This window comes from Cannabis sativa, unplaced genomic scaffold (genome assembly GCF_029168945.1).
Source record: "Cannabis sativa cultivar Pink pepper isolate KNU-18-1 unplaced genomic scaffold, ASM2916894v1 Contig1, whole genome shotgun sequence".
NCBI lineage: Eukaryota > Viridiplantae > Streptophyta > Magnoliopsida > Rosales > Cannabaceae > Cannabis > Cannabis sativa.
The window spans coordinates 1,864,388-1,936,476 of record NW_026870037.1 but is presented as its reverse complement, the minus strand read 5'-3'; the positions used below and the strand labels follow the sequence as shown (position 1 = coordinate 1,936,476).

General features: G+C 35.0%; 3 protein-coding genes across 3 annotated transcripts; 2 read left to right on the top strand and 1 right to left on the bottom strand.

Moving 5' to 3' along the window:
* Positions 1-28,174: 28,174 nt before the first annotated feature.
* On the top strand, positions 28,175-35,511 carry LOC133032896 (stomatal closure-related actin-binding protein 1-like). Its single transcript, XM_061107356.1, has 13 exons — positions 28,175-28,417; positions 28,707-29,034; positions 29,601-29,729; positions 30,362-30,454; positions 31,053-31,193; positions 31,523-31,591; positions 32,169-32,252; positions 32,963-33,143; positions 33,806-33,922; positions 34,064-34,122; positions 34,541-34,675; positions 34,916-35,065; positions 35,171-35,511. The coding sequence occupies exons 2-13, from the start codon at positions 28,753-28,755 to the stop codon at positions 35,216-35,218; spliced, it is 1,488 nt and encodes a 495-aa protein (XP_060963339.1). The 5' UTR covers positions 28,175-28,417; positions 28,707-28,752; the 3' UTR covers positions 35,219-35,511.
* A 6,305-nt stretch (positions 35,512-41,816) lies between these two features.
* Positions 41,817-43,382, top strand: LOC115718745 (molybdopterin synthase catalytic subunit). The gene is made up of 2 exons (XM_030647569.2): positions 41,817-42,170; positions 42,559-43,382. The coding sequence occupies exon 2, from the start codon at positions 42,561-42,563 to the stop codon at positions 43,179-43,181; it is 621 nt and encodes a 206-aa protein (XP_030503429.2). The 5' UTR covers positions 41,817-42,170; positions 42,559-42,560; the 3' UTR covers positions 43,182-43,382.
* A 55-nt stretch (positions 43,383-43,437) lies between these two features.
* On the bottom strand, positions 43,438-46,032 carry LOC133033000 (G2/mitotic-specific cyclin S13-7-like). Its single transcript, XM_061107495.1, has 8 exons — positions 45,486-46,032; positions 45,243-45,364; positions 44,998-45,141; positions 44,791-44,916; positions 44,454-44,702; positions 44,191-44,355; positions 43,926-44,107; positions 43,438-43,831 (listed from the first exon to the last, which is right to left on the bottom strand). The coding sequence occupies exons 1-8, from the start codon at positions 45,532-45,534 to the stop codon at positions 43,678-43,680; spliced, it is 1,191 nt and encodes a 396-aa protein (XP_060963478.1). The 5' UTR covers positions 45,535-46,032; the 3' UTR covers positions 43,438-43,677.
* Positions 46,033-72,089: the final 26,057 nt, after the last annotated feature.

Below are 72,089 nucleotides of genomic sequence, written 5' to 3'. Positions count from 1 at the left end.
ACGCTGCTCATGCCGAGCTGAAGAAGGCACACGAGACCAGCCATGCAGAGCTGAAGGGTGGTCAGATCGTAATTATGGAGCAGCTCAGAAACATATTGGCCATGTTGAATCGTCCGCCAATGATAGCTTCAGCACCGGAGGCCCCAGCAGATCCATCTACCCCACTACCAGCTGCATCACCCCCACTAGAAGAGGAGGAGGTCTTCCCTGACGGGTACGATCCTTATGAGGGAGCTCCAGCGACTCCCATCGATATAGGTGTTATCCATGTACATGACAGCTAGTCCCAGGGTGACATTCTGTCGATAGAGGCACAACCTGCAGTGGTTAAGAGTCAGAAGAGGAAGAGAAATCCTCCTGTATGGTTCCGAGACTACACGGAGACGAAGAAGAGACAGAGGCCATCTTCGACGTTTGATCCCCTGGCGCCACCAGATCAGCAATTGTTAGATACTTTCTGAAAGTGGTGTGTTGGACTCATTCCGAACCACCGACTTCGGGATTTGAGAAGTGGTGATTACGGTCCATCATTCTTTTGGAAGCTGCTGACACCACAGGAATGGCTTATTGATGACGTAAGTAAAGTATTTTATAATATTACTTCACTTTACAACTTTATGTGCAATTAATATATTTTGTTGTCTAACTGACATTTCCCTTTATATGCAGCATATAGATGCAACAATGCATATGCTGAGGAGGCGACGCGCCGACTATCCACTGACATTTCCTCAGAAGGGTATCATTCTCTCCACATTCGTGACCACCATGATCAGCAGTGCATGGACGAACCACAGGGGTGCGAGGAGAAACTTTGTGTGGGAGGATTATATCCTGGAGTACTGCAGAGGGGCTCATAAGGTATTGTTTTAGTAAGATTTTAAATGTTGAACTATGATTATAACTTCGATTGTTAATTGTTTGGGAGGATTACTATGGTTTGTTAATTGTTTCGTTGTTCTCCGTAATTACAGAACCAGTTCTTTCCGAGATGGATGGGTAACGACTATATTTACTTCATTCTACATCTTCCCGATCCCGACCAAAGGCACTGGGTCACAGTTGAAGTTGACATAGAGCTGTGGAAAATTAATGTCTATGACTGTGATTCCAGCGTCTTTCATTGGACCGCCATGGCACCCGTCTTGAAGACTTGGGAAGAACTGATGCCCTCGCTAATCCTTGCAACCAGGGATTTTCCACGTAACAACCAGATCACGGCGTTAACTAACAAGGACATCACGGTGCTTCCAAAAATGCATTTGAGTCGAGCCACTCACGACTTAGTTCCGAAGGCAACAACCAGGTACATAGCGATAAAAAAGTACTATAGTATTAAAATATGTTTTACGTTAGACTAACTTTATATTTTATTTTGCATTTAGTGGTGATTGTGGCGTCTATTGCATTGAGTATGTGGAGCATCTCATGATGCAACGTGGATTGACCGATGTCACGCAAGGCCGGATCAAGTTGTTTCGTGAACCGTGGTGTATTGATTTATTTTACCAAAATGTCGGCTGATTATATATGTAATTATGGGGACATTGTATATTTTTTGTAATTAACATTACAGTTACGTATATATAGACTTTCTCTTCGTTTAAATTTTGATAATTATTCGTGGTTTCAAATATAAAATATCGATATTATTCAACAAAAATAACTATTAAACCTAAAAATAATTAAAAAAATTCAAAAAATATTCAACCTCGACATTATTTTAAAGCAGTTTCAAACCTGAAATAGAAAACATGTTATTACAGCGAATAAGTACACTACGCCTCAAATGCGGGCTTTGCATGTTGCTCTGTTGTGGCCTGAACTGCCACAGCGGCTGCGATTTCGAGGTACATAACCTTTTTTATCACCAGACGGGAAACGGTTCTCCCGTCTTCTTCCAGCGTTGCTTTTTCTTGGACAACCTACAGGCTTCTTTTCCATAGGTACCCCAACTTTCATATTCTTGATGTGTTCTGGGAGAACCCAATCATCCTCGTCACCAGCAAGATTGATGGTATCATCGTAAATCTTCTTCCACGTTTCTTTTGAATAATAAGGTGAGCAAAGCGTGTACACACTTGTGTTCGTTTTTAATGTCGCGGCACATGCATGAAGGCAAGGGAGTTTCAATAACGTGAACACGCCGCAGGTGCATGTTCTTTCAACTAGATTCACATCACCACCTCTTTCACCGTTAGGTCCCCTACCAACGTTATACAAATTGGCTCCATTTCGTTGGATGCGCATGTACCTTGCATTTTCATGAATTTTTGCCAAGTTTTTTTCAAAGAGCGTCGCCAAAGGGGTGATACATTTGTCAGCATTTTCGAGGCGATCAACGAACCACGATTGCACTGTGAACCTGATAAATTCAACCAAAGTAGTTATTGGATATTTCCTGAACTCTTCTGTAACACTATTGAAGCTTTCAGCAATGTTGCTCGTCATGATGTTGTATCTATCGCCCAAACAATAAGGGTGAGCCCACTTCTCAAACCCTATACTCTCCACATATGCAGCAATGGCCGGATTCATCGTTCTAAGCTTCTCGAACTCTCTATCACATTCAGTCTTCGACCATGCGTAAGCAACATTATATATTTGGTTGTGAAAAGCATCAGTCTTGAACTTGGCGTTCACGTTCATAACAATGTGGTGATAGCATGCACAGTGGACTGCTTCGGGAAAAACGAGTTCAACAGCATGATCAATGCTTTGATGCCTATCTGACACAAACACTAAGTTCTCAACCACGCCAATTGCTACCCTCAACTTCTGTAAGAAATACGTCCAGGAGTCGTTATTCTCACTGTCAACAATACCATAAGCAACCGACAACAATTGGTTGTTCGCATCGTATGCCACAGCAACTAACATTATACCGCCGTACTTCGTCTTCAAGAAGGTGCCATCGATACTCAAAATAGGACGACAAAAAGAAAAGCCCCTTCTACATGCACCGAGTGATATAAACAAGACTTCGAACCGCTCATCCTCTAAATACAAGTCGCAATGGTACCCGGATTCTTCGTTCCAAAGATGTACAAGTACCCAGGAAGCTTCATGTATGAAAACTCAGGCGTACCCCTAGCATACGTAAGTCCCATCTCCCTGCACCTCCACGCCTTCACATAACTCATCTGGATACCATAGTTGTCAAACATGTCCCTCTGTATGTCTTTAGCCTTGTACTTAGTTCCATCTTGGGTGTACTTCCCCTTAATAAGGTGGCCAACTACCCATGGTGCTGCTTGACGGTGATCTGAACATCTCGCATTCAAGTTACATGTGTGTTCATTGTGAAATACAGTGACCTCGAAGTTGTAAGAATGCATCTTCTTCCTCCCCCTCAATCTCCATTTACAATCTGGAGCCTTGCATGTAACGTACAACACATCAGGGGATGACTTCTTCACCATCCACTCAAAATTGTTATTAAGTGCAAACCTACCCACTACTTGTCTCAGTTCTTCCTTGTTTTCATAAAAATTACCAAGCTCTATCACCCCTGCTTCCTTACTTTGTAAACAAGTAGTTAGCTCATGATTTTCCATTATATCTTCCTTTGTCCACATGGGAGCTTTGAACTTGGTACAAACTTCAAAAGAGGAGAACGTTGAGAAGGTTTCATGACGAGAATGAGCATGTTCTTCAGTTCTGCCTTGTCGACTACTGCTAGTTCCAGGTGTAGTGCGATTTTCATTACGAGGTTGTCGTTCTCACTGTGTACCTTGGTTACTTGGTACACACTCTAACCTCAACGAAGGTCCCGCTACGGCTTCATCGACTGCCAAATCATGTTCATCGTCCATATTCAAATCTACAATAGGATCGTTATTGTAGAAGGTTGTATCGAACTCTTCAAACTGATGACATCCTGTCGCTTCTTGTTCTTGCTCTACATGGGTCGGAACCTCTACATTGGTCGAAACCTCCTCATTCACACCAATCCCAACATCTGTTTCGAGAACGCAAGACCCTACCACACTCCGAGGGAGAGGATTAGTAGGCGGCGTAGGCTCCGAATTCCCAACTTTTCTCACCTTGGTCACGAATAATGGCATAAACTCTGTATTTGACATTGTTGCCCTCATCTTTAAGAACGTTCTCAGTTGGCGTTCTCTCTTAATAACCTCTGGCACAACCATTTGTCCCTTCATGTACAAGGAACAAATTGTTGGAAATTATTTTACCAGGATCTATTTACTATCATGTATGTTGGATTAACAACCTAATATGAATTCTAAAACAATGAAAATAAACACATATAAAGTTAGAAAACCTTACAAAGGTGCAATGAATAATATGACTCCTTCCGTTCAGATCTCTAGCCCTTGATTCCTTTCTGTAGCAGAGCATCACCAAGATTTGAACCTGGATCTTCTTTTCTCCTTCTTTGATGCAGAATTTCCATAGTCTTACATACTATGATTGAGATACCACTTGATGTGTGTAGGCACTACTCATCTCACAAGGATTTCGAAATTTCTCTCTATTTTTCTCTCTTAATTTCGTAGCTTTTAGCTTACAAGAGAAGAGAACAAAGGTTGCTTTATATAGGGAAAAGGGAGAGCACAACTTTCCAAATAAACAGTTTCCTCTTTTATTGTGTAATTGATTAACTGCCTTATTTAGTGTGATCCACCACTTTCCTATTATTGCTAGGCTTTGATTAGCAATTACATGGCAATTAAAAAATGAAAATAATAATTGGGAAAATCACAAAGAGGTGGCCGGCCATAGGGTTTAATGGGCCTCACTTGGATTTTGCAGTTTCCTCAATTTTATTTCTATTTCTCCAAAAATGCCATTTTTCCAATTCTAATCATTTAAATGCCAAAACTAATTATTTAATAACTAAAATAGATTATTAAATAATATTGTCATTTAAAATAATTATTAATTAGACATACAAAGTCTCTTAATTAATAATTAAACCTAGAAACCCTTTTCTTTACGATTTCATCCTTAAACTGTGAGAATTCATAAAGTAGACATAGTCTAACTTTTAGAATTATAATTGATTAATTAAAATCAATTAACTGAGTCTTACAAGCAGTATGGTCTCAACTAGTATGGGGACCATGGGTCTATATGACCGAGCTTCCAATAAGTTGAACCGAATTTACCAAGTAAACTCCCTAACTTATTAATTCCTCATTGAATCCACACTTAGAACTTGGAATTGCACTCTCAGTCATATAGAACGCTCTATATGTTCCACGATATAGACACGTCATTAGTTATCCATTGTTATAACCCTAATGTGATCAATGATCCTCTATATAGATGATCTACATTGAAAAGGCACTACTGTTACCGCTACACCTTCAATGTATTTTATCCTTAAAACACTTAACCCTGTATAAATGATATTTCACCTAAGTGAAATGAGATCTCCACCATTTATCTTCGTTTGGTTAAGCTCGAAGGAAATCATCCTTTACTTCTATTTGCCAGATAGAAGCTATAGATTCCATATTTATGTTAGCGCTCCCACTCAATTGCACTACCGTGTTCCCAAAATGTAAGTATCACCCTGATCCAAAAGTAGGCTTAACTAACAAATCAAAGAACACGAGTAACACTCTTGAGATTGAACCTAACCATATCAGGATTGAGATCATTTGATCTAGAATCAACAGGTGATATTGAATTGAATAGATATTACGGTAAATTTTAATATATCTAATCAAAGTTCAATATCGGTCCCTTCCGATGTATACTCCATACATCCGATACTGGTAAACTTTGCCAATGTCCTGGAAAGGACATAACACTTTTCCAAGGTGTAAGAATACCTATCGCTGATTATACCATGTCAGTCTAAATCCAAAGGTTCCTCGACAAATCAGGGAATAAACTTTTGAACATATGATTAAGATTATATTCCACTGTGCTGACAACACTATAATCTTTAACCAACTCATATGTTCTGGACTTAAAAAGAATTCATACATTATATACCTATAATCATGAAATAAATCATGTGAACCATGCAACATAAAATGTTATTTCTGATCTTTATTAATAAGTAAATCTGATTATATGAAATGAGTTTTATTTAGGGCATAAAACCCAACACAAATCTCCAACTTTAAATCATATACAGGATCAACTTCCAACTCTTCATATAAAATTTGGCGTAGTTCTTGTAGGGTTGTCTCAGTTGTAACTGTCAACGTCAAGTTGCTCTCTACTTTGTAAATCCAATTATAATTCTCACATAACCAAACATCATCGTACGATACAACAAGGAACACTTTGTCTCCTGCAATTTCAAACCAAACAAACAAGGTGAGAAAAAACACCAAAAAATAACAAATATCGACATCCAATCGATATCAATCGACATAATGTTGATAACAACAACAGCAGAAAATATGACACTAATTATCGACATTTTGTCGACATAATATCGACATAATGTCGACAACTATACCAAGCATGGTCCTCATCGATATATCATCGACACACCATCGACATCGTATCGACATATTCTCCCAAAGGAACTTGCATGTCAGACGCGTGTACAATGGTAATAAATCCATTCCTATGTCGACAAACAATCGACATAGTATCGACATTCAATCGACAAACACACAGTGCATGCGTTTCATATTTTACGGTTACACATTTAATGTTAATAAATTTTACCTACATTCCCAACAACCCTTCCTAACTGCCACGTTGCATGTCAGACACATGTGCTATCGACATGACGTCGACATTGTATCGACAAATAAGTTAGCCGTGCCACTAAATTGGCATGTTGTCGACATCATATCGACATAGTATCGATATTCAGTCGACAAATACACCATTTCATGCGTTTCACCTGTACAGTTACACATTTAATGGCCATTAAATTTTCCTACATTCCCAACATGTATACTGCTCTATAAAAGCAAATCCCTTTCTTATTCATAAGTGCTCTTGTCTTCTACTTCTCTCTTACTCTTAAAAATTTCTCTTATTCTTAAGTTCTAAATATGGCGCCAAGAAAGAACAAGGGCAAATTCCCCATCTTAACTCCTGAAGAGCTGAAGCAGGAGGATGATGGCATAATTACTCCTGAAATGCAGAAAGTTTTTGACGCCGATAGAGCTTTCGAAAGAGAACGAAATCGTAACGAGTTCAGGTTCATGCAACTTGAAAGAGAATTTTGCAAAACTGGTGTATGGCCGGCTCCACCACCAGGGTTCCCCGAAGGATGCCGTCGTTGCAAACTAGGCATCTTTAACGGTAAACCGGTGAAGCCTGGAACATTATGCAAGTATTGCAAGGCTCACCCACAAGCCAAAGAATTTAAAAAATAATTTGTTATGTTATGGCTTGTGGTGAGTTTTATTTAATGTTTGTTTATTTTTATGAACTTTATTTTCTGTTTTTTTTAATGTTATTTTATGTTATGTTTAATGTTATTTTATGTTATGTTATTTTAATGTTATTTTATGTTTTATTTATGGCTTTTTTAATTTGCATCGATATAATGTCGACATAGTGTCGACAAGTTCTAAACAAAAGATTGATTGCTTTTTGTCGACATGCTATCGATAAACTGTCGACAACTTGTAAGTAATATGTTGATTGCTTAATGTCGACATGCTATCGACAAACAGTCGACAAAATATCGACAACTTATAAATAATATACTGATGGCTTTTCGTCGACATGCTATCGACATACTGTCGACAACACGTCGATAATGGTCATCACTGACCTTTCCTTGTAAAATTATCGACAAACCATCGATAAGTTATTGATATATCATCGATAACAACTGGTAAACCTAGATTTCGACTGAAAACCAGATCTGCCAGATCTCAACCATTTCAAACCAAAAAACAGCAGTTCCAACAAATACGACACATATAACAATTTTAAAATACATAAAGTCTAACAAAATGCTTAAAATACAACTTACCCATTGTAATGGTGTAAGATTCTTGAGTGATATTGGGGTGTGCTTCGGTTTTCCACCAACACCCACCGAGAAACAAGCATTCAAGAGGGAAGAGAGAGAAGGACGAGAGAGTGGGACGAGAAAGAGGGAAATTTTTTAGAAGTTTTTTCTAGAGAGAGAGAGTGGTGCACGAGAACGAGAGAGAGTGAAGAGAGAGAGAAAGATCCAATTTCAGTTTTTACCAATTTTATTTTATTTTTTTTTAAAAAAAAAGGGTAAAATGGGAAGTTCATGTAATCAATGGACTAAATTTGTACAAATTAAGGGAGGGTATAAATTTTGATATGGGTTGTATTATTAAGGCCAAAAAATGAAATTTCCCTATTATAATTATATTGAACAAAAATTAAACAAGAATTCATCACCATTGACCAAGTAAAGCAAATGCAGTATATATAATAATACAAATAAATATATGTATATAATATATATATGCAACACTAATTTCATTGAACAAAAGTTCAGAAAAAAAAATCACACGTAAAATTAATATATATGTATATATATATATACTAGCAAAAACTACGTGCAAGCCACATATACTAAATTTTATGCCAGTTTTTTTTTAGGGTTGAGATGCAAAATGACCCTAAATTTGGTAACTAAGTTAGTAAATGTCCACTTTTTAAAAAAATTAAGAAAATGGCCAAATCTAATAAATTAGCTAATAAAAATTATAATTATCACATACTTTTTTTAAAAAAATATATATAATAACAAAATTAAGTTACATAATTTTTTTTGGTATTGCATATAATTATATTGTAACAAAAATAAATAAATATATTAGATCATTTAAATATATACAGTAGTATTAGATATATCGTAGTACAAAAAATTAATATACCGTAGTAATAAAATTATATACCACAAAGAAATTATAACAATACTAAAGTAATACTAAAAAAATATATATATCATGCTAACAAAATCATATATACCACCATTAAAATATGAATACATACCAAAAAATTTATATATAATAAAATAGAAATTAAATATCATATTAAATAAATAATATATTATAGACAACAAAAATCATATACCATACAATAAAACGTATATACCTACAATAAAAAATAAAACAAAATAATATAATATTATTAAAAAAATTATATCGTATTAACAAAATTATATATCACTTTTATGTATACTAAAATAAAAACTAAACATGCATTATCTAAAATAAAATGATATACTGTACAATAAAACTTATATACCATATAACATAAAATATATACCTTACAATAAAAATATATAATAACAACAAATAAAAATAAAAATATATAAGATGCTAATAAAATTATATATCATGTCAACAAAAGTACAATAGAAAATAAAACTTAAATATTATTATAAAAAATTATATACCGTATAACAAAAAATACAAATACCATACACCAAAACATATATACAAAAAATAATAATAAAAAAAATATAGATTACTAATACATATATATGTATATATACTATACTAACCAAATTATATACCACTATTATACATATCATAATAAAAAATAAATATCATCTAAGAATAATAATATAGCATACAACAAAATAGAAATATACCGTAAAACAAAATATATATACCAACAACCCAAAACAACTCATAAAAAATTAAAAAATTGACATAACTTTAAAATAAATTTTTTTTTTAACAAAATTAATATAGATATACCATAATGTTTAAATAATTTGCTTCTAATTCTAAAAAAAAAAAAATTAAAAAGAGGACATTTACTAACATAGTCTTATGATTTAGGGCCATTTACTATATTTTTTTGAAATGAGGACATAAACTAACATACTCCTATGATTTGGGGCCATTTACTATAATTTCTTTTTTTTTATGTTAGTTGAAAGTGATGCAATTAAAAATTAAAGAAAAAAATATTATTAATTATTAGGTGAGATTATTATTATGTGTATCTAAATATTATAGTTTATAATGTTGTCAAAAAGTGAATACCGAATGTAATATATTAATGTTTAAGAAAGCTTGATGATTTAAATATGTTCTTAAGTTAATTCAAAAATAAATTAAAAATTGATGTTCCAATACTTAAAGAAACATTACTTAAATGGGTGTAAGATAAAAAAAAAATTAAAAATCAATCTCTAAATTATTGATAATTGAAGATAGCATTTGTCCAAAAATTGTAGATAAGAAAACTAATGATAGTCATTGGTGGATTTCAATCTTCATTTGCTTCGATAGAGACAATAGTGTAATTTTTGTATTTTACACTTTTTATTCTAGCCGGGTCCGCATATATCTGGATTCTCCATTTTTTCGTTGATAAATTGAATATGGTAGTGTCGACAAAGCGGCGGTGTTCCTGCAAACCGTGATATATTTTCATTTAAAATGCTTAGACATGGTGTGCATAGCTTATTTAATTAAAAAAATCAACTTATGAAAGACATGTAAAACTATTTTATTTTTTAAAAATTACACCTCTGCAGTATATTTCATTAGTTGGGCAGCAGTACACGAAAATATTTTTTCCACAATATCTGCGAACATGACAGCAAATAGGCTCTTTGCATTGTCATCAAGTTCAACATATGCTATAGCACTGTAAAATGCATAATAAGATTGTTAGTATATTTTTTTTTTATTTTAACTTAATTTCAATAACATCATATGTTTTTTGTAATATACTGTGGTGTAGAAAATTCTTCTTGGCTGCATGTTGGCTTGTCACATATAATTTTTTCATTGCGATTGTATAAATCTATTTTTTTATGACATGTGTCACATGACATGTAATAAAAACTCTGGACAATATCAGTTATTTTTATTGCCACCTCAATCCAAAAATATTTTTTCTACATCCAAATCAAATGGTGTTAATAATAGTAAGATATTGAAACAAAAGTTTTATAAAGTAAATATTGTAGTAGTCTTTACCCCATTAAGTTGCAGATTTTTCGTCAATTCTGAAATTTGGATGTTAGTCACTATTTCCCTAATATATTTAATATTGTGCTTCTTATTTATGAGCACGTGATCAAAAATGGTGATGTAATGTACTCTCTGATTTGTTTTTTTTTTTTTTTTTTTGCATCTAATGCCTCGGGTTTAATTATGATAAGTTTTGGTGGGTTTTCGTAAATATTTTTCTTTTTCTGGTTTGCATTAATAGCTATAACATGGAGAAATTAATAAGATTGGCATTCCTTTTTGTCGCAGCATGTGCAAAGCAGCATAATTATAATAATGTTTTAAGTTGCTTTTATTTTTATTTAACAGAATCCGAAATTATAAATTTTATGGCTTCTTAATTATACTGTATGTGCTAAAATATAACTTTTTCTTTTAATGAGTGTTTTTATAGCAAAAATCCAATCGTATTTTTTTTTTTTTAGATTTAATGAGATTTATTTTATTATATATAAATAAAAAGTGACTCATAAATTTCTCATAAACTATTTAATTTTTAATAATAAATTATTTTATTTTTAATATAAATAATAAGTCACCCATGAATTTCTCACAAACCAAGAATTCGGTTATATAGGCACATTTTATATAGAATAGATATGTGCATCGATCAATGCATGCATGATAACTATTAATTAAAAAGAAGAACTGACCATTAGGGGTGAGCAAAAAATCCAAGAAACCGACCAAACCGAGTAAACCGACCGTCCGAACACCGAAAAAACCGACACCGAAAAAACCGAAAAACCCATAAAACTGCCTTCGGTTAAAACCGCCTTAACATGGTCAGTTTTAGTGTCAATAGAAAATTGACCGATTAAACCGAGAACCGACCGAACATATATATTATATATAATATATATTATTTTTCTACATATTTAATATACAATTTTATTAAACTAATTTTACTTATATTTTTTTTATTTAAAGTCTCAATTATTCATTATTTTATTTTATTATAATTTGATGCATTTACGTATTATATACACACATTCATAAAATAATACTAGTTTTTTAATATAACTCATTATCATATTAGTAGTACAAATAATTTGAACAAATTTAAAAAAGTTTATTTTACATTATTTATTTAACTAAGAAAGTTTTATTTTTAAATTATATGATATTTGATACAATACTTTATTATTTTAGTTTTCAAATATTTATAAAATATTTAAAAATTTATTTTTCTTTTAAAAAAAAATAAAGTTCGGTTTGGTCGGTTTAAACCGACCAAACCGTGGATTAAAACGGTCGGTTTTTTTATATTTTATAATGGTCGGTCGGTTTTCGGATTAGAACCATAAAAACCGAAAACCGAATTTTGGATTTTTTTTTGTGTAAAAAATCGACCAAACCGATTGTTGCTCACCCCTACTGACCATTAATCCAATATTTTTGAGGCTGAAAATAGTAAGCAGTTTTAAAAGTTGGATCCACATGTTTGATGTCGAGTGACTGATATATATTCTGACAAAATCTTATGTGAAGCATGGAGACCACCAATAATTATGACCAATACATAAATAAAAATAGATAAAAGCTTGAAGGAAGCCATCACAATAAATTAAACTAAAGATTATCGCTGCAACTTAAAATGAACAGAGTTTATTTATTTATATATAAGAATAAAATTTAAAAATCATCATCATAAGTGAAGGTTGAGATATTCTTGCTTTCAGTTACAGTATTAAATATCTCATTCAATTTAAGTAGTTATTAGAATATTGTTTTTTTTTTCTAATTTTTATTGGAAAATAAATGTAAAAAAACTATTCAAAACTGTTTAGAAAAATAAGATTTAGTTCAACCGGCTAGTATTTTTATTTATTTATTATTTTAGAGAAAAAGTAAAATTTGTTAAACCAATAAATATGGTTATATAGACACTTTTAATATATAAACATATAAACAAAAGAAATCAGAATAGATGTTGGGGTGGCACTATATATTCATTCCATCACATTTTTTTTATGAAAATTTTGATATTTTTATTATTTTATATTGATATTCATAAAAAAGTATAATTAATAATAATAATAATGATTAATAATTCAATGTTATAATTTTTTTACTTCTTCATAACATCTTTCATTATTGCATATTTATTATTATATATAAATAAATAAATATAAAAAATTAAGTTACAATATTTTTACTTACCTATAACCCCTTTAAATATTATTATATGTTCATCACTATATATACACATATAGATTTGAAGAAATGATAATCACAACAAGTTAAGAATGGGATACAAAATACAATAGCTTCATTGAAAATTTTTATTACGGTACAAGTTAAGAGTGGGATTCACCACTCAAGTGCATCTTCATGGAATTGGAAGGTGGCACAAGTCACTCTGTCATTTCCGACGACACCCATGAAATTTAGAATTCTCTCAATTAATGTGAGTCACTGCTCGACTTTCATGACATCTGGACCTCCTAAAAAAACTGGAGGCGCCTGCTTGCAAAATCTTTCATACAAAGGCTCCATACGATTGCAAATAACAAGTTGTTCTATTGGTACTGCTAGAACCAAAGCAGCAAGCACTTGCAGTGGAGGCACTGCAGGAGGCCCCTGCTGTCTTATCCTTTGTATTTACTTATCTTGCTGGTTAATTTGGGCTTGCATTTCTGCAAACTTTTGCTCCCAATCCCAAGGAGCTGGTGGTGGATTTTCATGTCCACATCCTTAACACCTTCCACGACCTCTATTGTAATGCCCTAATGAATAGGCATGCTATGATGATCTTTTGATTATTGTGCACTCTTTTGCTAATCAAAGGGTTTTCTCAAAAATTATAATAAATTAAAAGTTTTAACTAACATTAAACTTTAATAACTACAATTACGTAATTATACAAAAAGGTCGGGATCCCACTTTTAAACTTGTTTACATGTTCAAAATAAATATTATAACTCTGTCGCACAACGACTACAAAATTAGCCCAAGTCGTCCCAAGACCGAACTCTCCAGGTCATACCATCTTGACATGTAAAATCATCCTTGAGCTCAAGACTCATTGCTGCTTAGCCTTAGTCTTTTCTCTACCTACACATGCAAGCAATAACCGTTATAGTCGACAAACTCAATAAGAAAAGTATATAACATACGATATAATACCGACTTGTATTTAGACGCACACACACTTATCCACAAGGCTTAACAGATGATTAAGAACGTTCTTAACAAAGGTACAATCTCTGTACCACATGCACTATGTACCGCTACTGTACTAGTATTGGTAAAGTTTGAACCGTACCCCTGAGTAGTTTTCTTTGAAGTTTCACCTACCTTTTCTTTTCACTTGTCCTTATGAGGATCATAGGTTCTAGGATTTTTAGGATCAACCTTCTCGGTAATATTACCTTTTGGAATCGTTTGATTGGTTCTGCTTGTAGCGGTTAATGCTTTGATTCTCGCAATTTCTTGTGCATCAACAAATAAAATTGCTCTTGTAATGATAATTTTTCTTTAGCTATTTTTAGCTTCCTGGCCATGGTGATTACATGATCTGATTGGCTAGATTGTCCTCCTTTTCGGCATCATTATCAACGTGCATCTCTTGGCAATCATCTTCAAGCATATCTTGGTGATCATCTTCATGTGTGTCTTGGTGACCATCTCCAATATCATCATAATCATTCTCTCTTAAATTATCGTTTTCAGCCATAGGATCTTCAGGAATAGGTTTCTTGCTAGTATGATCCTTCATGTGGCGACTGGTCGCCTAAGTCAGATTTACATCTCCTGTTTTAGCACTGGGATCAATATTACTCTTTTTAGGATCAGTATAGTGAAGAATAAATTGGGTTCAGGTGAGTACCATAACTACTGAATGTAATCTGGGATGGTATCATTGTTTTGTTTAGCTCTCAATGAAAGTGCCAAAATATTTACCAAGATTTTTTTTTTAAAAAAAAATATTTAATATAAGAGCTAAAGAAAATACGATTAAAAGAATAAAAATAAAGAGAACACTCGAAGTTTTTACGTGGTTGGGGCATTAATGAGCCTTAGTCCACGAGTTTATATTATTATGAGATAAGCTGGAAAAGCCTATAGGAATATAATGAATATGAACACTCTATTCTCTTCTCAAGCTTGTGAGTTAAGAAATTCTAACCCTTTGCATGAAGGATTCAATGTGTATTTATAGAGTAATATTGGTCATACTTAGTTACCATTTCCATCTAATGGAGTGTTTATAGATAATACATTACTTTGGACTTATCAAATAAAGCTCAGCCCATGAGGCAGTGACTGTATGCTGACTTAGCATGTTGATCATGGTCACAACTGTAATTACTGTGTCCTATTATTATGGGTAATTAATTATATATTGATTACTTTATCTTCAGTTATGTTGTTTCTTATTTTAGCTTGATATTATTTCTGACCGAGATTTGAGGAGAGTGATTTCCTTATTCTGCACGAAACAGTAAATAGGAAACTTCAACTGGCTTCCAGGTATATGCTGAAGGGTTCTTCCGAATACACAGAGCAAGGATCCTTCTGGATACAGACTAGCCTTGGCGGAGACTCATTTGAGCGAGAAGTGTAATTGCTTTCTCGGAAGGCCAGGTTGACATTGAGTTTAGTCTAGTTCACGTCGTTTAGGCCATTAATGGGCTTTAGATAGTTCTCTGGAGTCCATGCGTCCCTTTCTAGAAACACAGATAACATTTGTTATCACCAATATTAAACAATTCCATAATCACCAGGTTTGAATTCCTTGAACCAAGAATTGTTTGGTGTCATATGAAATGAACACCTTAAATCCAAGATCCATTATGAATCTGAATTCTCAGAGCTAACCAGAAGTGCACTAGCTGACTCATAACCATCACTCATCACAGTTGCATCTCCCTCTGATCTTTCATCACCATACTTCTGTTTTTTGGACAAATTCTTCTGATATGTCCTTCTTTCTTATAGTGGTAACATCTCAGATTCTTCCTGTCTTTTGACTGTGACTCAGATTGAGATTTTGATCTTGGTCTCCCTTTTACACCTTTGTTGTTCTCTCTCTTTTCACTTATTCCTTTGGTAAACAAACCTTTTCCATTCCCATTGTTCCTTAATTCACTTCTCCGATTCAATTCATTTGAACTCAGAGATAATTGCACATTTTCAAGTGAAATGGATTCTCTTTCATACACCATTGTAATTTGTATCCTTGCAATGCCCAAAAGGCTTTGGCAAAAAACTCAACAATAACAAGGCCCAATCTTCATCGCAATGGTGATACCAATGTTCTCAAGATCAAGAATCGGTTTGTTTAATTTATCCATGTGTTCATCAACAGATTTGTCCTCCATCATCTTAGATGAATAAATAGCCTACTTCAAGTACAACATGTTCACCAACAATTTTGTCATGTACAATTCTTCCAATTTCATCCAAATCCCAACAAAGGGGTTTTTTGAAATTTTTCTCAAAACCTTATCACCAAGATTCAAGACTATAACATTATGAGCCTTTGCTAGCATCTCCCACTTTTCCTTTTTAGGCATATTCTCAGGCAAGCATTTTTTTTCCCAAGTAGAGCCTCGTACAACCCCTAATAAACCAGCATGACCTTCATCTCATCCTCAATAACCTAAAGTCATTCAAACCATTAAATTTCTCAACATCATACTTAGCAGCTACCATGATTCTAAGAACCAAGCTCTAATACCAGTTTGTTGTGAATTAATCAACATAGCAGCTCTAAAAATCTACTCACACACACACATACACACACACTCTCTCTCTCTCTCTCTCTCTCTCTCTCTCTCTCTCTCTCTCTCTCTCTCTCTCTCTCTCTCTCTCTCTCTCTCTCTCTCTCCCACACACACACACACACACACACACAAACACTTTCAAGAACCTACAACAAAACAATAAAACCAAAAATGAGAAGGAAGAGCAATGCAAAAAACTAAGAAAACAACATTAAGGATTTACGACGCCATGTGTAATGCTCTACATCTCAGTTGAACAACAACCATAATCATCTTCATTATCAAATTAAATTACAGAGGTTACAAGGAATTCAACTCAAGAACACAAGTGAGTTACAAGGATGACTTATCTCACTTGTGTAGAACTCTCTTTCCACTTCCCCTCTCTTTCTCTTAATCTCTTTCTGAATATACAAGTATGGACTAATGATTAGGGATACAGGTAAAGGGAAGTGTTATTTATAGTCTTGCAAATGTCTCAAGACTCTAAAGGCTCGTTTGGTACGACGTATTGTATTGTGTTGGATCGTGTTTTATTGTATTGTATTGTGTTGTATTAGTATTATCTAATATAATACTATGTTTGATATTGACTTGTATTATAAATTGTGTAAAAGTCATAATATATTTTCAATACACTCGACCCCAACACCAACTACGGGTTCAGGTCCGGGTTTGGGTCCTAGGTCTGGGTCCCGGGTCTGAGTCTTGGGTTTGGGTTTGGGTCTTGGGTTCGGATCCGAGTTTGAGTCCAAGTCTCGGGTCTCGAGTCCGGGTCCGAGTCGAGGTTCAGGTCCCGTGTACTGGGTCCCGAGTACTGGTTCGGGTTTAGGATTGGGTCCCAAGTTTGGGCCTAGGTTCGGGTCCGGGTTCGAGTTCGGGTCTGGGTCCTAGGTCCTGGTCCCGGGTCTAGGTCCGAGTTTGGGTCAGGGTCCGGGTCCCAAGTCTGAGTCCGGGTCTCGAGTTCAGGTCTAGGTCTTGGGTTTGGGTTCAGGCCAGAGATTGGTGTTGACCCCGAATCCTTCGTAAATATTATAATACAAGCTAAAACAGACCATTTGTTATGTATTAAATAATACAACATACATTGTATTATAAATTTTGGTCGTAATAATTAATACAATACATTGTTTTATCCAAACATATTGTTATTTATTATTTAATATAATACGACCCTTATACAACGTACCAAACGAGCCCTAATAGATTTAACTAACTCTGAACCGAGTTAACCCCACATGTCTTACTTAGTACTAACTTAACTAACTTTTATATGGTAACTTGTAACCATATTTTCCACAGTTTTAAAATTACAAAATACAATTTTTTCAGCAAAAAGTAAGAAAATAATTACAAAAATAACGAGAAATTAACCTTACTACTATAAATAAATTACAAAACAACAAAAAAACAATGAGAAAACCAATCTCATGACAATTACAAATAAAATATATATAAAAAAAAGATTATCAAACAGTTTACTAATAAAAATTTATTCGTGTTAATATATTTTATTATTTTTTAAAATTTGTAGTCTATATAAAAATTTCTGAAAAAAAATATGAAATTTGACACTATAACACATTATAGAAAAGACAAGGTCATGATGAGTATATAGAAAGATTATTACAAGTTTTAATGACTAGTTTTTTTTATAAGTAACGTCCTTCATTCTATTTATCAAGAAAATAAAAAATAAAAGAAAATAAAAAAAGCTCGACTATTTCTTTCTTTCTTTTTTTTTTTTGAGAAAGTTTCACTGTTATTATAATCTACCATCGTTTACAACAACAGAGAAAATAGGAGAAGGAATTTCTCCTCTCCAACAGGTGTCTACATCCAACCCAAGAGCATATTTTGCTAAACCATGAGCAGCTTGGTTAGCATTTCTCTTAACATGAGAAACAACAATGCCTGGGAAAAAGGAAAGAAGACAACGGACATCTAAAATTAAATCAGAAAAAGCAGATAAATCTGAGGATGCATGATTGATTGCTGATGAAACACGAAGAGCATCAGTCTCAACATAATCAATTTCCAGAGAGAATTGCGTGATCCAATTTAGTGCATGAAATAGAGCTATTGCCTCCATTTCGTCTGATCTAAAGCATCCTTGAACTGGCTTTGATAAAGCAGCAACTACCTGGCCATCATGATTTCTAATAATTGCTCCAACGCCAAGAATTTTGTCAACAGTATTGACTGCAGCATCGACATTAAGTTTCAGTTTGTTTAGTGATGGTGGCTTCCATGGAATGCCCTCTATTGGTCGCGTCTTTGTTGCAGCAATATTTGTAGAAGTTGCAGCAGAATTTGAAAGAGTTGCAGCAGTATGTGAAGATAGAGTAGCAGTAGGAACTTGAGTACTGGTAGCTTTAGTGTAGTTGTTCATATAAGTTATTGCATATAAAGCCAGAGCAGTAGCATCTTTGTGATAGATAAATTAATATAAACCCCAGATCTATTTGTATATAACATAGAACACAATAGTAAGATATAATAATTAGGTATGTGTACCTGATTGATCCATAGCAGTTATCTCTGACTGATCCACAGCAGTTACTCCAATTTGATAGTGCAATACTATCAACTAAGTCTTCCTCCCTAGATCTCTAAATCAGAAGCAGTTTATTTTCTCTGATTATCAAAAGGTATACAATTGTGATGAGACAATATGTATTTATAGAGTTAGGGAGGGGACTTAGCTACAAAACCCTAGTTGGGCTGGGCCTGCTCATCAAAGGCTTCAGTCAACTAGAAAAGCCCACACTTCTGCTTCACCTAGACTTTACTCACAGATGCTAAGCCCATTAACAATTGATCACCAACAACATGGGCTAACACAGCAAAGAACTATCCAATCAACCCAAGTTTTAATAAAACCAATAAAATTTAATGTAAGCCCAAATAAAAGTCTAACATTCTCCCACTTGGGCTACATTGATTTTAATACATATATATTATATATCAAAATAATTTTGTTTAAAAAAACGACTCATGGGTTGAACAACAAGAAAACATTTGTGGCCACTTTAAAAAATGATAGTTCTCTGATAGCATCTCAACATACCGGTCCAATTTAACCTTTGATAATGAACTATGACAGTCATATTGTTTTTAGCTCAACAAAAGACATTCATAATCACAAATACCAAAGTATTAAATCGACATGGTCAATAAGTCTAGTAGTGTGGTAAGGAATTATGTTCAACATGTGATCAATTTAAAATAACATAATATCCTTATCAGTCCTCAATTTCACTGATACCGTGATGCTTAATAAATAAGCCAGTGAAATTAAACATACACCACTTAAAATAAGTAAGTGTCACTAAACTTGCTTAAAGAATTAAGCCAACAACATATCATTGTCAATAAGCAAATAAATTTAAAAGACAATGATCACAACAATATGAACCACATGCTTTCAATTCAATCATTCTCGAGAATATAACAAAACATAATTGAAAACATATCCATTCAATAATAAAAAATATTGAAACATAAAATGTAGTTCATAACTTTATTCAGAAAATTATAAATAATAATTTCTAAAAACAAACAGAAAACAAAACTCCCACTAACCCAAAAGATCAAAAGATTCTAAAATGCCCATATTAACAACATGTTTATTAAACAGCACGGCACTTAACCCTTTGGTTAGAGGATCAGCTAACATCGACTCGGTCTTTCAATATTCTATCACAATGTCTCCTTTCTTAACCAAGTCTTTAATAGTGAGATACTTTATTTCCTTAATTTTGGAAGCACTACTAATCTCATTATTCTTTGAAAAGAAAACAACAATACTATTATCACAATAGATTAGTATAGGAGAGGAAATAGGATCAACTAGTCGTATCTCTAAAATCAAATTCTTTAACCATAAAGCTTACAAAGATGCCCCATAACATGCAACAAATTTAACATATATAGTAGATGATACGATTAAAGTCTATTTAACACTTTTCAAGAAATAGCAGCACCAACAAAAGTGAAAATATAGCCAGAAGTTGACTTTAAATCATCTACATAACCACCAAAATCTGAATCTGAATAACCAACAACTTAAAGATTGTTGACATGCTTATACACAAGCATAAAACTCTTCGTTCTATGCAAATATCTCAAAACTTTATTGGCTGCAACCCAATGATCATGGCCAGGATCAGATAAATATCTCCTAAGAACATCGACCATGAAAGCAATATCAGGTCTAGTGCAAACCTAAGCATACATCAAACTCCCTACTGCACTTGCATATGGGATATTCTTCATTGCTTCTCTTTTTTAAGTCGTTCTTAGGACATTGTTGCTTAGTGAACTTGTCCCCTTTCAGAATAGGAACAGAACCAGCTTTACACAAATCCATGTTGAACCTTTTGAGCACACGATTAATGTAAGCTTCTTGAGATAAGCCAAGAGCTTTTCGATTCCTGTCACGATGGATCTCAATCCCCAAAACATAGGATGCCTCTCCAAGATCTTTCATATCAAAATTGGAAGACAGAAAATTTTTGGTCTCATTTAGTAGTGACAAATCACTGCTGGCAAGTAAAATGTCATCTACATAAAGAACAAGAAAAATATAACGACTCCCACTGATCTTCATATAAATACACTGATCAAACTTGTTCTCTACGAAACCAAACGATGTCACAACCTTGTCAAACTTCAAGTACCACTGGCGAGATGCCTGTTTGAGACCATAAATGGATCGTTTCAACTTGCAAACCAAGTGTTCTTTTCCATTCTCCTTGTAGCCTTCAGGCTGAGACATATAGACTTCCTCATTCAATTCTCCATTCAGAAAAGCAGTTTTAACATCCATTTGATGCAACTCTAAATCAAAATGCGCAACTAAGGCCATAATAATTCTGAATGAATCTTTAGTGGAAACAGGTGAGAAAGTTTCAGTGTAATCAATACCTTCTCTTTGAGTAAAGCCTTTAGCCACTAAACGCGCTTTAAACCTTTCAATCTGTCCCTTTTTATCCCTTTTAGCCTTTAAAATCCACTTACAACCTATTGGTTTAAAACCACCAGGTAATAAAACTAGCTCCCATACACCATTTTTCTTCATGGAGTCGATCTCATCATCCGTAGCTGCTAACCATTTTGAAGATTGTGGACTATTAAGTGCTTCACTAAAAGTGACAGGATCCACAAAATGATCAATATCATATTCTCCTTCTCCAAGATAAACAAAATTATCATGACACTTTGTTGACTTCTTTTGTCTCTGAGATCTTCTTAGAGGAGGTACTTCTGGAATAACTTCTCTTTGTTGATCATTGTTTTGAATAACATCTTCCACAACTGGAATTTCTTCAATAACAGGATTCTCATTAACAATAGGAGTTTCATCATTAATAGGCCCTTCATCAATAATAGGACCTTCATCATCTTCGATATCGGGAGCAATATATTCATCAGTAATGGGAGTGTTATCAACTAGAGTAAGAATAAGACTACCATTATTATCATCTCTTGAAAAAGACATAGGAATAAAAATTCCTTTAGATGACTCCCCCGTTTCAAGAGATGTTGAAGGAATATTTTCAGCAACATCAAATTCTAAAAATTTAGCAGTCTGAGATTCAACAATTCGCGTACCACGAGTGGGACAGTAAAAGCGATAGCCTTTTGAGCGCATTGGATAACCAATGAAATAACAGCGATTTGTTCTCGGATCAAACTTTTTCAAATTAGGATCATAAATCTTTACTTCAGCTGGACAACCCCATACTCGAAGATGATTCAGACTAGGCTTCCGCCCAGTCCATAACTCAAAAGGGGTCTTGGGAACAGATTTACTGGGAACACGATTTAAAATATAAGTTGCAGTCATAAGTGCTTCACCCCATAAAAACTCTGGAAGATTTGTTCTACTCATCATGCTTCTCACCATATCCATGAGAGTGCGATTTCTCCTTTCAGCAACGCCATTTTGCTCAGGTGAACCAGGCATAGTGTATTGAGCAACTATACCATTTTCTTGTAAGTACTCTGCAAAAAGCCCCATGTGTTGTCCAGATTCTGTATAACGACCATAATATTCTCCTCCACGTTCAGAATGAACAACTTTGATGACTCTTCCTAATTGTTTCTCAACCTCATTTCGAAAAATTTTGAATTTATCAAGGGCGTCAGATTTTTCTTTAATTAAATAGGTGAATCCATAACGAGAAAAATCATTGATAAAAGTGATAAATACTTGTTTCTGCACAACGTGGTGGAATAAGGTCCACTAATGTCAGTGTGGATAATCTCTTATAAAGAGTGACTATAGATAGCAGTCTGCTTTCTTATTTTAGTCAATTTTTCACAATTACAATCAGCACAAGTATTCCAACCAGAAACATCAACAGGAGGAAGAATTTTAGCTAGAAGGAATCGATCATTTTTTGTTTAGAAATATGACTCGATATATCGTGCCATAATAATAAGGATGTTATCTTAATATAAGATTTCTTACCCACAATATTCACAGCATTGAAAAAGGAAGCTAAGGAAGTCAATGATAATTTGAAAAGAATATCAGAGTAAAAACAGTTTCCAATTATTCAGAGTCAAACATAATGTTAACACTATAATTGGTAAAACGAAAAGAAAATCATTGTTTAACTAAACGCTAAGCGAAACTGAATTACTTTAAAAGTAAGAATCAAGAAATTACTGTTCAAAATAATCTGAACACTAAACTGTAATTCAAGAATAAGTGTGCCAACATAGATAGCATCAACTCCAACATAAGTGCCACTTTAAGCTTTGACTCCCTCTCACTTATTTGCTTGAGATCCCTTAGCCTCTGGTTGTGGTTGTTTCTTTTCATATTTTCTTTATCCTTTGTTAGGCTTGAGGTGAGAAACAAAGTGAGAAGACTCATTCTTTTCAATTTGTTATCTTGCTTGTTTCAGCTACACACTGAGAAATAAGGTCACTAACACTTTATGCTTTATTATAAGTGTTTAGGCAGTCTTGATAAAGCTAAAAGAGGTAGGGAGTTCATGAAGAACTTAAAGAATGGTGTAAAAGCCGGGAAGAGGAATATTATGTTCTTTCAACTCAGACTGAACATGAATAATTTTCAGAATAAAACCTCGCACTCCTTTGATTTTTCATACTTAATGGTTGCCATTTCATCCATAAGATGTCTAGCTTTAGCGATTTCACTAGTGTGAAATAGTTTTTCTACTACTTTGAAAAACTCATTAGTATTTGAGGTGTTTGGCAAACCATCAAAAAATGTTCAGGAATTAAACGGTTCATAGCAATGAGACTAAGATGATTTGAATTTTTCCAATGTGCATGAAGAATTTTTTTTGGGCAACAATTCTGATATTAGAATAAGATCAGCAGATTTTTCTTCTCGAAGGTATAAGTCCAAATCTATTATGCCTAAAGTAATTTTCACATCACGTTTCCATGTCTTAAAGTTGGAAGCATTCAGAATTCAGATGAAAACGTTATTGTTGTTCGCAGAAAGGAGACCGAAAAATCCAAAAATTAAAACTTGAATAAGCAATATGAGCAATGTATTAGAAAATATTGTAGAATCAACTGGTCATTATAAACTCCCCTTTGGGGTGAGAATATAACACACACATGATCTACCTTCATGAAGTTAACAACAAAGAAAAAATACATATCATTTAAGAATTTTATTACCTTTGGGCAAATAAATTTCTTAAAAAATATGTATTAATTCAAGCAAAAAAATAATAATAAATTTATATATTTAAATTATTACCTTTGGGCAAATAATTAAAATATATATATTTAATATTAACTCACTTCATGGAATGTGAACTAATATATGTAAATACTACCTTTGGGCAAGTAATTACACATATAGTCAACCAAAAATATAATATTTTCTTCAACATGTGAAATTTGGTGATAAAACAATCATTGAAAATTAATAATTTTCAACCAAATTTCCAAAAGAGATATATAATTGCTTTTATTATATTGATAAGCAAAAAATAAAGTGTCCACCATAACACATTATTTTTGTATCAAACAACCAAGTTTTATAACTTTAGAACAACAAATAATTAAAAGATGTGAAATAAAAAATATAGGTGGAGATTACATAGTCAAAATAAATTAAACAAGAGAGTGACTATGTCATATGGGACAAGAAGAAACCCAAAAAATTTTCTATGATTGACAAATTTCGAAAAATTATCAAAAATTATTTTTAATAATTTTTTAACTGCATAATTATCATTAAAATAATAATAATTATTAAATGGAGTCAAAAAATTAATTAAAAATCATAGAAAAATCAGAAATTGAATTTTAAGCACGCTGGAAAAAAGAACGTCGAAAACCGATGGCCCACGTGGCCGCACGCGCCCCCACGCGCCACCTGCGCGAGTGGGCTTCGCGGCCTGCTGCTTCTTCTTCTTTCTGGGCGGGTTTCAGTCGGGTCACGCGACCCGTTTTCCTCCAGTCGGGTCTGGTCGTGTTTTCCGGCCAAAAAACTCGACGAAAACACCGGAATTTGGATGGGCTTTGCTCGGGATTGAATTTCTAATTGATCTATGCTACTAATTTCGTTTATTAAAGTCTAAAAAACAATAGATCTAAAGAAAAGCAATCCAAAAAATAAAGAGCATAAAAAAAAAAAATTGATATGGAATATCAATCTTAATTACAATACAAAATTAATCATTTAAGAACATTCATAAACAATTAATAATGAGATATCTATAATCAATTTTAGATTAAAAACCATAAAATCAAAATACACAATTATAATTTCACATTATAATCATATAAACCCTAAAACTTTAAAATTAAAATTCTCTTAATATAGACTATGAATTCAAACATATAATATATCAATTGAAAGAGAATTTAACGATCAATAAAAACCCTAAAGTTTTAAGATTTATAAACAAAAAATTACACATAAAATAATAACGAAATTAATATGAAATTATGGATAATTAATATATACAAATTAATTATACTAATTATAGGTTCTAAATCATATACAATAGGCAATCTGATACCACATGATAGATAAATTAATATAAACCCCAGATCTATTTGTATATAACATAGAACACAATAGTAAGATATAATAATTAGGTATGTGTACCTGATTGATCCATAGCAGTTATCTCTGACTGATCCACAGCAGTTACTCCAATTTGATAGTGCAATACTATCAACTAAGTCTTCCTCCCTAGATCTCTAAATCGAAGCGCTTATTTTCTCTGATTATCAAAAGGTATACAATTGTGATGAGACAATATGTATTTATAGAGTTAGGGAGGGGACTTAGCTACAAAACCCTAGTTGGGCTGGGCCTGCTCATCAAAGGCTTCAGTCAACTAGAAAAGCCCACACTTCTGCTTCACCTAGACTTTACTCACAGATGCTAAGCCCATTAACAATTGATCACCAACAACATGGGCTAACACAGCAAAGAACTATCCAATCAACCCAAGTTTTAATAAAACCAATAAAATTTAATGTAAGCCCAAATAAAAGTCTAACACTTTGTTCTTATCTCCATGTATTATTTTATTACAGTCAGTCCATATCACCCACATAATGCATATCAACATTTCAAACTCTTCCTTACTAAACAAATTGGCAATATGGAAAAGATAATCACCATTTACCAAATGTAGAGCCTTTGCATAATCAATAGGAAAGTGAAATTGTTTCCAAACATCCTTAGCATGCCTACAGCAGAACAATGCGTGCCCAATCGACTCCCAAGCTTGTGTACACAATGAATAAACTGCCGAAGTCAGAACTTTCTTTTGGACCAAAGCAGTAGCCACCGGTATAGCATTATGAATCACTCTCCAAGCAAAGATTTTAATCTTTGAGGGCAGCTTGAGATTCCAAAAAAACTTCCACCATTCACTATGTGAATGAGATGTAGAATCTAACTCTTTGTCATTCAAATCTGAAGCTAGATGAAAGCCAGATTTAACTGTGTAAGTTCCAGCAGTTGTGTAATGCCAAATGAGCCTATCTTGAGTTGGAAAAAAACTCAAAGGGATGGTCAAGATTCTATCCACATCTATATCCCCAAAATGAGTCTTCAACAAGGGCAAGTTCCATTCTCTGGTCTCTGTGAAGTGGGAAACTGGCAAAGTGACTGGCCCGAGATAGTTAATGGGACAAAAATTTGAAACAGCAGGGATCCACGGGTCAGTTGCACCAAAGACATTGTAACCATTCCCAATTTTATATCGAAGTCCTTTGATGAGTAACTCCCGTCCCCAACAAATTCCTTGCCAAGTTAGAGAAGGTGAATGACCAAGATTAGCATCCAAAAAAGTGGATTGAGAAAAGTATTTGTGCTGGAGTAATCGGCTTAGTAAAGAATTTGGCATTTCGAAAATTCGCCAAGCTTGCTTAGCCAAGAGAGCTTGGTTGAAGTGAATAAATGATCTAAACCCCATACCTCCTTCAAATTTTGACTTGCAAAGGAGATTCCAATTCTTCCAATGAATTTTGTTGCCATTTTTGTTTGAACCCCACCAAAAGGTAGCCATCATAGACTCAAGTTGGTTACAAAACGTTTTCGGAAGTTTAAAACAACTCATCGCATATGTTGGTATTTACTGAACAACTGCTTTCAAAAACACTTTTTTGCCTCCGATTGAGAATAATTTTTCTTTCTAAGCATTGAGCAATTTCCATATATTATTTGCTCCTTAATGTTGCTGAACATTTCCAAGCTCGACTATTTCTTAAAAAAAACGTTAGAAATGATTTCTTTGTTTTTATATAGTGGATGCTAGAATTACCGAAAATAAAATAGACACACAAACATTATATTTATTCTGCTTAATAATCACGCATGATATTTCGTTCCTAAAATAAATAAATACAGAAAGTTTGACCTGTGAGAGCGGGAAATTGAATTAGATTGAGCATTAATCTATGATTTTGCAATTAATTGGATTGCACTAGTTTGGATTTGGGATACTGTGATATTTAATTTCCAATTCGATCATTCTTCATAACAACTCTATTGTCCAAAGTCAACTAACTACTACGAGGGTAATTTCGTCATTAGACCCTGTCCCTTTCAATTCGGTAAACGGTGGGTCGATTATATTTATGCCTCCTTAACAGTCTATCACATTCATTCAAAAAACATTAAAAAAAGAGTAACAACTAAACAACACTTATTACATGACACACACACATTCATTTATTTATTATTCTTTTTCAATTTTATTTTACACATATTTTGGTCGGCCTAATTCTATATCACACTAATTCAATCTAAATATAATATTTAATATTTTTCTTTGGAGTCTTTATTTATATTTATAAAACAATAAAATAAAAAAGGCGGGGGCCGAAGTGGGACCCGCCAAGAGAGTTTGAAGTTTAAAGCATAAGCATGACATCCCATGCCCCTAACATTTAATCCTAACCGTTCGTTCATTCCATATTCGGTAAACGATTTCTTGCTTTTCTTTGTTTTTATTAATTATTATTATTAAAAGGAAAAATAGTCACAGGTAACAACAGTGAGCGGCTTTCTTTCCTTTTTCATTCTTCTCTATCTACTTTTCAAAAAGCAAACTCAAAACCCATCTTTTGTCTCAGGAAACTTCTCTCTCTCAAATTTAAAAACAAGTTCGATCAATTTTAGGATAAGAGAGAAACGAAGACACAATTTTTTTAAGGAGTAGTTGAGTTGAATCTGATCCCAGAATCTCCATTGTCCATTCTGAGTTAATTATTATTATTACTTTATCCATTTTTCCATGATCTGTAAGTTCCAAGTTTCCTTTTTTGTCCTCATTTTTCTCTTTGTTCTACACCATAGTTTTGAGCTAGGGTTTTAGCCTCTCATTGTGTTTTATGGTATGCTTCATCTTTTTAGTTAGTTGATTTCAGTTTTTGTTATCATCATTATTTTTTTTTTTTTCGGTTTAACAATCTTCAGTATGGGCTGTTAAGCTCGAATTTAGTAGTTATTGAAATCAACATGATGATTTTCTTTCTTTTTCTTTTTTTTTCAAAATATTTGTCTAATTTATTTATTTTGAATGGGTTTTAGTTTGCGGTGCCTGACAGAGTAACTGGTTCAAACAAAAAAAAAAAATATGACGAGAGTAAGCAGAGATTTTGGTGATACGATGCAAAAAGAGGCTGTTCCAGCAGTTTCAGCCGATGTGATATTTGCTTCGAGTCGTTTTCCTAATTATAAGATTGGATCGAACAATCAGATTGTTGAGTTGAAGGATGATCCCAAAGTATTATCAATGAAAGAGGTGGTTGCACGTGAGACTGCGCAGCTGTTGGAGCAGCAGAAGCGCCTTTCAGTTCGTGACCTCGCCAGTAAATTTGAGAAGGGTTTGGCTGCTGCTGCTAAATTGTCTGAAGAGGTTAAATTGCTTTACCAATCTTTTATACAATTTTTCTAAGTTTATAAATTTTATAACCTGCGATTCAAAATTTTACACACTAGTGTTTTGTTTTGTTGGTAACTTGGTATAAAAGAATTGAGGATTAATGTTCATATGGTGTTTGTTATTATTATAATCTGAAAGTAAAATTTAAAAGGGAGTTTTTCCTTACCACTAGATGATAAGTGATTTGCTCTGTTGAAAGATTGTTTTGTTATGAAGTAAGATAGAGACCTTTTTCACTATGAATATAAGATTGTTTTTGTTATTATTCTCAAACACGTAAAAAGTTAATGTCTTTTTATTTCATACTCCGTTTTTTCGTTGTGTGAATATGTTGAAAGACTTTTTTGTTATGAAGCAATGTGTATTTTCAAAAATGTGAATGCATTGAAAGATTTTTAACTTTATACTAACTTTTTCTTCTTTCCTTAGTTGTTTTTTGTCCTTTTGAGGTTGTGAAAGTTAATATCATGAGAGACTTCACAACTTTAGTATGTTGGACGCAAATTTAAAATTTTATTTTTTTGGGTGAAATGATGCAGGCAAGACTTAGAGAGGCAGCTTCCTTAGAAAAGCATGTCCTTTTGAAAAAGCTTAGGGATGCACTTGAATCCTTAAAAGGACGTGTGGCTGGTAGAAACAAGGATGATGTAGAAGAAGCAATATCGATGGTTAGTCTGTATATTCTGGATTTTTCTATTAAGCAAGCTTATTACATTTCTCACTTTTTAAGTGGGTTAGAAGGGTTATTTATTTTGCGTGATATTGAAATGCTGAAATGAATTTGCAAACAAAATGGTTTAACCTAAAGGAGTATCAACTTGAAAGATTGATAGTACAACATAGGAGCTAATGAATTTTGAAATAGAAAAAGAAAACATATAAGATCCATGAAATTTGTTACTTTTTTTTTTTTTGAAGCAAAACCTCAACTTGTATTAATCGTAGAGCACATGTACCAGTCTTCTCATCTCACTAGCACCTATTTACTCATAACGTCACTTACTCAGTATCTTGTGCTCAGTCTGGGAGTCAACTAATTACCTCTTGAAGTTTCAATAAACTAATTAATTTTATGAATAACTTTTGGAGTTAACTTTGTATGTATTTCACTTTCCTATGTTTGTAATACATTTTCATTTTAATATTTGATACATACTTCTTCAGTTTATCGGCTATAAATTATATGTATCTTCTCACCTCCGGTGTGATTGAGTTAATACTGTTTGTTTGAACATTTTTGTTATGTCATTTGCTATCGTCCCATCTTTAAATAAAATGGAATATCATCTGTCATCTCCAGGTGGAGGCCTTAGCAGTTCAGTTGACTCAAAGAGAAGGAGAGTTAATGCAAGAAAAGACAGAGGTGAAGAAGCTAGCAAATTTTCTTAAACAGGTAATTATGATTTCTTGACTGCTAAACTGGGGTAACAAGAGTTTCTGGTGTCATGGATGAATGAATTCAGTGTCAGTGTCTCACCTGATGAGAGATTAGTGGTTTTGTGATTAAATGTTTGTGGTTGCGTCGTGTATTAAGTGAATTGAGACGTGGAAGTATTACTTGATAGCATTTCTTACTTTTCAGTCATCAAATTCATCTTTGCCCGTTGGGAACTAGGTTTTTATTTTATACCATTCAGTAATTACCAAACTTGTTGCAACCACATCAGAAATATCAGCAAATTATGTACTAGTGATAACTAGAATTTTAGTGGGAACAAAAGCCTTGCAAGTTCCAAAAATTTAAAAGGTTCAAAGGTAAGAAAAGATAAATTCACATGAAGCTCTAAAAACAAATATTTGCAAGAAGTAACCTTATGTTTCTCCATACCATTAGAAAAAGAGGCTTCATGTAGCTGACTTAAAGTATTAGTTATAACCTTAATTTGATGATCGCTTCCAGCAAACAATTCTTCATGGTACACTGGTCTACAAACTCCTCTTTAGTCATTGGTTATATTATCTGAAATTGAATATGTATTATCATTTTGTAGGCTTCAGAAGATGCTAGAAGACTTGTTGATGAGGAACGAGCATTTGCTCGTGCTGAAATTGAAGCTGCCAGAGCAGCAGTACAAAGAGTAGAAGAGGCTCTTCAAGACCAAGAGCGAATGTCTCGGGCATCAGGGAAGCAGGTTTAAATCTTGTGTTCATTTTAGTTTTCTGTTTTCTTATCGCAGTTTCTTAATTTCCGTAGGATTTTTTGTAAAATATGATCAATGAATTATTTTGATATTCTTATGCTCATGTATTGATATTTCATACAATTTTATATGATACTACAACAGTTGGTATTATCTTACAGTTTATGTTATCTTGGAATCTAGGTTGGTAGTCTTCAGTTTTGGAGAAATTTGCAGTCAAGCATTCTGATTACTTTTTTTATTTCTTGATGAACATGCTCTTTTTTTATCAGAGTATTTAAATGTTTTCTGACAAAGTACATTTGTATGAGGACTGTTAGGACTTGGAGGAGTTGATGAAGGAGGTTCAAGAGGCTAGACGAATAAAAATGCTGCATCAACCAAGCAAGGTGTGTGTTCAATTGATTGTGGTCTTGATTTTGTTTTTTGTATTTTTCTGAACTTTTCTTGGACATTTGATTGATTGATTGCAATTGTGTTCAATGGTATTTTGCTTATATCAATTGAAGTATGCTAATTTATTTACAGCTGAAGGTTAGCCTCACACTCAAGTTCTTACCAACTTCAACTTGTGACCATCCCAATAATAAATAGCATAAACTATAAGATTTTTTAGCGATTTATTGGGGACTGTAATTTGGCTAAACTAGGTTTTTGTTTCCCACCCAAACAACTGTGATATTATGTTTTTCCAAACAGAGCTTAAAAGAGAAAATTTAGTTAAGGTGTTTGGTCATCTATGAGGACTACAAACTTATTTTTCCTGTTTGCGTTAGATTCAAGGCATGGTTGTGTTTTAGGGGAAAAAAATGAAAACAATTTTGGCATATGACTTCAACAAGGCAGTGTGGTGAAACAATTTTTTAATAATATCCTACTCTGTGCAAAAATTTCAGGGTAGTAACTAATTTGTCCTTTTAAAAACAGAGTTTTGTTGGTACTTATGGATTAATCATCAATTTGTAGGTTATGGACATGGAACATGAACTTCAAGCTTTGAGGAAACAGCTCACAGAGAAGTCTAAGCATTATCTTCGGCTTCAGAAAGAGGTATGTCTCGCAAAGATAACCTTGGTTATATTTCATCTATTCAACAAGCTTAGTAATGAGCATAACGGCCCTATTGTTCCAATGGAGAGAAAGAACCTATGATAAGCTTTTTGGGAAGTTAATTTTCTGTAAGAGTACCATAGGCAATAATATTAATGGTAGAGGTAGTGATAACAAGTGGGGTCAGTGTGCTAATTCTTCCTTAAATAAAATGTTTATATTTATCCACAAACCCTTTTCTGCAGCTCCTGTTAGGAAAACATTGAAATTTTAACAATGTGAAGTATTGGTAATATATGGAGTGTCCATAATTTATTTGTCTAAAATTTTGTTACCATTCCTCTTAGTAGCTCCTTAAATAGGCTTAATTAAAGTTTGTGGTCCAAATGTACTTATTTTTTCTATTCTTGAAAGTTACCTGAGTGATGAGTATAAATAGAAAAACTCAGGTGTTGTGATTGGCAAGTAAAAAAGGTAATGGGACTAGTTGAAGAAAAAAAAATTTAAAAAAATATTTACCTCGATGAGACTGCTTATAATGTGTAACACACTGTGGTTTGGCATGACAGAGGATATAACTGGATTTTTTTTCTTGAGAATAACATGATGTCCTCACTCAGACTACTCTTTAGAGTGTACTATTTTGTGTATTAATGTTGCTAGTGCATTAATTAATTGCATTGCCTTCTCTATCTGAACAATTCTTTCAGCTGGCAATGAGCAAGAGAGGCATGGAGAACAATAATCAGTTGTATGAAATAGATGGTACTGAAGCTTTAGGTTCATATTTGCAAATTCAACCCTGCTCTGATAATGCTCCAGATCTATCTAGATGTTCAATTCAATGGTACCGTATATCATCTGAAGGCTGCAAAAAGGAGCTTATATCAGGTATGACGGTAAACTGATTTAAATGAACACCGTAATATTTGAACTATTTCTTATAAAAACTTCTCTAGACTTGTAAAGGGGAAAAATAAGTAGTTTGTTTTGGCAACTTTGTGTTGCTTCACGTTCCAGAAGAACTATATTTAGCACTTATTAACAGGCCCAGCATAAAGCTTATGTAATCTCCTAACACTCCCTTTTGTGTGTTGGCTTGTTAATTGAGAAGGAAAAATGAATATGTTGCTGAAGTTGGGGTTCAATATGATTCTTAAAAAAGGGAAAGAAAGCAAGATTGGTGCAATGTTCACTAGTCTCAAAAGCAATTAATTAACCAAACACGAAAGAAGATTCACTGACATGTGTCACTTTCGTACTGATCACCTCCAACAATATTCCGACATTTGGGTTTTAATCCTTATGTGCTAGAGATTGTCAGCCACAATGTATCTATCTAATGGTATACTTAATTGTTGATCTTTAGAGAACTAGAGTGTATGATTAGATCTGACCACCAACGTATGTAGTTTTTTTTTTTGTCAGGGCCCACGTGTGTAGTCATATATCTTTTCTTGAGATATCAAACTGGTTACCAATATATGTTCCTGTGATATCAAGTTCGCAATAGTTTAGCTGCTATTCTTCTTTTAATCATTTTTTTATTTCAGGAGCAACCAAATCAATCTATGCCCCTGAGCCCTTTGATGTTGGACGAGTCTTGCAAGTTGATATTATTGCAGAAGGCCAGACAATAACACTGACAACCACTGGTCCAGTTGATCCTGGTCTGACATTCATCTTCATTCTCTGATTATTTAACTTAGATTTCAGATATTTTCTGTTTATTTCGTTTATTTTTTTTATTGATCATAGCAAACTAGTTATGTAATGTGTGGAAATGGCCTGATTTGACTTTACTTGTGCAGCTGCTGGTTTGGGTAGCTATGTGGAGGCACTTGTTCGAAAACATGACGTTGAGTTTAATGTATGTTATCAATCTTTCTGAATTTCGGTGTCAGTATCAATATTTTACTGCCTGTGTCTTAAAAATCTCAAGATTTACCCTGTATATTCTTTTTCCATTTGCACATGCAATTAGTGATCATAGTGGTACAGAAAATGATTCAATTTTCTAATTTTTAAAGACTATTAAGTTTTCACAATATTCCTCGTTAAATTTTGATTGGCCCTATTTAGCTCAAGTTTGGATGAATGATAAAAAGACATTTATCTTAGTAGAGTTAAAAACTGCTTCTCCTTTCATACAAGCAAAAAAGTCTGTAATTGTTCTCTCTCTCTCTCTCTCTCTCTCTCTCTCTCTCTCTCTCTCTCTCTCTCTCTTAATAATGTAGAATTATGGAGCCATAAAACTGCAGTATTTAAAAGATTTCTTGCTTTTGCAGGTGGTAATTACTCAGATGAACGGAGTTAATCATCAATCGGAATCTATCCATGCATTTCACATTGGGAAGATGAGGATAAAACTGTGCAAAGCAAAGACAACAATAGCTAAAGAGTACTATTCCAGTTCAATGCAGGTATATTATACTACTGTATTTCTTGACTTTTTTTTTTCCAATAATGGCCTGCTAAAATAAAGCATCATATCCAAAGCGAGGCACATATATCTAACCACAACTTCTTTGAAAATAAATCTTCAGTTTGTCCTTTTAAATTGAATATTTACCAGATCTCTTCATAAAAGACTTGATATTCCATTTTTATATAACTTCGTTTTCTTGGTCAATTAAGCGACTCCTGTTTTGTTTATGCTTTAGCTGTGTGGAGTTAGAGGAGGTGGGAATGCTGCAGCTCAGGCATTGTTTTGGCAAGCAAAGAAAGGGGTTTCTTTCGTTTTAGCATTTGAATCAGAAAGAGAGCGAAATGCTGCGATCATGCTTGCCAGGCGGTTCGCTTTTGATTGCAATGTAAGTGCATTTTAAAACTATGTTATAAATTACTACTCTGGTTCAATGTTCTCCCCATTGTTGTTGCACGAAAATTCTTAACAGAACGAGTTTATTACATGGCAGATCATGTTAGCCGGGCCAGATGATAGAGCGCCATTGGGGACCCAATAGAGCTCGCTGGATCTTAGCATCACTAATGTAATTAGCCAGAGTTTTTACCATGTATTATATAAGTTTGTAATAGTAGAGTATGTGGCGTTGTGTAATTGTGATAAGGCCTCTTACAATTTAATTTTTCTTACTTAATTGTATGTCCTTTTTCAACATGAAGGCATTTTTTTTTGTTTGCCTTTGTTATTGTTTATGTATGTTTGGTTGAGTTGCTGATTTTGTATGTGACACTATAAAGTATTATTGGAATTGTTTGATTGGTTGTATTACGAAAAAAAAAATCTTACGAGGCTTGGGAATGTTGTTTTGAAATGATGCTAAACACTGTTAGTTTTTATTTATTAACAACAGTTCCTATTCTGATAATTTTTTGTTTTTGCATTAGGAAAATGAAATAATGAAACGTATAACTAAAATAGCATTGTCATGTACTCATAAGTGGCACTTTGGCACTTTACGAGTGGTTGCGATTTTCTATAGTTATTAAAATATGTAAAATTAGATATTAAATTGAACAACTTGTACTAATGTGTAAACAAATTTTTTGTTTGAGCGCAAATCTATAATACAAGTATAAGTATAAGGGCTTTTTCAATGGAATACTAAAATCTTGGAGTTTGTACACAAAATTACTTCAATAGAACACTAAAATGTTATCCTATATGTGTGGGAGTCTATAGTGTCCTACTAAAAATTATTTTTAGTGGGACACTATAGACTACACTAATTTTTTTTTAATATTAAAATATATGTTTATGATTAAATTTTTATATTTATATAATGTGAGATAATTTAAGAAAATAATATAATAATAAAGAATATATGTTTTAGTGTAATTTTTAGTGTTGTGGTTGGAATTGGAAAAAAATTTAGTGTTGAAATCTTTTAGTGTTTATTTAACACTAAATTTAGGTTTCTCCATTGGAGTTGCACTAATGGTAAAATCTAAATTTGGTGTTAAATCAGTACCAAAAAACTACTATTTTAACACTAATTTTTTTTTTCAATTCTAATCACAACATTAAAAATTACACCAAATTTTATATTATTTATTATTTCATTATTTTATTAATATAATTAGAATATTTTAATACTAAATATATATAATTGTTTAGTGTTTTCTCTTAAAAAATATTATTTAATTATTAAAAACTTAAAAAGCAAAAATAGTGTGATTTATAGTACCCCACTAAATTTGGTGGGACATTTATTAGTGAACAAAGTTAGTTATTAGTTAGTGCCAGCTGTGCGTGTAGGATAGAGTTTGTTACTCTTCACAGCTGGACAATTAGTTACTTAACTGTATTCTCTTTTCTACACTTTGTACAAAGCTTTGTCTATAAATACAAATTCCTTCAGAGCTGAGATTATCACTCAAGCTCATTTTCCTAAAATAAGTTTCTCAACTTGGTATCAGAACTTAGGTTCTTCTTTTTTTTTTTTTCCTTTCTTTGTTCTTCGAAGACTTCTTGAAGCATTCATCCATGGCTTCCTCCTCTGCTGCTCCTCGATCCGAAGGTTCCAATTCCGCTGCTACTCATGCTACTCCAATTGCAGCAGAGCAAGTCATTCCGCATCATCTTGTTCCTCTCAATTTACGTCTCGATCGCACGAATTACATCTACTGGAGATCACAAGTTCTTTCCACGGCTAGAGCTCATCAACTTGAAGGTTTTCTCACCGGTTCTCGAACTCGACCTCCAACCACCATTCCAGACTCTCTTGATGCCACAAGAATGGTGCCGAACCCTGCGTTTGACGATTGGATGTGATTGGATCAATTTCTCCTAAGCTGGCTCTTTAATTCGATCTCTGAACAGATGCTTGGACATGTCGCTCGATGTGCTTCATCCACTGAACTCTGGAGTGTCTTATGTCAGCTCTTCTCCAACACATCTCGTGCAAGAATTCTTCAATTAAGAGGCATGCTTCAATCCACAAAGAAAGGATCTACTCCGGTTGACGAGTACATTCTCAAAATGAGATGTCTCGCGGATGCTTTAATGGCAGCAGGCCAACAAATAACTGATGATGAGCTCATCCTCTACATTCTTGGAGGATTAGGTAATGAATATGACTCTGCTATTGTCACTCTCACCTCAAAAGATTTCATTACCTTGCAGGATGTTCAATTCTTGCTTCAAACTCAAGAACTTCGTCTTGAGCAACAACAGTCTCCTACTGCCTTGGATCTTCATAATCCAACAGCAAACTACGCTTCCAAGAAAAGCTCTTCTACACCCTCAAATACTGGAAATTCCAATCGAGGTCGTGGTGCTTCTCGTGGCAGAGGTGGTAGGCCACCAAATAATAACAATCGAGGTGGAAATCGACCAATTTGCCAAGTCTGTGGCAGATCTGGTCACACGGCTATTAAATGCGATCATAGATTTGATCTGAGTTACCAAGGAGAAGGCAACTCCAACTCAACAGAACCTACTTCAGATGAGCCACAAGCTTTTCTTGCTTCTGCAACAACTGTTGCAGACCCTCAATGGTATTTGGATAGTGGAGCATCGCATCATGTTGTGGCTGATGCAGCAAAATTGAGTGAGACAGTGGATTACAAGGGCAAAGGTAAACTGGTTGTAGGTAATGGTGCTTCTCTTCCCATTCTTGCTATTGGTTCTTGTACTATCCCAACATCTAAACCATTGCATCTCCATAACATTTTACATGTACCGTCCATCCATAAAAATCTAATTAGTGTCTCACAATTCACCTTTGATAATAACATTAAAATTCTGTTTGACACTAATCACTGCTTTGTCTTGGATAAGGGCACGAAGAAGGTTCTTCTTCAAGGAACACTTAGCCAAGGTCTCTACAAACTATCCTTGCCATCTCAAGATTCTTGCAATCTGCCTTCTCCAAATGTTCATCTAGCTGTAAATAGTGCAGATGTAATTCCTAATTCAGATCAACATTGTAATGTTTCCCATTGTAATATCAATTCTGCCTACTGTAAGGAGTCCAATCGAATTGTTGCACTTTGGCACAATCGACTTGGACATCCATCTCATATCATTCTCAATAAAGTTTTACATTCTATGGATAAAACTTGCTCCAAATATGATTTACCATTCTGTGATGCATGTCAATATGGTAAAAACCATCTAATGCATTTTTCAAGTGTTCCTTTAAAAACCACCACTTGCCTTCAACTCATTCACTCGGATGTTTGGGGACCCTCACCATACCCAACTCCTGAAGGCTATAGATATTACATCTTATTTGTAGATGATTTTACAAAATATAGCTGGATATATCCCATGAAAACCAAAACAGAAGCTGTCCCCATTTTCTTGACCTTCAAGACCTTTGTGGAAAAACAATTTGATCTTAAAATAAAGGGTATGCAAACCGATTGGGGAGGAGAGTACAGAAAATTACAACCTATACTACAAACTCTAGGCATTCTTTTTAGACATCCATGTCCTCATACTCATCCTCAACAAGGAAGAGTTGAAAGAAAACACCGTCATGTAACTGAAATGGGTTTAACCATGCTAGCTAAAGCCAATATGCCTCTAAAATTTTGGTAGGAAGCCTTTGTTTCAGCTGTGTTTCTTATCAACAGACTTCCCACAATTGTTAACAAGTACAAATCACCCTATGAAAGTCTATACAAGACCATTCCTGATTATCAATTTCTCAAAACCTTTGGGTGTGCTTGTTTCCCTTTTCTTAGACCATACAACACACACAAATTTGAGTTTAAAACCTCAAAGTGTGTCTTTCTTGGGTACAGCCCATTCCATAAAGGATATAGATGTCTACATTCCACTGGTCGTATATACATTGCTAGAAGTGTCAACTTTAATGAATCTGAATTTCCCTATTCTTCACTATTTTCTGTCAAGAATCAGCCCTCTGTCAAAATTACAAACAATCTTCTAGCACTTGCCTTTGTTATTCCAGTTGTGCCTACTCACTCTCCAATCACTCCACCTATTCAGTTTGGTTCTCTACCAACTGAAGAAATAGACCATGTTTCATCTCTTTCTCCCAGCCCCACACTACACCCTACTGATCAAAACAATTCTGCACCATCTACCTTCAGTAATCACAGCAACTCCAACTCGAATGAGTTATCTCATGATCCCTCCCTACCTGTTGTTCATATACCACACTCACTACCTCCCTTACCTCCAAGACACCATATGCAGACAAGATCTAAATCTGGGATATACAAACCAAAACTTTACATGGTGACAGCTACCAAACAACAGATTTATGAAACTCCTAGAACTGTCAAATAAGCTCTCAGTTTACCTCAGTGGAGAAATGCAATGGACCGTGAGAATACTGCCCTCAAAAAGAAAAAGACATGGATCTTGGTGCCTTATTCTCCTGATATGAATCTTTTGACAAATAAATGGATTTTCAGAACCAAATATCACAAAGATGGCAGCTTAGACAAATTCAAGGCAAGATTAGTTGCAAGGGGTTTTCAACAAACTCCTGGACTTGATTTTTCAGATACTTTTAGTCCAGTAATAAAAGCATCCACAATACGAATTGTGTTCAGTCTAGCTGTCACTTTTCAATGGGATATTCAACATATTGATATTAATAATGCATTTTTGAACGGAGAACTTCAAGAACGAGTCTACATGAAACAACCAGTCGGTTTTGAAGATCCAGAAAAACCAGATCATGTGTGCTTACTTCAAAAGTCTCTCTATGGTTTAAGACAAGCACCACGTGCCTGGTTTGATAAACTCAAGACTGCATTACTGACATGGGGCTTTACTGAATCTGTCTCTGACACTTCACTCTTCTATATGAACATATCCGGTGAATTACTTCTGGTTTTAGTCTATGTAGATGATCTCTTGATTACTGGTGCAAACTCCACTGCTGTCTCAAAACTTATTTCTGATCTACACAATCAATTTGCATTGAAATCCCTCGGTTCAGTAAGTTATTTCCTTGGTTTTGAAGTATACAGAACTGGTTCAGGATTATATCTCACTCAGTCTAAATATGCTGCTGATTTACTTGACAAAACTCAGTTTCAGGATGCCAAAGAGTGCACCACTCCAATGATACAGGCTAATAAATTAGCTCTTGATGACAGCAACTTATTTGACATTCCTAGTCTCTATCGAAGCACCATTGGAGCTCTCCAATATCTTACACTTACTCGGCCAGACCTTGCTTATAGTGTAAACAAGCTCAGTCAATTCTTAAAAGCCCCCACAATCAATCATTGGAATGCATGCAAACGAGTTCTTCGACATATCAAAGGCACACCACATCTCGGTTTACACTTCAGACCTTCCCAAATGCTTCACTTAGAAGCCTATTCAGATGCTGATTGGGCATCAAGTTTGGATGATAGAAAATCAACATCTGGTTTTTGTCTATTTTTGGGTGGAAATCTGGTAAATTGGAGCTCAAGAAAGCAACAAGCTATTTCCCGATCGAGCACCGAGTCTGAATACCGTGCCTTAGCATCTGCAGCAACAGAACTTGTTTGGATTACATCCTTGCTTACAGAATTGGGAATCAAGTTGCATAAACAGCCCCCCACTCTATGGTGTGATAATCAAAGTGCGCAAGCTCTTGCACTCAATCCAATTTTCCACACAAGAACCAAACATATTGAACTGGATGTTCACTACATCAGATCGCAAATTGCAGCCAACAAACTTCAAGTCTGCTATATTCCAACAGAGGATCAAACGACTGATCTATTTACCAAACCACTATCATCTCCTAGGTTTCAATTTTTGTGTAACAAACTGTACCTTGAACATTCCAAGTACAGTTTGAGGGGGGGTATTAGTGAACAAAGTTAGTTATTAGTTAGTGCCAACTGTGCGTGTAGGATAGAGTTTGTTACTCTTCACAGCTGGACAGTTAGTTACTTAACTGTATTCTGTTTTCTACACTTTGTACAAAGCTTTGTCTATAAATACAAATTCCTTCAGAGCTGAGATGATCACTCAAGCTCATTTTCCTAAAATAAGTTTCTAAACTTAGTGTTGAAATCTTTTAGTGTTTATTTAACACTAAATTTAGGTTTCTCCATTGGAGTTGCACTAATGGTAAAATCTAAATTTGGTGTTAAATCAGTACCAAAAAACTACTATTTTAACACTAATTTTTTTTTTCAATTCTAATCACAACATTAAAAATTACACCAAATTTTATATTATTTATTATTTCATTATTTTATTAATATAATTAGAATATTTTAATACTAAATATATATAATTGTTTAGTTTTTTCTCTTAAAAATATTATTTAATTATTAAAAACTTAAAAAGAAAAAATAGTGTGATTTACAGTACCCCACTAAATTTGGTGGGACATTGTAGACAAACTTATTTATAAAAATAGTTTGGAGAATTATCCCATATACTCTTTTTTTAACTTTTACGATTTAGGTTTCTAAGTGGTAGCAGCGCTAGTTGCAATAAGAGTTTTTATACGATTTTTTTGTTTCAATTTAGGTTGCAGTACTAGTTACAATAAGGATTTTTACGTAGAATTTCGTAAAAATGCAAAAAAAAAAAAAAAAAAAACTGTTTTAAAGTGTAAAGATAAAAAAACCACAAATAATTTGAGTGTCCCATTAATTACACTATATTTAGTGTTTGGAAGCCCCATAGCTGCATAGAACCTCTAATTAGTAACTTCCCTTTAAAATTATCGAACCACTTGATGACTTGTGTGGAGTGGTTGAGGTTGACCCAATAGAGAAAAGAAAAGTGCAAAGCGGAAGTGGACAAAGTTTAACACGTACTTATAATACCTTTATATACGCTTACAGGATTCGTCCTTTCTTCTTTGAATCCCCCCATAACTCTACTCTCAATTTTCCTCAAGATTCCTTCACCATCTCCACCCTCCGCCTCCCTCAATCTCTATTTCTTTGACTTCTTTGGTCCCATCTGTATAAAGGGTCTATCTCAAAACTTCTTCTTCATCGGTCACGCAGGTATCTCCTTTTGCTTTCTCAATTACTTTTTCACACGAAATGGGTATAAACTCTGTGTTTAAAAAACTGTATGTATAAGATTTGATTTTTAGTTTTTGTTCATCATTAATATTTTGATTATATGTTTTAAGGCTGAAACTGATTGTAACTTGCCTCTTCCAATTTTCAAGAGTCGAAAATGGTTTGACCAGTAGATAGATAGATAGATAGTTAGTCTTTTACGAAACTGACAATTTTTAATTTAAATGGTTGATATGATTTTGGACTCTTGAAGAGTTTTGGACCACTAAACCATGTTCTTCAAGCTATTCCAACAATTGGGTCAGTCACAAAAACTGGTGGAATAGTAATTTTGATGTTAGTATATTTGTGTAATCTGTGTTGACAGATATGGGTGGTGATGAGCAAACTCTGGTGGAGATCTTAGAGGAGCACATCCCAATTGATTTCTCCAAATACATTAATTATGTCAGTGCTCCACAAGCTGGTGCCATAGCAACATTTTCTGGTACAACAAGGGACACTTTTGATGGCAAAGATGTTGTGGAGCTGAGATATGAAGCATATGTGCCAATGGCTCTGAAATGTGTCAAGACTATATGCTCATCTGCAAGATCATCCTGGAATCTCCATTCCATGGCGGTTGCTCATCGCCTTGGCCCAGTTCCTGTCGGTGAAACGAGTGTCTTCATTGCAGTGTCATCAGTTCACAGAGCAGATGCATTGGATGCTTGTAAGTATGTGATTGATGAGGTGAAGGCATCGGTTCCTATTTGGAAGAAAGAGGTTTATTCAAATGGAGAGGTTTGGAAGGAGAATTCCGAGTTCTTGGAAAGAAGATTGTTTGGGAATGATGATGATGGGAGCTGTTCTGTTAAAGAAGTTGAGGTTCATAGGCATGAGAGAAAGAAGGGGTGTTGTGGTGCTAAGGTGAAGGTTATTATTGATGAAAGTGGAAATGATGATGAGAAGAGGTGCTTTGTTAAAGATGTTGAGGTTAATAGAATATGAGAAAGAAAAAAGTGTAGGTGAAATCCCCTTTATTTTTTCTTTAATAAGAAGGGCTCAAAAGTTGAAAAAATTTCTTTTGTTAATCTGCAAAAACTGTGCTGCTTCTGCAAACTGGGCTTTCCTTTTATTTCTTCTGGCTTTGCTGATAAATTATTGTCTTTTTAAATCATCATAAGCAATTTATGGTATTTTTGGGTAAAAGTGAGCTTGAGTAAAAGATAAAATGTTGTCATTACATTATATACACAAACAAATATGCAACAACAAAAACAAACAATAGATGTCATTTCTTTGTTTTTAACAAAATAGGCCACAATAATATTGGTCCTGTAATAATACTACTTACTAAGAAGCCAAGCTATAATAAAATAGCCACAACTCTTTGACGGATCATAACAGCAAAATAATCTCTCCCTAACATTGGGCACAATATTGGTCATGATAATAATACTACTAACTAAGAGCCAAGCTATATAATGAAATAGCCACAACTCTGTTACTGATCTGATGATGATTCAGCCAGAAGTTCTTTGGCTGGAGAATAAAGTGCAACAGCACCAGACTTTATACTCGAGTATTTCTTGAACACTGCCTTCAGCTTACTCTCTGCTGCACCTGAATGAAAGCCCACCAACAGCTTTGCACAATCACTGTTCAAATATACACAAAAACATCAGATTTTCCATTTTGTATTCAGCTAGGTAGTTGAAGGAGAAAAAAACAATGTTCATTTTAATTACATACATCAGTTGATTTTCAGAATATCCAGTATTATGCTCAAGAGTTTCAGTCCAAGCTGGACTCCTCTTAAGTGTGCATCTTGCAGCATAAACAGCTGAAGCAGCAATGGTTGAAGCACAATGTGCAATTACAGCAGAGTAGTGCATAACACCAAGTTCAGCAAAGAAAAACACCATATTCTCCAACTGCATAGTAAAAAAATAATCAAATAATTTCTTTATTAAACTTAATCCAGAATTCTAGATTTATTATTATAACAAGGTTCTACCTCCTCATCAACATTAGGAACTGAGGCTTTGATGTATCTAACAAGAAATACATAGGGTGTGGGAACTGTCAAGTACCATCCCAACTTAACCAAGATTGCCTTCTCCATCACTAAAATCTGTTCTTTCACATAGGCATTGTCAGAAATGCAAACAAAGTCATTAACCTGCAAATTTTAGAGCCCAATATCAGTAATCAGTATAGGGAAGTTAAACAAGGGGGAAAAGCCACAATTGAACCAACAGTTGTTGACGATGGTCTGACCTCTGGTGCCCAAATTTCTTCATATTTGCTTGCTAGAAGCATTGAGCTGATGCCAACCAACTGCAACTCCCTCCTAGGAACGACCTTCATTGAAAGGAATCTGTCTACAATGTTTATGGTAAGGTAGAGGGTCTCAGGCATGAGTTCAAATTTGTGATGAACTTCAATTAGCCAATCAATTAGGATTGATCTCATCTTAGCGTTTATATCTGGCTGTAAACCCATGTAGTCATTCACCTTGGTTTCGTCCTGTAAAAGAGAGCATTAATTTATAAATATTACCACAGCTTAAAGAAAAATATGTAGAATCAAAAATAAAATTGAAGAATGGACTAACCTCAGATTGCTTGTAATAGTTGTACAATTCATCAATGTATTCAACTACAGCCAACTCATTATCACCATCTTTTGCATCAATATTCACTATCTCACCTTTAGGCTTGTTATTAATTCCACAAGCCGCCTGAATTTATTAACATAATTCAAATTTTGAGTGTTTATTTATTATATAAGAGAAATAACATTTAAAAAAGAAGTAAAATACCTTGCTTCGAGCACTGAGGGTGGATGTAAAAGTCTTCTTTATTGGAATCCCTTCCTTGAATCGTCTGACCGGTTTGACAACTTCATCTCCATTCTTTTGTTCAACCTTTTTCGTGGCACCATTTTCTTCAACGATAATGGGTTTCTGTAAATTAAAAATTTCTCAACATATTATTCAAAAATTCAGAATTTTTTTACGCTAACAGATGTTTTAGACAAGAATTTTTGCAGAAAAGACATATCTACCTTGTTCTTCTTCTCTACTTGGTTTTTCCCCTCTGGAGCTCTATCTTTGACTAAGTTACCAATATCTTTAAGAACTTTCCTATTTCTTCCTTCAAGGGGTACAATCTTCTGCTTAATTCCCTCTAGAAAAAAATTAAAAATCAAATTAGAGAACTCATTACGAAAAATTAAGCAGAAATCAAAGAAATAGATATTAGAACATGAAAACCCCAATTAATAAAGAGAGCAGTAGCTTTGATGTACCTCTTTGAAGTTGTTGGTGAGGCACAACAAGAGTAGCTTTGGTAGCCATATCCGAATCTTGATCTTGAACGCTGCTTCCGAAAACTCCGCCGATGCTTGAAAACAACGAAGATAGGAACACCTGGAGACGACTGCTGCCTCCTCCTCCTCCTCCTTGTACGTCGGTGTTTTCGATCGCCACCTTCGGCCCTTGGATTATCTCACTCAACAGCACACTCCCTCCCAAATCAATCCTCTTTCTTCTTCTTCACTTATATTTTCTCTTACTGTATTTTTCTTCTTCTTCTTGTTCGATTTCTTTGGCGGAATTTGAATTGGAATTTTGCGAAATGTTTGATTTATAAGAAGAAGCCGTTGGTGTTGGCTTTACCTTGCTGTTGAAGCTGCCCGAAACGATGCATCTCCCAACGGTCGAATTTTTATTGAATTATGGCCGTTGATGATGTTTAATCTAACGGCTTTAACCCTCCTTAGGTGATTTCCTTCTTTGGGATTTTCTAGCCGTTGGGTACTGGCTTCCGGGACGAGTCAAAGCGCTCCCATCCGTTTATAATTGGGCCATGCAACCAATTTTCTCTTAAGGCCCAAACTTGTTTGTTAGGAGATTTAAAAGAACCAATTAAAAAAAATTAGGAGTTTTTTTTTGGTAAATATGAAAAAATGTAGTAGAGTTTACTTTTATATGGCATAAATAAATAATGTAAAAAAAAAATGAAATTAAAAATAATTAAAATTGTATACAAATCCTTCTTGCTTTCATTCTCTTTCTCTTCCATGGCAAAGAAGAAGAAAGTGGGTCGATAGCCGATTACTAGAGCTACGATTGGGACTCTGGTGAAACAATTAGAAATCGTGAGCAATGCTAGAACATGTGAGGAATTTGAAGCAACATTGTATACTGCGGATCTTTGCCCTAATCTAATTGTTGAGGAGGAAGCTCGAAATGAAATAGTCACTGAAATCAAGAAAAAGCCTGAGTCAATGAGGAGGTGGAGGAGAACCATTGTTCGACAGCTCAAAACCACTGGAAGAAATTCACGGAAGGTAAGAGCCTAAATTTTGATGCTAAATTGAATTTTACTGAACCTTTAGTTAGGGATGGTAGGAAAATTGCTCAGATAGATTTGGAAGAGGTAAAATTGAAGGAAGCCAATGGGAAGTCGGCTGTAATATTTATGGTAATGGGAGTAATGTACCAGCAGTTATTTTTGAAAGGGTTTATACGTAGAATCTGGGGACATTTGGGTATTATGCAGATTGCTAGAATGACAAAAGGTCTTATTATAGTCAAGTTTAATGATGAAGCAACTCGTGATGAGGTTCTTGAAAACGGAGTGATACAATTCGATAGGAAACCTGTTATTATTAGACCTTGGACTTCGAATTTGAATGCTATTAAAATGGTGAAATCTATCCCTCTTTGGATCAGACTCCACAATCTAGGGCTTCAATATCGGGGAAAAAAAGCTTTGAGTGCTCTTAAGGGAAGCCTATTATAGTTGATAAACACACAAAGGATCGTACAAGGGTGAAATTTGCTCGTGTGCTTGTCGAAATGGAGATCACAGACAACCCTGATAGATCTTTCTGGTTTGTAAATGAGTATGGCCAATTGGTGGAACAGGGTATCGAGTATGAGTGGCTGCCTGTAAAATGTAAATAATGTGGAGGTTTTGAGCACATTATGGCTAATTGTAGAAGGGTTGAGAAACCTACTGAAACCTCGACAGTGAAGATGATAGTGAAGGCAAAGAAAGGTAATACCGCCGATCCGAAATCATAGGAATCAGGTTGTGGAAGAGGTTAGTGTCACTGACTGAGATATCTAAGGATTAGCAGCTTGGTTCTCAAATAGTTACTATGGGAAATTCAGCAAGCAATCTAAGTCCTATCTCAAGTGATTGGCAATCACCCAAGTCAAGAATTTCTAAAGGAGCTGGGTCAATAAAAAGGTTAATGAGTCTCAAGAGCAAGTGCTTCGAAACTCTTTCGAAATTTTAATAGGAAGCAGGGAGATGAATTAGGAGATGAGGGTCCATTACTTGCTTTTTGTTGATGGATTTTTACAACATGTGTAGTTGGAATGTGAGGGGTTTGAATAAGAGGGAGAAGCAAGAATCGGTTCTGATATTTGGAGACTTAATAAAGTAAGAGCTGGTGCTCTCTTAGAGACTAAGGTTAAAGGGGGAAAATTACAGAGGATGATGGCTAGTAGTTTTACTAGTTTGGAGTTCTATAGTAGTTATGATATTGAGGGGCATATTTTGGTTCTTTGGAGAAAGAACTATGCTCAGGTGGAAGTTATGGAGGAGTCCAAATAACATGTTCATTGTCATATTAAAATGATAGGGCAAAAAATAAATTATTATGCTACTTTCATCTATGGAGCAAACACTATAGATGGTAGATGTGATCTTTGGTCTGCCTTATCCATGATCAATGAAACTAAGGCGTGGATTATTCTTGGAGACTTCAATGGTGTGCTTCACCATGATGATAGGCTAGGGGAATCCTATTAGTGCTACTGATCTTGCTGATTCTACAAGTTGGGTTGCTCTAGCTTTTGTTGGGCCAATGAAATGAACTGGTTCTTCATTTACTTAGACTAACAAGCAAGATGCCATAATTTTTTCTCGTATTGATCATGTTTTTCACAATGAGACTTGGATGGATGATTTTCTAAATACCTCAGCTCATTTCTCGTAGAAAACTTGTTCAGGCCATTACTTTTGCATTGTCCACTCAGTTGTTACAGAGAATATTGGTTACAAACCGTTTCGATTCTTTAATTTTTGGGCTGACCACTTTGAGTATAAGCAGGTTGTTCTCGAAAGTTGGTGCAAACCTTTGAATTTTCATGGGTTAAAAGGGATTTATCTCAAGATCATGAGGCTCAAACCTTTGAATTTAAAAGGGATTTATCTTTGAATTTTCAATAGTCAATCAATTGAAAATATAGGAGAAACCTATGAGAAAGCTGAAGATCGATTTAAAGAAGCTTAGCTCTTTTGCCAAGCTCATCCCCTATATAGACCTCTTCTTAATAGAGAGCACAATGCGACAGTTCATTTCCACAATCAAGAAAAGATGTACTTGAATTTCCTAAGTCAAAGAAGTAAAATAAAATGGATCCAAAAGTGGGGTAGCAACACAACACAGTCTTTTTCCATGCCATGTTAAAGAAGAGAAAGGATGATAATAATATTGTTTCTTTTGTTACTGATCAGGGCACTTTGAATGATCACTTTCCAGATGTTGTCTAATTTTTTCTTGATCACTTCCGGGGCATTATGGGCAGAGCTAGAGCAACTTCCTTAGATTCAACATAATTGCATTGCTATGGGCCCCAAACTTAACCTTGACCAACATGTATATTTATTAAAACCTTTCTCTCTTAAAGAAGTTAGGGATGCGGTGTTTAGTATTCCTAGTACTAAATCTCCAGGTCCTGATGGATTTGATTCTGGTTTTTTTAAATCTATTTGGTTTGAGGTGGGGAAAGATATAGACAAAGTTATTTCTCATTTCTTTTAATCCAATCTGTGACCTGCTGAACTTCACAACACGGCCCTATCTTTAATACTAAAAATAGATTTCCATTCACAAGCTATAGATTATCAGCCCATTGCTTGATGTTCAACTCTTTACAAGTGTGCCTCTAAACTCTTGTGTTCTTGATTGAATAAAGTCCTCCCGCGTTTAGTGGATCAGAACCAGGGTGCATTTGTAAAGGGTCGGTCTATTGCCTACAACATACTAATTCTTCAGGACATATAGAAGGACTATAAAAGGAAGAATTGCTCTGCGAGGTGTACCATTAAAATTGACATTAGCAAAGCTTATGATACGATCAATTGGGATTTCCTTGAAAAGTTATTGGTGGCTTATTGTTTCCCTGCAAAGTTTATTAGTTGGATAATGAATTGTGTGAGAAATACGTCTTATTCCTTACAAATGAATGGAAGGTTTCAGGGTTCTTTCAAAGGTGAGCAGGGGTTAAGGCAAGGGGACCCAATTTCTCCCCTTATATTTGTGCTTATATAAGTAATGAAAAATAAAGCTGTTTCTTTATTGATAATTGAATAGAAAAAATTACATTGAAATAGATTTTAATTTAGGGCACAAAGCCCAACACACTTCACTTCTTCTTTGGCATTGAAGTTGTAAGGAATGAAACTGGAGTTTACCTTACTCAAACAAAGTAGAAAAATAATTTGTAGCACCTAAATCTCTGTCCAACTCTAGTAGCAACTAGCATCATTGTCTCTTTCTGATGTCAAATAGATGGATAATCTTACAGTATATAGAAGCCTTATTGGAGCTCTGTAGTACTTTAATCACACAAGGCCTGATATCAGCTATGCTGTTAATTCTCTTAGTCAATTCCATAAAGCTCCAACATCTTTACATTGGAGTGCAACTAAAAGAATCTTAAGGTACTTAAAAAGAACCAACACAAAAGGACTTCATCTCTACTGCAGTGACAAACTTAATCTCACTGGGTTTTCAAATGCATATTATGTTGGAAATTATTTTACCAGGATCTTAGATCTACTCACAAGTATGTTTATTAACATCCTAAATAAGAACTTTCTAAAACGATAAATTAAACACATATAAAGTTCAAGAAACCTTACATTGGGTGCAGCGGAATTAAATGACTCCTTCCGTTCAGATCTCTAACCCTTGATTCCTTTCTGTAGCAGAGTATTATCAAGATCTGAACCTGGATCTCTTTCTCTGAATCCTTGATGCTGAATCTCCTTTGCTGATGATCTTTCTTCACGATCTTCCTCACTATGATTGAGGTATTGCTTGATGTGTGTGGGCACTACTCTAATCACTAAGGTAATTTCGAAATTCAAAGGAAGAAGGAAGAGAGAGAGTGGTGGCTAGAGAAGAGAGAGTGGAGGCTCAGGTTTTTCTGATTCAGAAAGTGTAATTTTCTTGAAGCCTTCACTATCTATTTATAGCATTCCACTAGGGTTAGATTTGAATTATATGGCATTAAAATAATGAAAAAATCAACTTAAAATACCTATAAAGGTGGCCGGCCATGGCTAGGTGGACTGGGCCTTGATTTTTGCAATTTTACAATTTTAACACCTTTTGTATATGATTTTCTCAAAAATGCCAATTTCCTAATTCAATCATTTAAATGTCAATTCTAACTATTTAATAACTATAAATAATTATTAAATAATATTGTCATTTATCATATTTATTAATTGAACCATACAAAGTATCATAATTAACAAATATGCCCCTATTAACTCTTTCTTTACAATTTCGCCCTTACTTAGTGAAAATTTCACAAATAGACATAGTCTAATTCGTGAATTATAATTGATTAGTCAAAACCAATTACATGAGTCTTACAAGCAATATTATCTCAACTAGTGGGGGGACCATGGGTCTATAAAACCGAGCTTCCGATAAGTAGATTAAGAATTTAGCACTAAAATTCACTAACTTATTAATTCTTCGTTGAATCCACGCATAGAACTTAGAATTGCACTCTCAGTATATAGAATGCTCTATATGTTCCACCATATAGACACATCATTAGTTATCCATTGTTATAATCCTAATTTGATCAATAATCCTCTATATGAATGATCTACACAGTAAAGGGATTAAATTACCGTAACACCCTACTATGTATTTTATCCTTAAAACACTTGACCCCGTATAAATGATATTTCAGCTTATGTGAAATGAGATCTCCACCATTTATTTTCGTTTGGTCAAGCTCGAAGGAGATCATCCTTTGCTTACTATTTGCCAGATAGAAGCTATAGATTCCATGTTTATGCTAGCGCTCCCACTCAATTGCACTACTATAACGCCCTAAATAATTAGGCACGCTACCCAAAAATGATTATGAAACCCTAATCCCCTAACCGGGATTACTAATTAAAAATAGCGCAGAATTTAAACTTTTATTTTAAACAGACTGAAAATAAACTTGTAATATATTTAAACTTTTCAAACATAGTTGGGATCCCAAAAATATTTACAAAATTATTACAAGCTCTTTCTTACTAAATGCACCTAAGCGGCAAAACGAATACAAAAGTCAACACCGCTAGACCCATAACCCGCTTGGTCCGAAGTGGCGTGAACATGTACATTCTTCGTCCGCTCCAGAAACTCATGGTCGATCGGCTATTGCCTTACCCTTTCCCCGCACAAGAGAGCACCCGTGAGCCAAGCCCAAAGAAGACAAAGATAAATCATAACACATATATTATGCTTATTCACATATATGTCTGTATGGCACAGACCTGATCACTATATCAACATGCCCATTTATGTCTACGTGGCGTAGACCTATGTGTTGCGCTCACACATCTAATTAAATCTACGTGACGTAGACCCACGTGTTGCTCTCACACGTCTAATTACATTAAGGCCTTAGAAGTGGTTCATCTCGGTTATGAGTACCGAGTCCAACCTGATTATGCCTTGAGCGCATAATCCTTAAATTTCATTTCATTTAACATGGCATGGCATTATACACATATTCCACTAGAGTAATAACCCTAGGCTAACAGACCGTTCCTATTAGGGTAATAACCCTAATCCCGGTTACTAAACATTCATGCATATCATATTCACATAAGCGCCACTGCGCATACTCTACGTGAAAACTACTGTCTTACCTGTTGTCCAGCTATAAAAGGAGATTCTGAATCCCCGGGTGCTCCCGATCGTGTACCGTAATCCTAGTCACACAAACCCGGGATAATTCACATTTAGGGTTAACCCCTGATTTTCAACTCATAAAATTCAAACATGGCATTTATAACTCAGATAATCATACAGAGCTCGGAACGAGCTTTCCAACGATATAAAGAACTCCCGAATCGGAGTTCGGATCACAAAGTTATGAAATTTTGAAAATTCAACACAAACTGCCCAAAAACACGAGGGCGGGCCGTGGCATGCTCCAGACCATGCCGCGGCACCTGGGAAAAATTCCCAGGTTCACTCAAAGGAGCGGGCCGCGGCATGCTCCAGAGCATGCCGCGGCATCTGGGTGCATAACCCAGAAAACCAGCAGCAAACCTTCGAATTTTCAGCCCAAAACCCAATCTTTTCACTCCAAATTCTCAACCAATTCACAAATTAACCTATAGAATTATTAACACATAATAGATACTCAATTTAACATATTACATGCATTACAATCCCAGAATTCAGATTGCAAAAGCCATCTCAAAATCATGCATAAACATGGCACATCAAGCTCTTTGAACAAGAGCATCATCTTCAACTACTCAAACTATTTTCCAGCAATTAAACACCCTAGAAACACATGAATCCAAGCTAAAAACATACCATAAAATCTCAGCCAAAGTTCAATTTCAATACAAAGCATCAAACATACAAAGGTTTATTCAAGAACATACTCAAATTAATCTCAAGAACACAACATGCAATTAAAAGACCAAATCATCCTTTTCCAAGCTTTTTCCAACATAAGTTTCAGCAACTAAACAAGATTAAAAATCATAAAAAGCTACCTTGATCCACAATAAAGCAAGAGCAATGGTCTTTCCTCCAAACTCAAGCCAAAAACAAGCTTTTCCCTCAACAATTTAAGCTTTAATTTGACAAATCAAGTTGAAAATATCAAAAGGGGAAGAGAGGGTGAGAGGGTTCGGGTGAGAGGATGAACAAACCAGAAAATCAATCCTTTTTCTTCCAAAAAATCAATTAAATCAAAGTAAATCCAAATATGGTCAAATGACCATTTTGTCCCTAGGGCTTATAAAACACACCTATTCACTTTCAAGGGCATAAATGCCATTTCACATTCGAATATTGCCAAATAAATTTCAGATTATCACATATCAAATAAAATGCCAAATAATCAATTCAATTTACATTTCGGGCCCGAACCCAGTTCGGCCCAAAATTCCCGGGTGTGACTATACCGCGCCAACCTGTCAGAACACACCTGAAAAGACAACACATGCATACTATATAATAATATAGTTCTATTAAGCAGGTAATTAAATTAATCTCAACAATTTACCCTTCTCGGGTCATAATTACCAAAATGCCCCTGGCTCACCAACGGGGTCTTTAACATGTTAAATTTCATATAATTTCACATATATTGAACTATATAATAATATAATTCCTCAATTAACTCATAATTATCTAATTAGGGTTTTGCTAATCCTTTTCTTAATTCTGGATATTACAATTACCCCATCCTTATAGAAATTTCGTCCCGAAATTTACCTGAACATGCTCCGGATATTTCTGCTGCATATCCGTCTCGAGCTCCCAGGTTGCTTCTTCTATTTTACTGTTCTTCCACAGTACTTTCACCAGTGCCACAGTCTTGCTTCTCAAGACTTTCTCTCTTCTATCAAGTATCTGCACTGGTTGTTCCTCGTATGATAAGTCCGGTTGCAGCTCCAACGCTTCATAACTCAGAACATGGGACGAGTCTGAGACATACTTTCGAAGCATTGAAACATGAAACACATTATGTACAGCTGCCAGCGCTGGGGGCATAGCCAATCTGTACGCCACTTGCCCTATCCTCTCAAGGATTTCAAAAGGTCCAATGAACCTCGGGCTAAGTTTTCCTTTCTTCCCAAAGCGTTTTATGCCTTTCATCGGAGATATTCTGAGAAATACCATGTCTCCGACCTGAAAATCAATGTCTCGACGCTTTGGATCGGCATAACTCTTTTGCCTACTCTGAGCCGCGAGCATTCGCGCTCTAATTTTGTCAACTGCCTCACTTGTTTTCTGAACAGCTTCGGGACCCAAGAACTTTCTTTCACCCACTTCATCCCAGTGAATGGGCGATCTACATTTCCTTCCATACAAAAGTTCATAAGGAGCCATCCCGATTGTTGCCTGATAGCTGTTATTATAAGAAAACTCAATCAGGGGAAGGTACTTTACCCATGATCCTTCAAAGTCAAGCACGCATGCCCGTAGCATGTCTTCTAAAATCTGAATGGTCCTCTCGGATTGTCCATCCGTCTGAGGATGAAAAGCTGTGCTGAACTTTAACTGAGTTCCCATAGCTCGATGCAGACTTTCCCAGAATCTTGATGTAAACTTCGGATCTCTATCCGATACAATGGACTTTCGGACACCATGCAGACGAACAATTTCTCTGACATATAACTCAGCATACTGATCAATGGAGAAGTTCGTCCGAACAGGTAAAAAGTGAGCAGACTTTGTAAATCTGTCCACTATGACCCACACAGAGTCAAACTGTCCCGTGGTTCTAGGCATACCTACCACGAAGTCCATAGTTATATCTTCCCATTTCCATTCTGGTATTTTCAGCGGTTGTAGTAACCCTGCAGGTCGCTGGTGTTCAGCCTTCACTTGCTGACACGTAAGGCACTTTGCAACATACTCAGCGATGTCATTCTTCATACTTGGCCACCAAAACATGGCTTTTAAGTCTTGGTACATCTTTGTCGACCCTGGATGAACTGAATAAGGAGTCGTGTGAGACTCATCCATGATCTCTTTCTTGATGCTCTCATCCATAGGCACACAAATTCGATTCCCAAATCTCAACATTCCCGTTTCATCCACTAAAAAATCACTAGCCTTCTCGGTCGAAACCCTAGCTCGGGTTTTTATCAATTCCGAATCCTGCTTTTGCGCTTCTTTAATTCTCTCAAGAAGAGTGGATTGCAGGGTAATATTAGCCAATTGCCCCACAACCAACTCAATTTGAGCTCGAGTCATTTCATTTTCTAGTTGTTGAGAGATTTGCTTCATAGAACTCAGCTGACTCTCACCTTTTCTACTCAGGGCATCAGCAACTACATTGGCTTTACCAGGGTGATAAAGAATCTCACAATCATAATCTTTCACCAGTTCTAGCCAACGCCTCTGTCTCATATTCAAGTCTTTTTGGGTAAAGAAATACTTCAGACTTTTGTGATCAGTGTATATCTCACATTTCTCGCCATAAAGGTAATGCCGCCAAATCTTTAGCGCAAATACCACTGCTGCGAGTTCTAAATCGTGAGTAGGGTACCTCTGCTCGTACTCCTTTAACTTCCGAGAAGCATAAGCTATTACCCTCCCAGCCTGCATAAGCACACAGCCGAGACCCTGTCTCGAGGCATCACAATATACCACAAACTTTTCCTTATCTGAAGGAAGAGTTAGTACAGGAGCGGTAATCAAGCGTTACTTTAACTCCAGGAAACTTTTCTCACACCGATCAGTCCAAACAAATTTCTGATTCTTTCGAGTCAGCTCCGTTAAGGGTACAGCAATTTTAGAAAAACCCTCAACGAACCGACGGTAATAACCAGCCAAACCCAGAAAATTTCTAACCTCTGTAGCTGATTTCGGTGCTGGCCAATCCCGAACAGCTTCAATCTTGGCCGGATCCACCATGATCCCATCTTTATCCACTATGTGCCCCAGGAATGAGACACGAGATAACCAGAACTCACACTTTTTAAATTTAGCATAAAGCTTGTGATCCCGTAACCTTTGTAAAACCGCTCTGAGATGCAATTCATGCTCTTCTTCCGTCTCAGAGTACACTAAAATGTCGTCAATAAACACAATCACGAACCTATCCAGATAATCCTTAAACACCCGATTCATCAAATCCATGAATGCCGCCGGGGCATTAGTGAGTCCAAAAGACATCACAAGAAATTCATAATGTCCATACCGAGTACGGAACGCAGTTTTCGGGATATCTTCCTCTCGAATTCTCAGCTGATGATAGCCTGAGCGAAGATCGATCTTAGAAAAGACCGTCTTCCCCTTCAGTTGATCAAACAGATCATCAATTCGAGGTAAAGGATATTTGTTCTTAATGGTAAGCTTGTTCAACTCTCGCTAGTCAATACACATTCGCAGGGTTCCGTCTTTCTTCTTCACAAATAGAACCGGAGCACCCCAAGGTGAGTAGCTCGGTCTAATGAATCCCAGATTCAATAATTCTTGCAACTGTATCTTCAATTCCTTCAACTCAGCTGGAGCCATTCTAAGACTGGGTGCCTTAGACACTGGATCCACTCCCGGAGCCAGTTCAATAACAAATTCAATTTCCCGAACAGGTGGCAATCCCGGCAAATCTTCTGGAAAGACATCAAGGAACTCACATACCAATTTCATATCCTCAGGCCCTGATGTCACAGGTTGGCTAGTGTCCACTGCAGTGACTATGAACCCTAGACAACCTCTACCCATCAGGTCTTTAGCTTTCAACAACGATATTCTTGGTATACGTGCCCCCTGAACTTTACCCACGAACACCGCTGGGTTAGCACTCTCGGGCTCAAACACCACCATCTTCCGTTTACAGTCGATCATTGCTCCATACTTAGACAGAAAATCCATTCCCAGGATTATGTCAAAATCAGATAATTGCAGTTCAATTAGATTGGCGGTCAATTCACAACCGTCAATCCAAAAAGACAAGGACCGAATCCACCTTGTGGATACTATCAGGTCTCCCGAGGGTAACAGGGTTCCAAACCCCGAAGCATAAATATCACATGGCTTATGCAAACTTTCTATCACTCTACTCGATACATATGAATGAGTAGCTCCAGAATCAAATAACACAGTATAAGCACAACCATTAATAGATAACTGACCTGTCACAACTGACTGACTAGCATCAGCATCTGCCTGAGTTATAGTGAAAAGTCGCCCCGGGTTCTGAGCAACATTCTTCTTAGGCTCTTCTTTCTTAGCTTGGGGACAATCCCTGATAAAGTGGCCCACCACGCCACACTGGAAACATGCCTTGGCTCGGCACTCACCAGGATGATGCTTCTTACATTTAGGGCATTCAGGGTATGACCGGAATGAGGACCCGCAGCCTTGACGGCCACCTCTGTTTCCCCAAAACTTTCTATTACCTCCTGAAGCTCCGGAAGCTTCAGCCTTCCGCTTGTGCTCAGGGTTGCTACTGTCGATCCCCTTACTGAAATTACCACCAGCAGGAGGGTTTGATGCCATGGCGGCATCCTTTACAGCCTGCTCTTTCATCACTTGCTGCTCAGCCTCTTCAGCAATTAAGGCCAAATCTACCACCCTCTTATACAGGGTGTCATGGGATGTGGTAATTTTCAAGTCTCGACTGATTGTAGCATTCAGTCCTCGAACATACTTTTGTTTTCTGGTAAAATCGGTAGGCACCAAATCACCAGCAAATTTGGATAATCGGTCAAATTCCAGAGTATATTCAGCCACCGACATCTTCCCTTGAGTCAACTTCACAAAGTCTTCCTGGTGTGAAGTCCGTACAGCCACATTATAAAACTTTTCTTCAAAAAGTTTCTTAAACTCATCCCATGTCATCACACTGACATCTCGGGTTTGATTCACTATGTCCCACCAGACGCGGGCATGATCTTGAAACATAAAGGCCGCACAATTTACCCTCTCAGTTCCCGTCACCCCCATATTATCGAGGATCCGGGTAACAGTGCTCATCCACTGATCGGCCTTAATAATGTCGATACCTCCCAGAAAAACTGGAGGTTGCAGCTTCACAAACCGCTCGAACACAGAGTCCCGATGCGGCATAACAAACCCTTGGTTACCCACCACTGGCACAGGAGCTGGTGGTAACCCTTGATTAGCTGGAACAGCTTGTTGCCTCAAACGTTGCAACTCTTCTTCTTGACGAAGTATAACACTCCGCATTTCATGAAACATCTGCTGCCAATCAGCAGGAGGATTAGCATTAACAGCCTCCGCATTATCCCTTGGATTTTGCGGAGGTGGAGGCGGTGCGGGTGGATCGGTTCGGGTAGCCCCGGGCTCTACTTGCTCGCCCTGTGGTCTAGATGATTGCGGAGGGTCCATTACTAGTACCCCTGAAATCAACAACCCCAGCGAGTTAAGCACCGATACCACACTTACGCACTTATTGCCTTAAACCCTAACTCATCTATTTACCTCATTCATATACACATAATAATTAACATTTATAGCATGGCATCACATAACACATACATATTCTAGATGCTTGCATACTGCCTAAAATGGAAAGCGGTAAACAGATGATCACACATACAGTCAAGTATTTACTCTCAATACTTACTGCACCATGAGTCGAGCTTATCTCTGACGACGAATGTACATGTTCGGCCGGTCTACAGGAAGTTTAAAAACCTTGGCGCTCTGATACCAAATTGTAACGCCCTAAATAATTAGGCACGCTACCCAAAAATGATTATGAAACCCTAATCCCCTAACCGGGATTACTAATTAAAAATAGCGCAGAATTTAAACTTTTATATTAAACAGACTGAAAATAAACTTGTAATATATTTAAACTTTTCAAACATAGTTGGGATCCCAAAAATATTTACAAAATTATTACAAGCTCTTTCTTACTAGCCGACCTAAGCGGCAAAACAGAATACAAAAGTCAACACTGCTAGACCCATAACCCGCTTGGTCTGAAGTGGCGTGAACATGTACATTCTTCGTCTGCTCCAGAAACTCATGGCTGATCAGCTATTGCCTTACCCTTTCCTGCACAGTAGAGCACCCGTGAGCCAAGCCCAGCAAGACAGTATAAATCATAACACATATATTATGCTTATTCACATATATGTCTGTATGGCACAGACCTGATCACTATATCAACATGCCCATTTATGTCTACGTGGCGTAGACCTATGTGTTGCGCTCACACATCTAATTAAATCTACGTGACGTAGACCCACGTGTTGCTCTCACACGTCTAATTACATTAAGGCCTTAGAAGTGGTTCATCTCGGTTATGAGTACCGAGTCCAACCTGATTATGCCTTGAGCGCATAATCCTTAAATTTCATTTCATTTAACATGGCATGGCATTATACACATATTCCACTAGAGTAATAACCCTAGGCTAACAGACCGTTCCTATTAGGGTAATAACCCTAATCCCGGTTATTAAACATTCATGCATATCATATTCACATAAGCGCCACTGCGCATACTCTACGTGAAAACTACTGTCTTACCTGTTGTCCAGCTATAAAAGGAGATTCCGAATCCCCGGGTGCTCCTGATCAGGTACCGGTAATCCTAGTCACACAAACCCGGGATAATTCACATTTAGGGTTAACCCCTGATTTTCAACTCATAAAATTCAAACATGTCATTTATAACTCAAATAATCATACAGAGCTCGGAACGAGCTTTCCAACGATATAAAGAACTCCCGAATCGGAGTTCGGATCACAAAGTTATGAAATTTTGAAAATTCAACACAAACTGCCCAAAAACACGAGGGCGGGCCGTGGCATGCTCCAGACCATGCCGCGGCACCTGGGAAAAATTCCCAGGTTCACTCAAAGGAGCGGGCCGCGGCATGCTCCAGAGCATGCCGCGACATCTGGGTGCAGAACCCAGAAAACCAGCAGCAAACCTTCGAATTTTCAGCCCAAAACCCAATCTTTTCACTCCAAATTCTCAACCAATTCACAAATTAACCTATAGAATTATTAACACATAATAGATACTCAATTTAACATATTACATGCATTACAATCCCAGAATTCAGATTGCAAAAGCCATCTCAAAATCATGCATAAACATGGCACATCAAGCTCTTTGAACAAGAGCATCATCTTCAACTACTCAAACTATTTTCCAGCAATTAAACACCCTAGAAACACATGAATCCAAGCTAAAAACATACCATAAAATCTCAGCCAAAGTTCAATTTCAATACAAAGCATCAAACATACAAAGGTTTATTCAAGAACATACTCAAATTAATCTCAAGAACACAACATGCAATTAAAAGACCAAATCATCCTTTTCCAAGCTTTTTCCAACATAAGTTTCAGCAACTAAACAAGATTAAAAATCATAAAAAGCTACCTTGATCCACAATAAAGCAAGAGCAATGGTCTTTCCTCCAAACTCAAGCCAAAAGCAAGCTTTTCCCTCAACAATTTAAGCTTTAATTTGACAAATCAAGTTGAAAATATCAAAAGGGGAAGAGAGGGTGAGAGGGTTCGGGTGAGAGGATGAACAAACCAGAAAATCAATCCTTTTTCTTCCAAAAAATCAATTAAATCAAAGTAAATCCAAATATGGTCAAATGACCATTTTGCCCCTAGGGCTTATAAAACACACCTATTCACTTTCAAGGGCATAAATGCCATTTCACATTCAAATATTGCCAAATAAATTTCAGATTATCACATATCAAATAAAATGCCAAATAATCAATTCAATTTACATTTCGGGCCCGAACCCGGTTCGGCCCGAAATTCCCGTGTGTGACTATACCGCGCCAACCTGTCAGAACACACCTGAAAAGACAACACAGGCATACTATATAATAATATAGTTCTATTAAGCAGGTAATTAAATTAATCTCAACAATTTACCCTTCTCGGGTCATAATTACCAAAATGCCCCTGGCTCACCAACGGGGTCTTTAACATGTTAAATTTCATATAATTTCACATATATTGAACTATATAATAATATAATTCCTCAATTAACTCATAATTATCTAATTAGGGTTCTGCTAATCCTTTTCTTAATTCTGGATATTACAACTACCGTGTTCCCAAAATGTACGTATCACCCTGACCTAAAAGTAGGCTTAACTAACAAATCAAAGAACACGAATAGCCTTTCAAGATTGAGCCTAATCATAACAGGATTAAGATCATTTGATCTAGGATCAACTTGGCGATATTGACTTGAATAGATTTTACGGTAAGTTTAATTAAATCTAAATCAAAGTTCAATATCGGTCCCTTCCGATGCATACTTCATGCATCCAACCTGAGCTTTACTTTAACCAATGTTCTGGAAAGAACATAGTATTTCTCCAAATACAAGTAAACTCTTGTTGTAGATTATCATATCAGTAAAACCCTGTGTCTGATAAATCTAGGAAACTTTATTCACATAGTCACGTTTACTTTCCAATGTGATCACAGCACAATAAACATGATCAAGTATGTGAAAAGAGTTTAAGATGAATTTATAAATCAATTAGACAAGCAATTGATAAAGTGAACCAAAACATACACAAATGAATGAAAAATACTTCTATTTCTTTATTGATGTTGAATAAAATAGATTACATTGAAATGGAGTTTTATTTAGGGCATAAAACCTAACAAACTCCCACTTGCACTAATATAAAACTAATTAGTACATATCAATTAATCCTATATTCTGACGGTGCTTTTCAAAGGCTGTCACGGCCAAGACTTTGGTAAATGGATCAGCTAGGTTGTCCTCTGTGTCAACTTTCTCAACTAGTACATCCCCTCTTGCCACATATTCTCTGATAATGTGATACTTCCTTTCAATGTGTTTGCTTCTCTTGTGGCTTCGAGGTTCTTTACTGTTTGCTATTGCTCCATTGTTATCACAGAGTAGTACCAGAGGCTTTTCCATTCCAGGAACAACTCCTATCTTTGGTGAAGAAATTTCTTAGCCGGACAAGTTCTTTAGCGGCTTCGACGTCGCTATGTATTCAGCCTTCCATAGTTGAGTCCGATATCGCGGTTTGCTTAGCACTTCTCCAAACCACTGCTCCACCCCCAAGAGTACACACCATCCCATATGTTGATTTCCGTCTTCAAGACTTGCTCGGAAATGCAATCGCTGTAGCCTATGGGATTTAAAGCACCACCCTTGTAGACTAACACAAGATTCCTTGTACTCTTTAAGTATTTCGAGAATATACTTAATCGCATTCCAATGTTCTTTGTCCCGGATTAGATCGATACTCCGCTCACGATTCCAACAACATAACAGATGTCAGGTCTAGTGCATAACATTGCATACATTAGACTTCCAACTGCAGAGGCATAGGGAATTCTTGCCATGTCCTCTATCTCTTGAGGATCAGTCGGTGACTGTGCCTTAGGTAGACGGATACCATATCTAGAAGGCATGTTTGCCCCATTGGTGTTGTTCATGGAGAATCTCTCTAAGACTTTGTCTATGTAGGTTGTTTGAGAGAGAGAGCAAGAGATCTGTTCTTCCGGTTTCTGATAATCTGAATACCAAGAACATAGGCTGCTTCACCCAAATCTTTCATATCGAATTGAGTGTTGAGCCATTCCTTAATGTGAGTCATTTTCTTGACATTGTTTCCAATGATCAAAATGTCATCAACATAAAGGACCAGGAATACTACTATTTGGTCTTCCTTGAGTTGGTAAACACAAGGTTCATCTTCATTCTGAAGAAAGCCGTAGGTCTTGATGATTTCATCAAACCTCTTGTTCCATGAGCGAGAAGCTTGCTTAAGTCCATAGATAGACCTGTTTAACTTGCAAACTTTCTTTTCCTGCCCAGGAAGAACATAACCTTCGGGTTGCTCCATATAGATGGTTTCTTCAAGTACCCCATTAAGGAAGGCAGTCTTGACATCCATTTGCCAGATTTCATAATCGAAAGCAGCAGCTATGGAGAGAAGAATTCGGATGGATTTGAGCATGGCAACAGGACTAAAAGTTTCCTCATAGTCCACGCCTTCTCTTTGGGTATAACCCTTGGCTACAAGTCTAGCTTTAAAAGTTTCGACTTCGCCTCCAGCTCCTCTTTTCTTCTTGTAAACCCACTTGCATCCTATCGGATGATAGTCGTCAGGTGCATCTACATATTCCCAGACTTTGTTCTTTTTCATGAAATCCATTTCTGAATCTATGTCGGTTGACCATCGTTTCTGTTGCGGACTAGCCATTGCCTGTTTATAGGTTAATGGATCGTCATCAATACCGTCACCTACGACCATATTGATTTCACCATCCAAGCCATAACGAGCAGGTTTTGTTGAAACCCTCCCACTACGACGAGGTACGGTTGTCTTCTGAACAGAAACTTTAGTAGTAGATTTCTCAGTTTGTTCAACTGAGGGAGTGGGATTTTCCTCTTCACGTGTGGAAGGGAACGGAACATTGGAAGGACTTATATCTGAAAGCATTTCCTCCAACTCTACTTTACTTTGTGATTTGAAATTCTTAATATAGTCATCTTCAAGGAAAGTGACATTTGTAGAAACAAACACTTTATCATCCTTGCGACTATAAAATAGTCCACCCCTAGTCTCTTTAGAATTACCGACAAACATGCAAACTTCAGTACGTGACTCAAGTTTGCCGTCTTTCTTTCTTAAGACATGAGCAGGGCACCCCCAGATTCTGTAATGGCGTAAACTAGGTGTACGACCATTCCAAAGTTCTAAAGGTGTCTTAGGGATTGATTTAGGTGGAACAATATTTAAAATGTCAGTTGCCATCTGAATTGCATATCCCCAGAAGGACGTAGGTAGAGTTGAAAAACTAAGCATAGACCTAACCATTTCCAAAAGCGTGCGATTCCGTCTTTCTGCAACTCCATTTTGCTGTGGAGTGCTAGGGGCGGTTAATTGGGATTCAATTCCAAGTTCAATTAAATGATCTTTGAACTGCATATCCATATATTGTCCACCCCTATCAGTTCGCAAGATCTTTAATGATTTACCTAATTGGTTTTGGGCCAAAGCATGAAATTCTTGAAACTTTGCAAATATTTCAGATTTCTTATGCATAAGATAAATATGTCCATATCTAGAGTAATCGTCAATGAAAGTGACAAAGTACTCATAACCACCTCGGGCTTTGACATTCAAAGGTCCGCAGACATCGGAATGCACTAACCCTAGAGGGATTTTGGCACGCTCTCCCTTTGCAGAGAAAGAACATTTAGTCATTTTTCCTTCCAGGCAGGACTCGCAAACTGGCAATTCACCTAAGACGACATTTTTCAATGGACCGTCTTTGGTTAGCCTATTGAGTCTATCAAAGCCTATATGACCTAAACGTAAATGCCATAGATATGTTTCATTATCATCATCGATCTTTTGCTTTTTGTGGGTTCTAGGTTTAGCTACTTTAAAAAGTTCGTTATGTAGGGCAAATGGTGTTTCTGGTCTAAGAACATAAAGCTCCTGTTCCATGGATGCAACACAAATCTGAATGTCATTTCGAGAAATGGTAGAACCAGAATCCGAAAAATCTAATTTGTATTGTTGCAATTGTAAGCATGAAACAGAAACCAAGTTTCTACTGAAATTTGGAATGTATAAGACATTGTCTAATTCCAAAATTCTGTTTTGAAACTTGAGTTTGGCTTTTCCTCTAGCTCTAACCGAAACCATTTCGCCATTACCAACTTTAAGTTTCAACTCTCCGGATTTCAAATAATTCCAATTCTCAAGCAATTGCAATGAACAACTTACATGGTTTGTAGACCCAGAATCAAGAATCCAAATGGATTTATCATTCTCTAACACACATGATTCGAAGACTAAAGCATTACTGCTTATTCGTTTGTTAATTGTTGTTCTTGCTAGTTCATTTTGTTGTGAAGTATAACTTAAGGAAGTGGAATCACTTTCTCTTATCTTCTCAACTAAGCTTGAAGTAGTAGGATTTATGGAGTTATGAACTATTTGCTCTTCAGAGTGAACAATTCCCAGCTTACATAACTTTTACAGGAATTTAAAGTCCATCATGAGCATATGTGAAGTATTACTCTGACAAGGAGTTTATAACTTCAAGTTCAATTGCTAAGATATTAACTAGGAGTGGAATGAGAAGGGGATTATAGACACTACAACACATCAATAAAACAGAAGTAAGGTTTTGGTTCAAAATTCATACACAAGTTCAGAAAATAACAGTCATGACATATGTTATAGAAATACTAAATCTAACATAGTTTATTTTCCAAGGTTTCCAACATAATGAAATACAGTGTCCCGGTAGGCGAGAGTCAAAGATAACATTAGTTGAATAGAGTTGTCAGCTCATCTAAAATTAAACATTTTAGCAACCTTTTATTCGATCAAAATGAGAATCTAACGTTGTCCCGGTAGGCGAGAGTCAAGGTTATTCTCATTTTATGAGCTTCCACCATTGTTTCATGTTCTATGAGTTTATCTCTAAGTAGTCACCGTAGGGGAGAGTCTAAATAGAGACGAAAACTCACAAAACACTTATCAAATGAAATCTTACGGTGTTAAAAGTGTTCAACGAATAACCATCCATAGGGGGACGGAGTCTAGCGTCTCGAGGTTATATTGAATAAGTTTAACTATTGTAAGACCAACAATGGAGATCGAATATCTTTTGATTAAAAGCTCATTATTTAAAAAAAAATATATATGTATTTTGTATAATCATAACATTCGATATTATAATAATGAAAAATTACAAATTAAAGTTGGTTTAAATAAAAAATCAACTTTAATTAATTTTCAATTATTATTTAATTTGAAAAATAAATTCAAATAAATATCGAACAAGTTCCATAATATAATAATGAAAAATTACAAATCAAAATTGATTTAAATAAAAAATCAATTTTAATTAATTTTCAATTATTAATTAAATTCAAAAAATAAATTTGAATATAAAATGGAACAAATTTGAAAATATCTCACTTAAGTTGTTTTAGAAAAATCTAAAAAATCAACTTAAATATCTTTCAAATCAGATTTAATTAAATTTAAAATTAAGTTGTAACCACTTAATTTTGAAGATATTCCATTTTAAGTTAATATTCGAAAAGATATTAACCTAAAAAATATCTAGAATATTCCATTTTAAGTTAATATTCGAAAAGATATTAACTTAAAAAATATCTAAAGAATCTTAATAACCAATGCCTAAAATTCCTCAACTTAATTTTAAAATTTTGAATTCAAAAAGATATTCAGATTTAAGTTGGTTAGTTGTAGATAACTAAATATCAACTTAAATTGGAATATTTAATGAAAAATTTAAATTAAGTTCCAGAAAGAATCTAGATGGTTATAATTCTATATTTAATTAAATACAAGAAAATACATATAGTTTAGCTTAGAATATAAAATTCTTTAAACTATGATTTTCTAAATTAATTTCAAAATAAATGAAATTAATTATGTTGCTACTTCAATTTTAATTAGGTTAAACTAGTGTAATTAACCTAGTACAGTCATTCAAATCAGGCAAATGGGCCTTCACAATTGGGGTGGTTTGTGTGAGGGGGTGCTGGGTTCAGTATGTCGTACCCACTTCTATGGCTCCTAACTCTCACACAAGGCCCAAAAGAGAGGAATTTAACCTTAATAAGAACAACTGTTATTAATTGAATAGGCCCAAAAACTAAATGGGCCTAAATAAATTCTATCAAGAACTATGATAATTTATTTTAGCAACATTAACCTATATGCATCTATAATAAAATTAAACACATAGGCTCACACAGGCACACTTTGGATGGGTCCTATCATGTTGCTAGGTCATACACAGATGAAAGAAGATTGTAAATATACCTGTTACAAATTATTATCTTGACCAAGGGAGCCATCAGATCATTAGATCTGGCAAAAGGTAACCATGACTATTTGCAATCAAGTAATAATAGGTTTTGAAAACTTACACACAAGTTAAAACACATACTCCTGCAACAAGGTTAGTTGGATAGTTGGATGTAGGATTTATTTAATTTTAAATTAAATATTAAATTTCGAAAATAATTAATTAAATAAATAAAAATAAAAAATTTCGAAATTTTTAAAAAAAATTTGAAAAAATTCGAAATTTTAAATAAAAATTTAAAATTAAACCTACAATTTTTGAAAAATTAGGTTTCAACCAACCTAAATATCATTTCAAAAATTTGCTAACTACTTTTAAATTTTAAATGTTATTTTATAAATAAAAATTAAATAAAAAATTAGAAAAGATAAATAAATATCTTTTTCAGATTTTAAATTTAATTTAAATAAATAAAATAACAAAATTTAAAAGTTAGCAAAATATCTTACATCTATTTAAAATTACATGATTAGAAATATCTTATTTTAAATTTAAATAAGGTCAAAATATCTAAAAAGATTTAAAAAAAATCTTAAAAGATAAGATATAATTAAAAATATCTTAAAAGATAAGATATCTTAAAAATATCTTAAAAGATTTTATAAATATCTTATAAAATCTTACCTTAAATTTAAAAAAATAAGATATAATAAAATTTAAAAATAAGATATATTTTTAAGCAAGAAGATAGATACTAATTCTATTCAAATTCAAATTACACCAATATCTTGAATTAAATTTAAAAAATATTAAATTAATTCAAAATGATAATTAGAATTGAATTAGGAATAGTAATAGTATAAATACCAAACTATACAAAAAATTGGAAGTTAATTCCATGAAAAAGCATGAAAAATTGAAGAAAAACAAAAAAATTCGAAACTGTACAGACAGATTTGCGATCGCAGGAAAATATCAGCACAGCCCCGATTTTTTCAAATCTTCAAAAAATCATAACTAATTCAAATAAAATCCAAATTAAGTTCTGTAAAAGGCTAACTTGCTTAATTTTTTCCAAACTATCCAATAAAAATAATTCCAAAGATAAAATCGCAATTATTTTTCACGAAAATTTTACAAACATCAATCAATCATCAAATAACACTCAATACAACATGATACCATCCAAAGAACATACACACAATCGTTTTAAAGTCCAAATTTCTTGCAAGTAAATAAATTACCATGGCTCTGAGGCCAGTTGTTGGAAATTATTTTACCAGGATCTTAGATCTACTCACAAGTATGTTTATTAACATCCTAAATAAGAACTTTCTAAAACGATAAATTAAACACATATAAAGTTCAAGAAACCTTACATTGGGTGCAGCGGAATTAAATGACTCCTTCCGTTCAGATCTCTAACCCTTGATTCCTTTCTGTAGCAGAGTATTATCAAGATCTGAACCTGGATCTCTTTCTCTGAATCCTTGATGCTGAATCTCCTTTGCTGATGATCTTTCTTCACGATCTTCCTCACTATGATTGAGGTATTGCTTGATGTGTATGGGCACTACTCTAATCACTAAGGTAATTTCGAAATTCAAAGGAAGAAGGAAGAGAGAGAGTGGTGGCTAGAGAAGAGAGAGTGGAGGCTCAGGTTTTTCTGATTCAGAAAGTGTAATTTTCCTGAAGCCTTCACTATCTATTTATAGCATTCCACTAGGGTTAGATTTGAATTATATGGCATTAAAATAATGAAAAAATCAACTTAAAATACCTATAAAGGTGGCCGGCCATGGCTAGGTGGACTGGGCCTTGATTTTTGTAATTTTGCAATTTTAACACCTTTTGTATCTGATTTTCTCAAAAATGCCAATTTTCTAATTCAATCATTTAAATGCCAATTCTAACTATTTAATAACTATAAATAATTATTAAATAATATTGTCATTTATCATATTTATTAATTGAACCATACAAAGTATCATAATTAACAAATATGCCCCTATTAACTCTTTCTTTACAATTTCGCCCTTACTTAGTGAAAATTTCACAAATAGACATAGTCTAATTCGTGAATTATAATTGATTAATCAAAACCAATTACATGAGTCTTACAAGCAATATTATCTCAACTAGTGGGGGGACCATGGGTCTATATAACCGAGCTTCCAATAAGTAGATCAAGAATTTAGCACTAAAATTCACTAACTTATTAATTCTTCGTTGAATCCACGCGTAGAACTTAGAATTGCACTCTCAGTATATAGAATGCTCTATATGTTCCACCATATAGACACATCATTAGTTATCCATTGTTATAATCCTAATTTGATCAATGATCCTCTATATGAATGATCTACACAGTAAAGGGATTAAATTACCGTAACACCCTACTATGTATTTTATCCTTAAAACACTTGACCCCGTATAAATGATATTTCAGCTTATGTGAAATGAGATCTCCACCATTTATTTTCATTTGGTCAAGCTCGAAGGAGATCATCCTTTGCTTACTATTTGCCAGATAGAAGCTATAGATTCCATGTTTATGCTAGCGCTCCCACTCAATTGCACTACCGTGTTCCCAAAATGTACGTATCACCCTGACCTAAAAGTAGGCTTAACTAACAAATCAAAGAAGACGAATAGCCTTTCAAGATTGAGCCTAATCATAACAGGATTAAGATCATTTGATCTAGGATCAACTTGGCGATATTGACTTGAATAGATTTTACGGTAAGTTTAATTAAATCTAAATCAAAGTTCAATATCGGTCCCTTCCGATGCATACTCCATGCATCCAACCTGAGCTTTACTTTAACCAATGTTCTGGAAAGAACATAGTATTTCTCCAAATACAAGTAAACTCTTGTTGTAGATTATCAGTCTGATAAATCTAGGAAACTTTATTCACATAGTCATGTTTACTTTCCAATGTGATGACAGCACAATAAACATGATCAAGTATGTGAAAAGGGTTTAAGATTAATTTATAAATCAATTAGACAAGCAATTGATAAAGTGAACCAAAACATACACAAATGAATGAAAAATACTTCTGTTTCTTTATTGATGTTGAATAAAATAGATTACATTGAAATGGAGTTTTATTTAGGGCATAAAACCTAACAGATTAGGCCAGTAATGCTGATGATAGAAGGTCTATAGGAGGCTATTGTGTGTATCTTGGAGATTCACTTGCGTCCTGGTCTTCCAAGAAGCAAGCAGTGGTATCCAAATCAAGCACTGCATTTGAATACAGAGCACTTGCTTATGTTAGTGCTGAAATATCATGGATTGAATCACTACTCAATGAAATCAAGTATCCTTTGCCAACAACTCTGGTCACTTAGTGTGATAATATGAGTGCTAGTGCTCTGGGCTCAAATCCAATGTATGATGTGTTGGAATTTATTTTACCAGGATCTTAGATCTACTCACAAGTATGTTGTTTAACACCCTAAATATGAACTTTCTAAAACGATAATTAAACACATATAAAGTTAAGAAAACCTTACATTGGTGGCAGCGGAATAATGTCTCCTTCCACTCAGATCTCTAACCCTTGTATCCTTTCTGTCGCAGAGTATTATCAAGATCTGAGCCCGAATGTCCTTCTCTTTGTGTGTGATCCTTCACAGTCTTCCAATCTATGATTGAGGTACCACTTGCTGTGTGTGGGCACTACTCTATCACTAAGGTTTCGAAATTGTGAAGAGGAAAAGAGAGAGAGGTAGGGTCGGATATAGAGAGAGAAAGTGGAAGGCTCAGTTTTTGAAAAAAGCAATCTGAAGAAAACTTGTTGAAAACTTATTAAAAACTTATTGTTTGACTGAGCCATCACTTTCTATTTATAGGCAACTACTAGGTTTAGGTTAGTAATTATTTGGCATTAAAATAACGAAAAGCAGAGACGTTGAGTTCCAAGTAGGGGAACATGTGTTTTTACGAGTATCTCCGATGAAGGGGATTAAACGTTTCGGGAAAAGAGGCAAGTTATGCCCTAGATTTACAGGACCTTTCGAGATTCTCGAGAAAATAGGTCAAGTGGCATATCGGTTAGCCTTGCCTCCAGCCTTATCAGCAGTTCACAACGTATTGCATGTCTCGATGTTGAGAAAATACGTTTCAGACCCCTCTCATATACTCAGTTATGAGAGTCTTCAGCTTCAGCCAGACATGACTTATGAGGAACAGCCAGTGCAGATCCTGGATAGAAAGGATAAAGACCTTCGGAATAAGACCATAGCATTGGTCAAGGTTCTCTGGAGAAACAGCAAGGTGGAGGAAGCCACCTGGGAGCTAGAGTCAGATATGAGAGCTCATTATCCAGAGTTGTTCAGGTTAGATTTCGGGGACGAAATTCTTTTAAGGGGGGGATAGTTGTAAAGCCCGCTTAGTTAATTTGGAAATTAGCAGTTGTTTTTGATTAATTATGAAATTATTTATAGCTATTTAAATAATTTATTATACTGTTATTTATGTTATTCAGTATCTTGCATATTTTGCATTTCCGGTGTCCGGTATTTTGGAACTCGGCGTTTGGCTCAGTAGAAATCACAACTTAGTATGTTAGTAGTTTGGGGACGGGTTTTAGACATTGGGAATGTCGGGAATGGCCGGGAATTTAGAATGTCCCAAAAATACCCCTTTAGTATGATTTATGTGGTTTTAAGGTGGAGGGGCAAAATGGTCTTTTTGCCCCATTAGTATCTTGTCTTTTGTGATTTTATGAAATGGAAAAATAAATGCTTAATTGTTTAATTAATGGCTGAAATAAAATGTGATATGTGATTTATATTCTTTTTCTTCACAAACATTCAACACTTAGTCAAAATTTAAGAAATTTTCAAAACACTCAAAGCTCTCTCTCTCTCTCTTTTCGGCCAAGGCTTGGGCTGCTAGGGCTGGGATTTTTCTGCTCAAAGCTTGTAATTTTCAACTCATCCTTGTGTAATTCTAGTCAAGGTTTGATCTCTTGTAAATTCCCTTTGTGTTTTCTTGAATTTTAAGTGAAATTGATGAAATGCATGCATGATTTTGGTATATGTTGCTGCTGTGATTCTTGTTGTTGTTTCTGAGATTTAAGCATGTTAAATTGTGGTTATTTTGGTTGTTAGTAATGTATGTTAATGGCTTTGCTCAAGTTTGGAATTTTTAGCTAAAAATATGGTTTTCAAAGAGAATTGTTTAGATTCTGTTTCTGTGTTGTTGCTGTAGTTTCTAATAGTTTTCAGAGGTGATTTTATGCTAGTTTAAGTAGAATTAAGCTAGTGGAATGCATGTTTAG

Excerpts from the sequence above, each read along its gene's own strand:
- LOC133032896 (XM_061107356.1), top strand. The coding sequence starts at position 28,753 with ATGACGAGAGTAAGCAGAGATTTTGGTGATACGATGCAAAAAGAGGCT. Across the intron at positions 31,194-31,522 it reads CTCGGGCATCAGGGAAGCAG|GACTTGGAGGAGTTGATGAA; the intron begins GTTTAAATCTTG and ends GAGGACTGTTAG. Across the intron at positions 35,066-35,170 it reads GGTTCGCTTTTGATTGCAAT|ATCATGTTAGCCGGGCCAGA; the intron begins GTAAGTGCATTT and ends ATTACATGGCAG.
- LOC115718745 (XM_030647569.2), top strand. The coding sequence starts at position 42,561 with ATGGGTGGTGATGAGCAAACTCTGGTGGAGATCTTAGAGGAGCACATC.
- LOC133033000 (XM_061107495.1), bottom strand. The coding sequence starts at position 45,534 with ATGGCTACCAAAGCTACTCTTGTTGTGCCTCACCAACAACTTCAAAGA. Across the intron at positions 45,365-45,485 it reads TCACCAACAACTTCAAAGAG|AGGGAATTAAGCAGAAGATT; the intron begins GTACATCAAAGC and ends ATTTTTTTCTAG. Across the intron at positions 44,356-44,453 it reads AAGAAATTTGGGCACCAGAG|GTTAATGACTTTGTTTGCAT; the intron begins GTCAGACCATCG and ends TAAAATTTGCAG.